The sequence below is a fragment of the Phyllobates terribilis genome, unplaced genomic scaffold (assembly GCF_046119375.1).
Source record: "Phyllobates terribilis strain yellow unplaced genomic scaffold, ASM4611937v1 Scaffold_14__1_contigs__length_39327217, whole genome shotgun sequence".
Lineage (NCBI taxonomy): Eukaryota > Metazoa > Chordata > Amphibia > Anura > Dendrobatidae > Phyllobates > Phyllobates terribilis.
Window position 1 is genome coordinate 27,848,863 of NW_027362774.1, and position 70,836 is coordinate 27,919,698.

The window sequence follows — 70,836 nt, forward strand, 5'->3', positions numbered from 1 at the left end:
CCCGAGGTGCGGTGACGTCATCGGGCCACGACTTACAGGAGGAGGCCGGAAGTGCGCGCCCGCACGAGCCTCGCGCCGGGAAGCTCCAGTTGCCGCCGCTCCAGGTAGGCTCTGCCAAGATCCATGAGCCTGCTACCCGGATTGGGGCGCAGCGTCGGATATCCAGTGCGCCAACCTCCGCTGGGTGTCGATGGGGACGGCATCCCACGCAACCCGTCTGTCTTCAGGGCGATGGTGGGCTCTGCCACCCAAGATAGGGGCGCAGTCCCACTGCAGTCCGGATCAGACCAGGGGCAGACTCCTCCACAGAAAGGGGCGCAAACCTGGCTGAAGCAGCTGATGAAAGGGCTGCCACCCCAGATAGGGGCGCTGCCTCCTGCTTATCCGGTGCAAAATATGCTGTGCCACTCCCAGATAGGGGTGCACCCACAAAGCAGACGCTGGAGCTACAGATCCCAGATATGGGCGCTGCTCGACAGCCGTCGCCATCCGGTTCTTTCCACGAGCCTGAAATAGGTTCCCTCCATCAAGGACAGGAAACCAAAACTGAGGCGAGTGAGAGGGCCTCCCCTTTTCAGCCTGTAGGTTTCCTGTCCTTGGTGGGAGGATCCTCTCTCTCGTGGTGCTGTCATGGTCGACCGATAAAATACATATAGCATATATGAAGTATTGGTCAAAATACGCCAGCTCGCAACCCGCGTCAAGGGTCCTCATACTTGCAAGTACGATCACCAAACTAAAAGCAAAGCCACAATAAATAAATATTTTTGCAACTAGCGAGTGGCTTCCAAGGGGGAAGCTGCCCCCATAAAATTTCACATTACTTCTTTTACTTCAGTTTCCAAACCCTAAAATGGTTAAAAGTGACCTGTTGATTCTTCTTCTGACCTGATCATTCAGTGGGAAGATGGCACAAACTAAATAAAGAAATCTATGGGGAGCCCAAAAAGACAGACTGAATACACCTGGTGTCTTTTCTAGAATTTTAAAAATGCCACACAAAAAAAAAAGCGGGTGTTTCCTGAAGCGGGTTCACCTGACTTCAAGACTATGTGCACACGTCGAGTATTTGGTTGCAGTAAGTTGTGAAAGGTTTCTGCCTCTCTTGGCAGCAAAAACGCTGAAGAAAAAACACACTTTTTTATGCGTTTTTATACAGCAATGAATGCTTTTTGGAGCTAAATAAAAATATTTGAAAAAAGAAATGTGGGACATCGCTTTAACCTTGGATTACCGTCGGACCTAGGGTGAGTATATTGGGTTAATTTAAATGCTTAAAGAATGTGTCTGTTGTATTTCAAATAAAGTGTTTTATTCTGTGTGTGTGTGTGTTTATTTAACTCTTTTCTTACAGGTTTAGTAATGAGGGTGTCTGGTTGAACCTAAGGGTTGGTGTCAGCAACACCTAATCCCATTACCCCTTTTCTCCTAATGCCATTCAAATATGAAGTGTCATTTCAGGGGCAGCTGAGGGCTGCTATTTTTAGTATAGGAAAGGGCCATTAGGCCAACATGCTCCCTGGCTGTTTGGTTAGCCTTTAGGCTACGTCCCTACGATTAGCAACCAGCTGTGCTTTGGATAATACGACGCCCCCATTACTAACCCCATAGTTTAAATAAACTAAGTTTTAAATATACACACGGCCTTAAAAAAATCTTTAACTTGAAATAAAAGTCCACACGGTTTTAATAATTTATTTAAAAATAAAAAACACAGTATACTCACCTAACTCCTAATCTGCTGAAGCCATTGTCACCTGTAAAACAAAATAACAAACAACCATATCCCTCACCGGTCCAATGTGGTGACGTAATCCAGAGTGTCCCATAAAGATCTGGGTCAGTTCTAGAGCAGTCACATCAATCACTGATGTGACTGTTGTAGAGGACAGCAGGCTACACACTGACACAGGAGTGTAATCTCTCCTGTATCTGTATAGCGCTGAGCTGCCGAGAGAGAGGTCACATGAGTTCATCAGCCAATGATCAGCTTATGAGCTCCGGTGACTTCACTTTCTGCACCGCTGCTTGAGAATTTTCTCACGCAGGATCAGTGCAGTAAGTGAGGTCATCGGAGCTCATCAGCTGATGAACTCATGTAACCTCTGCACTATACAATGCTGGGAGCGATCACATTCCTGTCAGTAATGCTGGGTGATCAGATCGCCATGGGACACTCGGGATTTCGGCAGATAGGTGAGCATATGGTGTTTTTTATTTTAACATTCATTTAATTTTAACTTTTTTTCACTGCGAACACAGATGCAGGCTGATGACAGCTCCCATCAGCGGCACCTGCTCAATATCATCAGCGGCAGCAGTCATATGCTGATGGGAGGAGTAGTCTCTCATAAGCCGACGCCTGTCACAATTCTTTGTGCATTTTTGACCCATTGACTTCAAGTGAGTCAGTCGAAAATTTTCAGCAAATACGCAAATATTTTTATACCTGCGTTTTTGGATTTGACTGACTCAATTGAAGTCAATGGGTGAAAAACACGGCAAAACGCACAAAGAATTGACATGCTGCAGATTTAAACGCAATGCAAACCCTAAGGGTATGTGCACACGGTGCGGATTTGCTGCGGTTTTGATGCTGCGTTTTTATGCAGCGTCAAAACCGCAGCAGCCAGATGTTACAGCATAGTGGATGGGATTTCTAGAAATCCCATGTCCACTATGCGTCTTTGTGCACCTGCGGATCACCTGTGGAAACTGACATGAGGTGCGTTTTTCAGATCCGCAGCATGTCTATTTCTCTTGCAGAAGCGCATGCGGATTTTCCCCATAGACTTGCATTAGATGAGGAAAATCCGCATGCGTAAAAACTGCATGTGTGTTTTGTGTGCGTTTAAACAGCGGAAACGCATACAAAAATGCTACGTGATGATCAATAAAGTTTTTTCTCTACGACATATGTTTATTTCCTTTGTGTGTATTGGAACAACACAAAAACACAGAGAAAAAAGATAAATTGGACATAATTTTACAAAACCACAAAAATGGGCTGTACAAAATTTTTGGCACCTTTCCAAAATTGTGAGTAAACAAATTTGTTTCAAGCATGTGATACTCGTTCAGGCTCACCCATGGCAAGTAACAGGTGTGGGCAATATGAAAATCACACCTGAAACAATCTTTGCATTGTGTGTCTGTGTGTGCAACACTAAGCATGGAGAACAGAAAGAGGAGAAGAGAACTGTCTGAGGACCAAAACTGTTGAGAAATAACAACAATCTCAAGGTTGCAAGTTCATCTCCAGAGATATCCAGTGTCAGAAAGCAGGATTTGCATCTTACATCATGGGTCTTCCAGCAGGACAATGACCCCAAACATGCTTCAAGAAGCTCCCAGAAATGGATGGAACAATTTCAAGGGCGCCAACACTTTGGGCCATGACTGCATATACAGTATGCTGAATACACAGACCATACGGCTAAGATTATGTGCCCAAAGCCTTGAGGATGCAATTCAGATTGGGCCCGATGGAGTTTGTCTGGATGGTACAAGGTAGTCTAGATCCAAACTGGTCATCGTTCGCTGGGGACAAAAGAAATCTCTCAACTTTTCCAGGGTCTATATGCGGATTCAAGTTTACCACAGACAATTCTGGGGACACTTATCATTGCTTTTGCACAATTTGGATGGCTCCGGAGATAGTAGCGAGAAGGCATCTTGCATTTTCAGTCTTCAAGAGAGTCAATGACTTTATTTTTCTGCTATCCAAGGAGACGGCTATTGACCCAGAAGGCAAATTCTATGGCTGCTGCTATGCGGTCCTGCAAATGAGGTCCACCCTCCTTCATATCGCCCTTCGAGGACTGGAAATCCCAAGTGGGAGGGAAAAACCTCTGTTATGATGTAAATGACTTTGCAAGGTAATTCTTCTATCTTGAAGGTCACCATTGAGGTCGTCCAACATTGCCATCTCCGTAAATATATATATACACACATGAGTAGATATTAAAAGTCACTGCGTCGTCCTTATCTGTCAATTACACTTCCAAAAGGGGTTGTCATCCAGCTTTCCTGAGCCCTGGAAAGCCGGATGACTATTTTTTCATTGTAATATTTTTGCAAAAAAAAACACAGCAAAAAGGGGCAGCAATGTTTACCTGCCCAGGTCTCAGAGCTAATGCACTACCAGGATGCAGCAAACCAATTTAATAAAGATGGCGGCAGCACAGGTGCAAAATACTGATGAAACAACCACTCACAACCTACCAGTTCATAGAGGGGGTGATTGCTTAGTATTCAAAAATTGTACACAAATAAGGCTTGTATAGGGCGCTGTTCACACATGGATAGTGAACAGTATCTGGCTTACCCGTCAATTAGTGACGCCCATGCTATTAGATTAGGTGGGCTGCCCGGTACTATCCAAGTGCACCCCATGAAGACAGACACCCTAGTTTACAATGCCAACACTGATGGGCCTGGCTGCACCCTGGAATAAAAAAGTGCAAAAAATACATACAGTACAGACCAAAAGTTTAGACACACCTTCTCATTTAAAGATTTTTCTGTATTTTCGTGACTATGAAAATTGTACATTCACACTGAAGGCATCAAGACTATGAATTACCACATGTGGAATTATATACTTAACAAAAAAGTGTGAAACTACTGAAAATATGTCTTATATTCTAGGTTCTTCAAAGTAGCCACCTTTTTCTTTGATGACTGGTTTGCACACTCTTGGCATTTTCTTGATGAGCTTCAAGACGTAGTCACCGGAAATGGTTTTCACTTCACAGGTGTGCCCTGTCAGGTTTAATAAGTGGGATTTCTTGCCTTATAAATGGGGTTGGGACCATCAATTGTGTTGTGCAGAAGTCCGGTGGATACACAGCTGATAGTCCTACTGAATAGACTGTTAGAATTTGTATTACGGCAAGAAAAAAGGAGATAAGTAAAGAAAAACGAGTGGCCCTCATTACTTTAAGAAATGAAGGTCAGTCAGTCTGAAAAATTGGGCAAACTTTGAAGGTGTCCCCAAGTGCAGTTGCAAAAACCATCAAGCGCTACAAAGAAACTGGCTCACATGAGGACCGCCCCAGGAAAGGAAGACCAAGAGTCACCTCTGCTTCTGAGGATAAGTTTATCCGAGTCACCAGCCTCAGAAATCGCAGGTTAACAGCAGCTCAGATTAGAGACCAGGTCAATGCCACACAGAGTTCTAGCAGCAGACACATCTCTAAAACAACTGTTAAGAGGAGACTTTGTGCAGCAGGCCTTCATGGTAAAATAGCTGCTAGGAAACCACTGCTAAGGACAGGCAACAAGCAGAAGAGACTTGTTTGGGCTAAAGAACACAAGGAATGGACATTAGACCAGTGGAAATCTGTGCTTTGGTCTGATGAGTCCAAATTTGAGATCTTTGGTTCCAACCATCGTGTCTTTGTGCGACGCAGAAAAGGTGAACGGATGGACTCTACATGCCTGGTTCCCACCGTGAAGCATGGAGGAGGAGGTGTGATGGTGTGGGGGTGCTTTGCTGGTGACACTGTTGGGGATTTATTCAAAATTGAAGGCATACTGAACCAGCATGGCTACCACAGCATCTTGCAGCGGCATGCTATTCCATCCGGTCTGCGTTTAGTTGGACCATCATTTCTTTTTCAACAGGACAATGACCCCAAACACACCTCCAGGCTGTGTAAGGGCTATTTGACCAAGAAGGAGAGTGATGGGGTGCTACGCCAGATGACCTGGCCTCCACAGTCACCAGACCTGAACCCAATCGAGATGGTTTGGGGTGAGCTGGACCACAGAGTGAAGGCAAAAGGGCCAACAAGTGCTAAGCATCTCTGGGAACTCCTTCAAGATTGTTGGAAGACCATTTCCGGTGACTACCTCTTGAAGCTCATCAAGAGAATGCCAAGATTGTGCAAAGCAGTCATCAAAGCAAAAGGTGGCTACTTTGAAGAACCTAGAATATAAGACATATTTTCAGTTGTTTCACACTTTTTTGTTAAGTATATAATTCCACATGTGGTAATTCATAGTTTTGATGCCTTCAGTGTGAATGTACAATTTTCATAGTCATGAAAATACAGAAAAATCTTTAAATGAGAAGGTGTGTCCAAACTTTTGGTCTGTACTGTATAACATATATGAAGTATTGGTCAAAATGCGCCAGTTCGCAACCCGCGTCAAGGGTCCTCATACTTGCAAGTACGATCACTAAACTAAAAGCAAAGCCACAATAAATAAATATTTTTGCAACTAGCGAGTGGCTTCCAAGGTGGAAGCTGCCCCCATAAAATTTCACATTACTTCTTTTACTTCAGTTTCCAAACCCTAAAATGGTTAAAAGTGACCTGTTGATTCTTCTTCTGACCTGATCATTCAGTGGGAAGATGCCACAAACTAAATAAAGAAATCTATAGGGAGCCCAAAAAGACAGACTGAATACACCTGGCGTCTTTTCTAGAATTTTAAAAATGCCACACAAAAAAAACGCGGGTGATTCCTGAAGCGGGTTCACCTGACTTCAAGGCTATGTGCACACGTCGAGTATTTGGTTGCAGTAAGTTGTGAAAAGTTTCTGTCTCTCTTGGCAGCAAAAACGCTGAAGAAAAAACACACTTCTTTATGCGTTTTTATACAGCAATGAATGCTTTTTGGAGCTAAATAATGATATTTGAAAAAAGAAATGTGGGACATCGCTTTAACCCTTGGATTACCGTCGGACCTAGGGTGAGTATATTGGGTTAATTTAAATGCTTAAAGAATGTGTCTGTTGTATTTAAATAAAGTGTTTTATTGTGTGTGTGTGTGTGTTTATTTAACTCTTTACTTACAGGTTTAGTAATGAGGGTGTCTGGTTGAACCTAAGGCTTGGTGTCAGCAACATCTAATCCCATTACGATGAAAAAAAGAATGGACCGCACCTCCAAAAACATACGTTGCCTCTCGGCAAAAATATATAAAACTGAACATGAGGTTCTTAGTTTAACATCCTGATCAGACTGTATGAAGCCCACTGCCAAGTCACGGCAAACCTCATAGTGGGTCCTAACATTTCCTGCCTGAAAGGGAGCGGAGCCGTGCGCCAACCACCACCGCTGCGACAATGCATCAGCAGGGCGGGCGGCCTGGTGCCTCACAGCACCCATGCTGTAAGGCCGAGTCCCCATGACTCCAGGCCACGCTGCCCCACAAGCACGAAACTATAGCAACAATGGCCGACACACTGCACCAACACCACATGAAATGAGCATTGTGACTCACCTTCCTCAAGCTCTCAATTATAATAATTTTTTTACAAATAAAAAACACAGTATACTCACCTAACTCCTAATCTTCTGAAGCCATTGTCACCTGTAAAAAAAAATAAAAAACAACCATATCCCTCACCGGTCCAATGTGGTGACGTAATCCAGATGTGACTGTTGTAGAGGACAGCAGGCTACATAATGACACAGGAGTGTAATCTCTCCTGTGTCTGTATAGCGCTGAGCTGCCGAGAGAGAGGTCACATGACTTCATCAGCTAATGATCAGCTTATGAGCTCCGGTGACCTCACTTTCTGCACCGCTGCTTGTGAATTTTCTCACGCAGGATCAGTGCAGTAAGTGAGGTCATCGGAGCTCATCAGCTGCACTATACAACCCTGCACTATACAATGCTGGGAGCGATCACATTCCTGTCAGTGATGCTGGGTGATCGGATCGCCATGGGACACTCGGGATTACGGCGGATAGGTGAGTATATGGTGTTTTTTATTTTAACATTCATTTAATTTTAACTTTTTTTCACTGCGAGCACAGATGCAGGCGGATGACAGCTCCCATCAGCGGCACCTGCTCACTATCATCAGCAGCAGCAGTCATATGCTGATGGGAGGAGTAGTCTCTTATAAGCCGAAGCCTGTCACAATTCTTTGTGCATTTTTGACCCATTGACTTCAAGGGAGTCAGTCAAAAATTTGCAGCAAATACGCAAATATTTTTATACCTGCGTTTTTGCTGCGGATTTAACTGACTCAATTGAAGTCAATGGGTGAAAAACGCGGCAAAACGCACAAAGAATTGACATGCTGCAGATTTAAACGCAATGCAAACCCTAAGGGTATGTGCACACGGTGCGGATTTGCTGCTGCGTTTTTATGCAGCGTCAAAACCGCAGCGGCCAGATGTTACAGCATAGTGGATGGGATTTCTAGAAATCCCATGTCCACTATGCGTCTTTGTGCACCTGCGGATCACCTGTGGAAACTGACATGAAGCGCGTTTTTCAGATCCGCAGCATGTCTATTTCTCTTGCAGAAGCTCATGCGGATTTTCCCCATAGACTTGCATTAGATGAGGATGCGTAAAAACTGCATGTGTGCTTTGTGTGAGTTTCCGCAGCGGAAACGCATACAAAAACACTACGTGATGATCAATAAAGTTTGTTTAAAAAAACCTATTCTCTAATTTCAACATGATGACATGAAAAACGCATGCGGCAAAATCGCATCAAAAAATGCATGTGGCAAAACCGCATGTAAAAACCGCAACTAACCTAATTTGCATATTAGGTGTGGAAATGGTGCAGAAATTCTGCAGCGTCAAAACCGCAGCAAATCCGCACCGTGTGCACATACTCGAACGGGAAAATTCCTGATCATGTGCACAGCACTTCCACTTCAGGATTGTCCGTGCATTAGCTGGCACAAGGATTCCCTAGCGTTTTTCAATAATTTCTGAGCAGAAAAAACGCACCAAAAATGCACCGTGTGCACATACCCTTCGGGTGTGTGAACTCGGGTTTTTGGAGCAGGTCTGCTTCAAAAATGCTTGAAAGAATCTTACTGTTCCTTTCTATTGTAAAACCACTTTCCTGCCCCCGTTCAGTCTTTTGAGTCTTTTACTTTTCGAATTCGGGTTTTGAAAAATGTCTGATGGGAGAAAACAAAGTGCATGTGGCTTCCCTGAAGCGGAATTTGAAGGAAACCTCTCCAAACTAGACACCGTCCAATCAAACCTCTTCTAAATCCACTTCAGAAACTGAAAAACTCCTCCAAAAACTCCCAGAAGAAGGAACGTTTCCTGAAGCGATAGCCAGCAGAAAACGAGATTCAGGCAGCTAGGACTTGGTTCTCAGAGCTCCTGTCTGGTTGTCCGGCAAATCGATTGTCTCATCTCTACTCCTCTTGTCCCCGCCAAAAGGGGGGGATCTAGTGACTGCTGCAGCCAATCGGCAGACATTAATTGGCTGCAGTGGTCATGTTCTGCCAGTGCCAGAAGAGTCTCCTCGCTCTTCCTACCGGTTCAGATAGAATGTAACTGCTTAGTAGACAAAATCCCCAAAAACATGGTGCTGGTCTGCACATCAACACGTACAGACATGTGTGTGCCACCGCAAGGAGACCACTCCAGAAAACATGGAGAGACGCAAGAGGAAAAAGGAGTTTAAGGTTAGAGCAGCGTGGCTACAGTCGGCGTTCGATTAAGAGGGGTTACAACAGGGCTAAAGCAACTCCGAGAGGCCAACTACTCCATTGCCATAATAGAAAAATGTAATCCTCTCAGGGAAAAATAAGTTTTATCTCCACATATAATACCGAGTGGGATAATATGCGATCAATTCTCGTCAAACACTGGCCCATACTCTGTACTGAGCCAGCTTTGGCTATGGCTCTTACTGACCCGCCCTTCCATGACACCAAGGAGATCCAAAAACCTTAGCGATCTCCTTGTTAAAAGTCACTACGTTTCGGTCAACTGTACTTTTCTGTCGTCTTTCCAAAGTACTCTTGGATGTTTTCCTTGTAGTCACTGCCTGGCATGCGCCAATGTTTTGAGCTCCCAAACCTTTGACTCCTCGGCTGGAGACCGCCAATACAATATCCAACATTGGAGATCTTGTAGTTCCACCTACGTCATCTATTATGCTACCTGCGGGTGCCCACTCATCTATGTGGTGTTTACCTCCAGGGAGCTTAGGGTCAGGGTTCGGGAGCATGTTAGGGACATTGGCGTGGTCAGGTCTGTGACTGACCCCTCTCTGAGCTTAAAACACTCCCCCGGCACTTCCGCCAGTTTCACGATTGTGATGCAATGTCTATCTGTGGTATAGACATTGTCCATCTTGGAGCTAGGGAGGGTAATGTTAGACGACTCCTTGCGCAGCGGGAGGTAAGGTGGATCGTCACCTTGGACACGATGGCCCCCAAGGGACTTAATGAGTCCCTTATTTTTTCCTCATTTCTTTATTGGTTCCTCCTTTGTGATTCTTCTTCCTCTGACTAGTTTTTAATTTTCATAAATATATATTGTCATAGTAATTTTATTTTTTTCAGTTGGTGCTCTCTTACTGCTTGGTTTATTGTTTGTTTTTTTTCATGTTATTTTTTTGTTGCGCTTGTTATTAATTTTTTGCTTTGAGAAAGCTCCTTACACTCCACGCGAAACGCGCGTCGGGAAGTGAGGTACGTTTGTACCATTCTCTCTTTGTCCTATGCCAGGTAAGCAGTGCATTATTTGTGTTACTTATGGCCTGTGCACCATTGAGACTTGATTCCCAGGTCCTTTCATTCGGTTCACTGTATACCGACTCTGGTGAACCACAGGGTTTTGTTTGGCTATTTGCCCACCAGAACCACCCTATTTATCTCTGCATCTTCATATTATTGCACAAGTCTATTGTTTACACTCATTTTACTATATGTACTCAAGAAAGATTTATATATTTTTTTACTCTAACCTTAAACTCCTTTTTTCTCTTGCATCTCAGAATGTAACTGCTGTAGCCAATTAGTGTCTGCTGATTGACTGCAGTGGTCACCTGATGCCTCCACCAGAAAAGAAATCTGGGAAGCCGTCTACCAAGTGGAGTCTGTCACTTGCTTGGACTTTTTTTTTTTTTCATTTGTACTAAAAAAAAAATTCTATAAAATACTAGTTACTTTTTTTAAAAACTCTTCTTATCGATTTCAAAGGAGAAAAAAAAATTCAACATCCACATGATGCTGATTTTTTTTTCCTATGTTGAATTCATGGGTCGTTTCTGCCTGAAAATATAAAAAAATAAACCTGGTCCAAATTTGTCTACTGAATGGCTATGTGCACACTGAGTGTTTTTCGAAGGGCAGAAACTCCAAGTCTTTAAGGATATGAGCATTTCTGAGAAGGATTTGGATAGTTTCCACTCTGTTTTTTGCTTGGTTTCTGCTCCAAAAACTCTTGAGTGCACATAACCAATCAATGGAAGCAGAAACAAAATGCCCCATACAGAAAAAAATCCCTAAAAAAAAAAAAAATAGCCTTTTTTTGTGTGTGTGTGTGTGTCTGTGGAGTTTTCAGCCTGAAAGATGGACATAGCTTTTGGCCTTAAGAGATTTTGAAAAATACCTGCTGGAAAAAAAAAAAAAGTATCAAGAGCAAAACTCTTTCAGGAAAAGAAAAACTGCTCCAAAAACTCTCCAAGGCTATTTGCACACGGAAATTTTTTTTGAGAAGTTTTTGGAGCAGAAACTGAGCGTAAAGCTCTCCAGATCTTCTTCAAATTGAGTTTCCACTCTGAAAACTATGCAAAAAGACTCTGTGTGTACATAGTCCAAGAAAGGAGAGTTTGGTGAAGTGGTTGAACGCCTTACAAAAAAAAAAAACACACTAAAAAAATAAACTAAAAACAGCCTAAATGACATACAATTGCCATAGTCATAGTATAGCTGTGGATACCTGGATGGCGTTTAAAGAGTTGTTTCAGTAGCTGTGAAGTATTAGGGGTCCCTAACATACTATAATACTACCTTGCAGATCCTCAGGGGGGTCGAACAATTCGTGTTACATGTATAGAGGGATTGGGCATGTTAACAATCAACATGCCCAGTCCTTTGTTTTCATGAGATATAAGTTGCCACAAGAAAAGTCTGACTGCAGCCCAATCTCTTTTCCCTTTCCGAGTCATCAATTTACCAGTTGCAATTTCTGAAAGTCACTTTTTTTTTTTTGTCATGTGGTATTTGCCGACTTTCCATCAAATTCTTCAAAGCGACGGCACGTGGATCCTGGATTTGACGCAAAATCAAAAAACGTTCATATGTTTTTTTTTCTTTAACCGGTTTTTGCAACCTTTCAACACCAAAAGTTGCCAAAACTTTAAAAAGTCGCAAATTTTTCATTAAAAAAAAAAAATGCATTAAATTGAAAACTTACTCCAAAAAAAAAAACAAAAAAAAACCATACGACATCTGATAAGAGTCAAATTTTGTGAATCTGTCTAAAACGGACCTGAAAAAAATGGCGCAAAAAAATAAAATAAAGAAAATTACTTAAGAAAAGAGGAGAAATATAGGAATAAAAAATGAATAAATAAAATACAGACGAAAACATTTTTTTTTTATTGAAATGATATAAAAGATACAAAATATTTCCTTCTAATTAGAACATAATTTATCTGCAGCAAAAATATTTCCAATTAAAAAAAAAAAAAAAAAAAATAAGGCTTATAAAATTATATATAAAGGGATACATTATGGGATGTCTTGCCATTGATTTAATTAAGTACACCCCTGAGATGTGAAGCAATGAGCGCTGACGTGTGGGTGGAGCGGACCTCCTCTTTCATGGTCTTGCAATGCTCCTCGTCCCTTACTAATGTACCTGAGAAGACGATCCTTAGTATACCCCACCCAGACCTTGTCTTATTTTAACCATTTCTCCACGCAGGAATGTTACCCTGCAAGAATGTGACATCTTCACAACCTGACGGAAAGTACGAGGTGTTGTAATAATATTTCCATTAGAAATAATTAATCTTGAACTGAATGTTAAGAATGTAACAAAGGCTTCCAGTAAATGTCTCAGAGATGGCCCCCGGATGGATTGCAGAAAAATCATCAATCAAATCACATCGGACCCCAAATTCTCCCATGTCACACCCCCAGAGCTACAGAGGTCACTCCATTCGGTAATCTGTTGCCCTGAGAATCGGCTCCTTTCTATGTGAATCCGCAGCTCTTCCTTTGATTAGCCGGCCTGGTGCGATCATCGCGGTGGTCTGAGGCCGGCTAATCAAATGAAGAGCTGCAGATCCTTTTAGCGGTTATCCGGCCAAGAGCACCAGATCGGGAACGCGCATATTTCGCCATCTTATGACGTATCAGCTTGTTATTCCCGTCTGTATATTGCTAGGACAGACCTTCGCCGTATTCTCAGCATCCTTGGGGGTCCATCGATCAGCGATGGTCTAATATTGCGCCCCTTTCTAAATTGTCCCTGCACATCAAAGCCCCCCACTGCATCCATAGTGACCTGCTATAACCCCTTTATTCGCCCAGACCCCATAATAATATAGTCGTGGCTTATCCTTCAATTTCTAAAAAATATTATAATATATATATATATATAGTTTTTTAATAATCATGGTATTATATATTTTTTATTTTCTATATATTTTCTATTATATATATATTATATATATGTATATTTAATAATATACAATTATATGATTATTAAATATACACATATATATAAAATATATAATTTAATAATCATAATTTTTATTATATAATTGATTATGATATATATCCATATTATATCATTTATATTATATAATATATATTTATATTATATAGATTTATATTTTATAAGTAATTATATTATAATTTATTATATATTATAAAATATAAATATTATTGTAATACGTATATATTAAATAATAATGTGATTATTTAAAAAAAATTATATGTATATATACACATACATACACACTTTTTAGGGGTATTCCAGAAAACCCATGTAAGACCCAATAAAATCAATGTGTCATAATTCCCAAAAAATGTGATAGTAAGTCTGAATAATTTAATATAAAGTCAATTAATTGGGGTATTTAAAAAAAAAAAAAATCTTGGAAAAATCCCAGAGGTTATTGCATTATGGGAACGGGTGTAAGTGCAGTGAGAATCCAGCGGTGGCGCCGTCAGCTCTGGTGCGCTTTGCATGACGCCGGCCGGGACGCCGGGACCGTAGTGAACACTTGGTTCTGAAAGATAAAAATTTTCACTCTCTCGAAAACCCAGAGGAAGATGAGGAGGACGCTGACATACTGGATCCAGGCGTACTTGATCATCTCCCAGAAGCCGGGCTCATATGTGCTGCAGACGGTTAAGGACAAGACGCAAAGATGGCAGGAAATGGAAGAAGCCGGCGAGGAAATGAGCGCGGAAATATCAGAGGTCGGCATCTGTTTCATCTAACATTTGGTGAACAGAAGCAGAAGATGGAGCAGGGAGAAGGGACCTGCTGTATACGGGGCAGGAGACACAAAGCCACAATATAGATTTATTATCACTGACTTTCCTATCCGGGATACGGCTGTTATAACCCGTTATTGGCCAGACTCTCTGGGAAGAGAAGTTACACCGACCAGTAAGAGGTTTTCCATGACAGCATGTGTCCGGAGTGAACTAGGTTCCCCCAATATCACCTTCCATCTGCTGCAAGATCCCTGGACCTTAAAGTAGTGCTCTCCCATCTCCTCCTTACTGATGTAAGATGTAACCCCTCTATATACAGATATAGTAACAATAGACGATGTCACAGCTCACCTCCTCCTCCTCCTCTTGTACAATGACTAATAACACCTCTATATACAGAAGATAACACAGGATCCACCATCACTATAGGTGATGTCACAGCTCACCTCCTCCCCCTCCTGTACAATGACTGATAACACCTCTATATATAGTAGATAACACAGGATCCACCATTCACAATAGGTGATGTCACAGCTCACCTCCTCCTCCTGTACAATGACTGATAACACCTCTATATACAGTAGATAACACAGGATCCACCATTCACAATAGGTGATGTCACAGCTCACCTCCTCCCTCTCCTGTACAATGACTGATAACACCTCTGTATACAGTAGATAACAAAGGATCCACCATTAACAATAGATGATGTACAGGAGGAGGAGGAGAAGGTGAGCTGTGACATCACCTATTGTTAATGGTGGATCCTGTGTTATCTACTGTATATAGAGGTGTTATCAGTCATTGTACAGGAGGAGGAGAAGGTGAGCTGTGACAATGACTGATAACACAGGATCCATCATTAACAATAGGTGATGTCACAGCTCACCTCCTCCTCCTCCTGTACAATGACTGATAACACCTCTATATACAGTAGATGACACAGGATCCTTATACCATAAAAGTGAAAGCTTCTGTCTGACATACTGACGATCTTCTTGCAGATTTTCTTGTTCCGCAGAGATATTATCAGTGACTGATGACATTTCACAAAAAGAGAGGAACATTTCGCTGTGACGGGGCCTGATCCTGTGATGGTGACAGTCTGTCTGTGTATATATACACAGATCTCTTAGACCTGTAGAGGCAGGTGTACTTTTTAAAAAAATCCATGCCAAAATAGTGGTATGATCCTGAAATTAAAAATGAGAATTTTAGAACTTGAAATGTTCTTAAAGTTAGTTGGGGAAACTTTTTTTTTTTTTTTTTTAGGGCTATTCTGATGTGGATTTTCAAAGTAAATGTATCAGCCTCATTAGGTCCAAGTGATCTATTTAGTAATGAATGCAGTTTAAGATCCACTCTAAGATGTAAAAGCTACCTACACAGCGGACGGCACCTTCACCTCTTATGTGATCATTACTGCGCTAGGGAAGTTTTTAAAGGGGAAGTACAGTTATTGGACCCAACAGCAAAAGATTTTTCCAAGAAAAAAAAAGGATATGAAATAGTCTCCATGGGGTAACGGATGACGCCACTTATCACGAATGGGTCAAAACTGCCTCTTCCCGGGAGCCATATTGGATTGGGAATGTTCAAGACGGTTGTCACTGCAATCACACAAGACACATACTAATATAAATGGATGGATGGGAGGGAAGAAGAGAGTGAACAACGGCAGGAGATAATCACAGGAATAAATGATAATCCCGAGAACTGGAGGAAGGTGGGAGATTCTGCAGAACCTGTATTCACATCATCCTATGGGAGGCTTCATGGTGACGGGCGAACAGATCGTTACAGAAATCATCACCAGGACAGGCGGGCGAGCGTCAAGGGATAATCACCCTAGAAGTTTCGAAATACTCCATCATGCAATGTTTATGCTATGTGTGTCTATATGTGGCCACCTGGTGGTTGCAGCGTGAATTGCAGGCGGAGTGTAAAGTTCTCAGCGCTATTTTAACCCCTTAAGCCCCGGAGCAGTTTCCGTTTTTGCATTTTCGTTTTTGCTCCCCTTGTTCCCAGAGCCATAGTGTTTTTATTTTTTGGTCAATATGGCCGTGTGAGGGCTTATTTTTTGCGGGACGAGTTGTACTTTTCAACGCCATTACTAGTTTTACCATATCGTGCACGGGAAAAAAATTCCAAGTGCGGTAAAATTGCAAAAAAAGTGCAATACCACAGTTGTTTTTTATTTATTTTTTTTACCACGTTCACTGAATGCTAAACCTGACCTGCCCTTCTTATTCTACAGGTCATTACGAGTTCGTAGACACCAAACATGTACAGGTTCTTTTATCTTTAAGTGGTGAAAAAAAATTCCAAAATTTGGTAAAAAAAAATAAATAAAAAAATAGCGCCATTTTCTAAGACCCGTAGTGTCTCCATTTTTTCGTGATCTGGGGCTGGTTGATGGCTTATTTTTTGCGCACCGGGCTGACCTTTTTATTGATAACATTTGGGGTAGATCCGATGTTTTGATCGCCCGTTATTGCATTTTATTGCAATTTTGCGGCGACCAAAAAACGTAATACTGGCGTTTAGAATTTTTTTCTCGCTACGCCGTTTACCGATCGGATTAATTCTTTTTTTATATTGATAGATCGGGCGATTCCGAACGCGGCGATACCAAATATGTGTATGTGGGGTTTATTTTTTATTATTTTATTTTGAATGGGGCGAAAGGGGGGTGATTTAAACTTTTATATTTTTTTATTTTTTTTAAAAACTTTTTTTTTTTTCACTTACTGCATGCTTCTATAGTCTCCATAGGAGACTAGAAGCAGCAACTATCCGATCGCCTCTGCTACATACAGGGGACGAGCAGGTCCCCTGCATGCAGCAGAAATGGTCCTGTGCTATGAGCGCCGACCACTAGGTGGCGCTCATAGCGACAAGATCATGACAACCACAGGCGTCTGCTGCAGACCCTGGGTTGTCATGCCCACCCATCGGCGACCTGCGATCACGTGACGGGGTCGCCGGTGGGCGGGGCTTATGACGCGCTACCCGGAAGCGCGCGTTAAATGTTGCTGTCAGAGATTAACAGCGGCATTTAACATGTTAACAGCCGCGGGTGGATCGTGATTCCACCCGCGGCTGTTGCGGGCACATGTCAGCTGTAAGAATCAGCTGACATGTGCTCCGTTCAGTGAGGGCTCAGCGCAGCAGCCCTCACTGAACGGAGGGTACGCAAATGTGCGTACTAATACGTCCCCGGTATTTAAGGGGTTAAAATTGAGTCTATTTTAGTGGTATTATAGGATTTATGTATTTTATAATTCATATAGGTCATATTAGTGTTAAGTGATAAAATTGTTGAGACAGTGAAAGGCTTAAAATTGTACCCCCAGCTCAAAGCGATGATATATCAATAGGACATGCCATCACCTTACAAATGGTGACGGTCCAACCTTCATTAAAGCTGTGCTGTGGTTCCCCTGAATTGATGTACCGACGGTGGTTCGGGTGCTGCGCTCCATGTACCAACGGTGGTTCGGGTGCTGCGCTCCATGTACCGACGGTGGTTCGGGTGCTGCGCTCCATGTACCGACGGTGGTTCGGGTGCTGCGCTCCATGTACCGACGGTGGTTCGGGTGCTGCGCTCCATGTACTGACGGTGGTTTGGGTGCTGCGCTCCATGTACCGACGGTGGTTCGGGTGCTGCGCTCCATGTCCCGACGGTGGTTCGGGTGCTGCGCTCCATGTCCTGACGGTGGTTCGGGTGCTGCGCTCCATGTACTGACGGTGGTTCGGGTGCTGCGCTCCATGTACTGACGGTGGTTCGGGTGCTGCGCTCCATGTACTGACGGTGGTTCGGGTGCTGCGCTCCATGTACTGACGGTGGTTCGGGTGCTGCGCTCCATGTACTGACGGTGGTTCGGGTGCTGCGCTCCATGTACTGACGGTGGTTCGGGTGCTGCGCTCCATGTCCTGACGGTAGTTCGGGTGCTGCGCGTCATGTACAGACGGTGGTTTCACTTTTTACTGTATTTAATTGTCCCCTTAGGAGTCTTGAAGCTGTGATCGTTTGATTGTCTGTGCTATTCATAGTAGGGCTTCAGCACTGCTATGTATCGCAAAAACTCAAAATTATGTTCTCCTTTGAGGCAGTGTTCACAGTTGATTCACCATGACAGGCATGGGGGTCTTCTGCAGATCCCCGGCTGTCATCACAACCCATCGGCGCCCCCAGATCACGTGACAGTTGCGCCGATGGGCGGTATTTGTGACGTGCTTCCAGACGGCACGTGTTAAATCCCGCTGTCAGAGATTGACAGCGGGATTTAACCGTTTAACAGCCGCAGACGGAGCTGCAGTATTTTGGATGTTTTCCTATCCGTAGGAGGTGCTGCTGATGATGGAGGTCCCTGACGTTTGGACTCTCGGAGCAGTCAATCAATGAAATCGACGGTACAATTCTCACCGCACAAATCAGAAAATAATAATGCTGCAAAATCAGAAGAAAGTTCAGCGTCTTGCACTCACCGTTCCTCTCCTGATAAGCGGACAGGATGTTGATCAGATCGTAAGAACTTGCGAATGGGCTCGTTCCATTGATAACAGAAACCTGCCACGTGGAATCAGAAAAAAAAACAACCAACCATCGTTACTATTCCTGCTCTGTAATCCCCACATCTGGCCCCCAATCCGCCTCATTTCCATATGTCCAAAACAGACACAGCTCCGCTACGTCCCCCGACTGTAGTGTCTTACGTTGTAGGTGGTGTCCAGGCCCTGGTGTCTCAGAGGTCGTCTCTGCTGAAGCCTCAGGTCTCCATTGATGTAAAGCTTGGCTCCGGGAACAGGAGACGTATACTGGACGAACGCCATGCTCTGCATAGCAAATGTGGACATCCTCTGCAGGAATCGCCAAATACAGAAATATATTACATCCCCCATCATCTCATGAAAGTGACCAGAAAATATACTTACAGTATTGACTATAACTCTTCTCCCGTTTTATGTATACAGCTCTCCTACAGACCAATGTGTCTGCATGGTTACAGACGGACAAGCCAAGCCCGTGTGGGAGCTAAACTGGCATTAATTCATTCCTCTTCTCACTGATCTACTGATGACTGCACCGTCAGACTACAAATAGGGCTTGTTTGTAGTCTGTCACCATGGAGACGCATAGAGGTGTTGGGAAAAAAAAAGGTGAGAGAAAAGCGTCTTGCTAGAGACAGGTAAAATTAGAATTATTTAATGTCCCTTACAAGATCTAGATCCCAAAGCATTATAAACGCAATATGAATAAAAATAAAATACTTCTACTCACCTCACAGCCCATCTCTCTAACTCATACATGAAAGACTGTGGCCCACAAGGTGGTTGGTTATATTTGGCCCGCGAAACCAGAACCCTGCCACCCCTATGTGGGCCCACTATACTGTGTTGAGGACTATGTGGGGCCCATTACACTGTATGGAGGACTATGTGGGACCATTATACTGTATGGAGGACTATGTGGGCCCACTATACTGTATGGAGGACTATGTGGGGCCCATTATACTGTATGGAGGACTATGTGGGGCCCATTATACTGTATGGAGGACTATGTGGGGCCCACTATACTGTAAGGAGGACTATGTGGGCCCACTATACTGTATGGAGGACTATGTGGGGCCCATTACACTGTATGGAGGACTATGTGGGGCCATTATACTGTATGGAGGACTATGTGAGGCCATTATACTGTATGGAGGACTATGTGGGCCCATTATACTGTATGGAGGACTATGTGGGCCCATTATACTGTATGGAGGACTATGTGGGGCCCACTATACTGTATGGAGGACTATGTGAGGCCATTATACTGTATGGAGGACTATGTGGGCCCATTATACTGTATGGAGGACTATGTGGGCCCATTATACTGTATGGAGGACTATGTGGGCCCATTATACTGTATGGAGGACTATGTGGGGCCCACTATACTGTATGGAGGACTATGTGAGGCCATTATACTGTATGGAGGACTATGTGGGCCCATTATACTGTATGGAGGACTATGTGGGCCCATTATACTGTATGGAGGACTATGTGGGCCCACTATACTGTATGGAGGACTATGTGGGGCCCATTATACTGTATGGAGGACTATGTGGGGCCCATTATACTGTATGGAGGACTATGTGGGGCCCACTATACTGTAAGGAGGACTATGTGGGCCCACTATACTGTATGGAGGACTATGTGGGGCCCATTACACTGTATGGAGGACTATGTGGGGCCATTATACTGTATGGAGGACTATGTGAGGCCATTATACTGTATGGAGGACTATGTGGGCCCATTATACTGTATGGAGGACTATGTGGGCCCATTATACTGTATGGAGGACTATGTGGGGCCCACTATACTGTATGGAGGACTATGTGAGGCCATTATACTGTATGGAGGACTATGTGGGCCCATTATACTGTATGGAGGACTATGTGGGCCCATTATACTGTATGGAGGACTATGTGGGCCCATTATACTGTATGGAGGACTATGTGGGGCCCACTATACTGTATGGAGGACTATGTGAGGCCATTATACTGTATGGAGGACTATGTGGGCCCATTATACTGTATGGAGGACTATGTGGGCCCATTATACTGTATGGAGGACTATGTGGGGCCCACTATACTGTATGGAGGACTATGTGAGGCCATTATACTGTATGGAGGACTATGTGGGCCCATTATACTGTATGGAAGACTATGTGGGGCCCATTACACTGTATGGAGGACTATGTGGGGCCCATTATTCTGTATGGAGGACTATGTGGGGCCCATTATTCTGTATGGAGGACTATGTGGGGCCCACTATACTGTATGGAGGACTATGTGGGGCCCATTATACTGTATGGAGGACTATGTGGGCCCATTATTCTGTATGGAGGACTATGTGGGCCCATTATTCTGCATGGAGGACTATGTGGGGCCCATTATTCTGCATGGAGGACTATGTGGGGCCCATTATTCTGTATGGAGGACTATGTGGGGCCCATTATACTGTATGGAGGACTATGTGGGGCCCATTATACTGTATAGAGGACTATGTGGGCCCATTATTCTGTATAGAGGACTATGTGGGCCCATTATTCTGTATGGAGGACTATGTGGGGCCCATTATACTGTATAGAGGACTATGTGGGCCCATTATTCTGTATGCAGGACTATGTGGGGCCCATTATACTGTATGCAGGACTATGTGGGGCCCATTATACTGTATGCAGGACTATGTGGGGCCATTATTCTGTATGGAGGACTATGTGGGGCCATTATTCTGTATGGAGGACTATGTGGGGCCATTATACTGTATGGAGGACTATGTGGGGCCATTATACTGTATGGAGGACTATGTGGAGCCCATTATACTGTAGGGAGGACTATGTGGGGCCCATTATTCTCTATGCAGGACTATGGTGGGGCCATTATTCTGTACGGAGGACTATGTGGGGCCATTATTCTGTATAGAACACTTTGTGGGGCCCATTATACTGTATGGAGGACTATGTGGGGCCATTATTCTGTATGGAGGACTTTGTGGGGCCCATTATACTGTATGGAGGACTATGTGGGGCCCATTATTCTGTATGGAGGACTATGTGGGGCCCATTATTCTGTATGGAGGACTATGTGGGGCCCATTATTCTGTATGGAGGACTATGTGGGGCCCATTACTCTGTATGGAGGACTATGTGGGGCCCATTAATCTGTATGGAGGACTATGTGGGGCCCATTATACTGTATGGAGGACTATGTGGGGCCCATTATTCTGTATGGAGGACTATGTGGCGCCCATTATTCTGTATGGAGGACTATGTGGGGCCCATTATTCTGTATAGAGGACTATGTGGGGCCCATTATTCTGTATAGAGGACTATGTGGGCCCATTATTCCGTATGGAGGACTATGTGGGCCCATTATTCCGTATGGAGGACTATGTGGGGCCCATTATACTGTATAGAGGACTATGTGGGCCCATTATTCTGTATGCAGGACTATGTGGGGCCATTATTCTGTATGGAGGACTATGTGGGGCCATTATTCTGTATAGAGGACTATGTGGGGCCATTATTCTGTATAGAGGACTATGTGGGGCCATTATTCTGTATGGAGGACTTTGTGGGGCCAATTATACAGTATGGAGGACTATGTGGGGCCATTATTCTGTATGGAGGACTATGTGGGGCCATTATTCTGTATGGAGGACTTTGTGGGGCCAATTATACAGTATGGAGGACTATGTGGGGCCATTATTCTGTATGGAGGACTATGTGGGGCCATTATACTGTATGGAGGACTATGTGGGGCCATTATACTGTATGGAGGACTTTGTGGGGCCCATTATTCTGTATACTGGTTGGCCTGCGATTTTGTCCAAATTTTTCATTTTGGCCCTATGTGGGTTGGCGTTTGACATCCCTGATCTAGCCCCTCCGCTCCTCTCCGCCACCTGTCCAGTCTATAGACTGCTGCCGCTCGTGTCACTCAAGGACAAGACTTCAGATCTGATGAGATTCCGGAAGGTTCTGGGAAAGACAAATATACTGTATACTAGCTATGAACCCGTTCTACGCCCGGGTGGCGAGCATTTTTTATTGGTATATGGTCTCCCATGCTGGTATTTGTGCTGCCCAATCCTGTTCCTCCATCCTGTTATGTGCTGCCCTCATCCCTATCCTGGTATGCATGGCACCCAACCTCTCATCCTGGTATGCATGGCCCCCTCAACCCTATCCTTGTATGCATAGCACCACATATTCCTATTCTGGTATGCATGGTACCCCTCATCCCTATTCTGGTATGCATGGTACCCCTCATCCCTATTCTGGTATACATGGTACCCCTCATCCTGGTATGCATGGCACCCCATCCATCATCCTGGTATGCATAGCACCCCTCGTTCCCCAATCCTGGTATGCGTGGCACCCCTCGTCCCCCAATCCTGGTACGCGGGCCCCCCTCACCCCCCAATCCTGGTATGCGTGGCCCCCCTCATCCCCCAATCCTGGTACGCATGCCCCCCCCCTCATCCCCCAATCCTGGTACGTGTGGCCCCCCCCCTCCTCATCCCCCAATCCTGGTACGTGTGGCCCCCCCCTCCTCATCCCCCAATCCTGGTACGTGTGGCCCCCCCCTCCTCATCCCCCAATCCTGGTACGTGTGGCCCCCCCCCTCCTCATCCCCCAATCCTGGTACGTGTGGCCCCCCCCCTCCTCATCCCCCAATCCTGGTACGCGTGGACCCCCCCCTCCTCATCCCCCAATCCTGGTATGCGTTGCCTCCTCACTCCCCCAGTCCTGGTATGCGTGGCCCCCTCACTCCCCCAGTCCTGGTATGCGTGGCCCCCTCACTCCCCCAATCCTGGTATGTATGGCACCCCTCATCCCTTTCACGCTGCACACATACAAAAAAATAAACACTTATACTCATCTTTCTTCCCTGTGCTCCAGCGCTGCTGTGTCCTGCTCAGCCGGAGGCCAGAGGAGGAGTGTGGCACCGGAGTACGCGCATGTCCATACCGCGCTGTCCGGCACCATTTTGCTGAAGACACACTGCAAATGTGTCTTCAGTAAAATGGCGCTGGATAGCGATATGCGCCGACTCCAACGCCTTCACTCCTGCTCCGGTCTCCGGCGAGAAGAGAGGCGCCGCGGCAACGCTCCTCCCGGTCAGTTAAGTATGTAAGTATGGCGCCGGAGATCGCGGTATGTGTTCAGTGTCTACACATATAGCGATCTCCGGCGCCATACACTCCTCTCACCAATAATGGCTGTAAGGTGCTTCTGTCTGGAGCCAGACTGCGCGTTGCGCAAGCACAGTCTATAGAGGCTTCAGACAGAGGGACGCTTGTAGCGTTATATTATAGATATGGTCCCCATCCTGGTATGTGCTGCTGCCTTCTTGCGCCCCCATCCTGTCATGTGCTGCTCCCATCCTGCGCCCCAGTGCCAGGATTACTCCGCTGACTATTCTATATGTAATATGTATATATAGTGTCCTCTTCAGATATACTTATATAGATATATGTGTAAGAGACATATGTGTAGGCGTATGTTATGTTTATTTAAATAATCAATGATGTCATGAGAGGGCGGGGAGGACTGTGGCACCTGCGCAGTCTGCTCTTTCCGGCGCCATTTTGTTGAAGACACCACACTGCAAGTGTGTCTTCAATGTGTCTATTGAAGACACACTTGCAATGTCTTCAATAAAATGGCGTCGGAAGAGCGCTATGCGCATGCGCCGATTCCGACGGTGCATTCATCTCCCGGCCCGAAGACACAGCGCGGTCTCCTGGATAGGTGAGTTGCTAGGGGGGGGGGGGGGGGGCAGAGATCGCGGTAAGCGTTCAATGCTTACGTATACCGCGATCTCCTGGGCCACAATCCTTATCCTAAACTCTTCGTTTAGGATGTGGTTGCGTCCCTCTGTGGGGTCCAGAATGAGCAGGCACGTCGCGCTTGCGCAGTCTATAGAGGCTTCAGACACAGGGATGCTTGTACGATTATATTATAGATGGCATCATGATGTGCGCCATAACCTCGCATGGGCCTGCGCAAGACCCTCCCAGGTCTGTTCAAACCCAGAATGCCCGACCCGAAGCTATTCAACCCGAGCAGGAGTGATCTGGAGATGTCATGAGGACCGGACGGGTGATGGTGATGAGCAGAGGGGCTGGAGAGGTACAACACATGTGCATTTTGGATTTTTCCAGAATTCAATTCCATTCGAATGTATTTGCGCATATCTAGTCCTTATACTTCTACACGCCCGGCACTTACATAGAGCTGGTAGGAGAAGGTCAGGATAAGCTGGACCCCGTAGACGTCCTCCACTGGTAACAACGGCAGCTCCAAACTGAAGTTCAGCTGCTCCATCTTCCCATCTTGGTTTTTATCCTCCTCTCGAACCTACGAGATGTAAGTGACGTCACATCACTGTGTGAACAGTTCTGCTGGACAAGTACATGTAGATGTGTGCTACGTACCGACACTTGGGGTATCCGCAGCCTGTCCCCCACTAGGTTGTTGAATCCTTGAAATGTGCTCCAAGCCACGTACCCCCCACTGCTACTGGTGATGGCGATGAGTAAGGCCTCATAGCGGAAGCGGACGTTGGGCTGTTCCTCGTACGTGCTCTGCTTCAACCAGAACCCTGCAAGAAACCGAGGAACGGATTCACAACGCTGAAACCTGCTGAGCGCAGGGATGGGGGGCCGGGGGTCTCACCCTGGCTGCGGTAGGCCACTAACAGTGGAGGGATGTAGGTCAGCGGCAGCACCACCAGGAGGAAGAGCGTGGCTCTGGAGCACACACTACTTCTGTATCTGACAAGTAGCGGGTGAGAGTAGACTTCGTAGATCGCCATGGTGGAGATGTCGGGGGTCCGCACCTCATCAGGGTTTATTCTTTAGTGTCTGGACCCTCTTCATGTGTTTTGCATAGATCCCCCTGTATAAAAATCTGATTAGAAATAGGGCAATGAGGATAGTCGCCCCCACAACTACAGCATATGGGGGTCTCATACTGAACTGGGCACCGACCTCTGTATAACAACCTCCTAATCTCGTACCTCATCATGTGCACGTCTACTCTCCATATACACAGGAGGGGGTATGGAAATACCTGTATATACTCCCCTACACCACTATATACCTCTACTCCTCCTCCCCTGTCCCTCTATATACCCCCTCCTCCCCCCATGTCCCTCTATATACCCCCCTCCTCCCCCACGTCCCTCTATATACCCCCCTCCTCCCCCACGTCCCTCTATATACCCCCCTCCTCCCCCACGTCCCTCTATATACCCCCCTCCTCCCTTCCAGTACCTCTATATACCCCCTCCTCCTACCCTGTCCCACTATATACCACCTCCTCCCTTCCTGTCCCTCTATATACCCCTCCTCCTCCCCTGTCCCTCTATATACCCCTCCTCCTCCCCTGTCCCTCTATATACCCCCTCCTCCCTTCCTGTCCCTCTATATACCCCCTCCTCCCCCGTCCCTCTATATACCCCCTCCTGTCCCTCTATATACCCCCTCCTGTCCCTCTATATACCCCCTCCTGTCCCTCTATATACCCCCTCCTCCCCTCCTGTCCCTCTATATACCCCCCTTCTCCCTTCCTGTACCTCTATGTACCCCCTCCTCCTCCCCTGTACCTCTATGTACCCCCTCCTCCCTTCCTGTCCCTCTATATACCCCCTCCTCCCTTCCTGTCCCTCTATATACCCCCTCCTCCCCCCGTTCCTCTATATACCCCCTCCTCCCCCCCGTCCCTCATGTACCCCCCTCCTCCCTTCCTGTCTCTCTATATACCCCCTCCTCCCCCCTATATACCCCCTCCTCCCTTCCTGTCCCTCTATATACCCCCCTCCTCCCTTCCTGTACCCCTATATACCCCCCTCCTCCCTTCCTGTACCCCTTCCTGTCCCTCTATATACCCCCTCCTCCCCCCTGTCCCTCTATATACCCCCTCCTCCCATCCTGTCCTTCTATATACCCCCTCCCCCTATATACCCCCTCCTCCCTTCCTGTCCCTCTATATACCCCCTCCTCCCATTCTGTCCTTCTATATACCCCCTCCCCCCTATATACCCCCTCCTCCCTTCCTGTCCCTCTATATACCCCCTCCTCTGTACCTCCCTCCTCCCTTCCTGTCTCTCTATATACCCCCTCCTCCCCCCCCTATATACCCTCTCCTCCCTGTCCCTCTATATACCCCCTCCTCCCTTCCTGTCCCTCTATACACCCCCCTCCTCCCTTCATGTACCCCCTCCTCCCTTCCTGTCCCTCTATATACCCCCTCCTCCCCCTGTCCCTCTATGTACCCCCCTCCTCCTCCCCCCGTGTCCCTCTATATACCCCCTCCTCCTCCCCTGTCCCTCTATACACCCCCCTCCTCCCTTCCTGTCCCTCTATATACCCCCTCCTCCCCCCCTATATACCCTCTCCTCCCTTCCTGTCCCTCTATACACCCCCCTCCTCCCTTCCTGTACCCCCCTCCTCCTCCCCTGTACCTTTATGTACCCCCTCCTCCCTTCCTGTCCCTCTATACACCCCCCTCCTCCCTTCCTGTCCCTCTATATACCCTCTCCTCCCTTCCTGTCCCGCTATACACCCCCCTCCTCCCTTCCTGTACCCCCCTCCTCCTCCCCTGTACCTCTATACACCCCCCTCCTCCCTTCCTGTCCCTCTATATACCCCCTCCTCCCCCCCTGTCCCTCTATGTACCCCCCTCCTCCTCCCCCCCTGTCCCTCTATGTACCCCCCTCCTCCTCCCCCCCTGTCCCTCTATGTACTCCCCTCCTCCTCCCCCCCTGTCCCTCTATGTACTCCCCTCCTCCTCCCCCCTGTCCCTCTATGTACTCCCCTCCTCCTCCCCCCTGTCCCTCTATGTACCCCCCTCCTCCTCCCCCCGTGTCCCTCTATATACCCCCTCCTCCTTCCCCCGTGTCCCTCTATATACCCCCTCCTCCTTCCCCCCTATATACCCCCTCCTCCCTTCCTGTCCCTCTACACACCCCCCTCCTCCCTTCCTGTCCCTCTATATACCCCCTCCCCCCCCCCCTATATACCCTCTCCTCCCTTCCTGTCCCTCTATACAACCCCCTCCTCCCTTCCTGTACCCCCCTCCTCCTCCCCTGTACATCCATATACCCCCCACCTATATCCCGGCCTCCCCGCCGTCCTCCCTTCTCCCGGGATGACCCCGGAGGGTGAGATGCGGCCCCGGATCCCGCGGTTACCACTTTATAGAAGCTCCCAAGCGCGCGCTCCCCAGACTGCGGTCTCCATAGTAACAGACGCCATCAACCGGAAACAAAGTGCAATGACAAACAGCACACCGGAAGTTGTTCCTGACCACGTGATACTGGGCAGCCGCTATACCTACATTGACTGTATAGACACAGCTCTGCGGCCTAGTTCCTCACAGCAGAGTCTGCTGGGAGTTGTAGTTCCTCAGCAGGAGAAGGAGAGCATAGACTGCAGAAAATTGCTGTTTGTGACTGTGCACTCACTGCTCATTACTGGGTGCTGCCCTCTTATTTGGGGGCAGGGACCTGCGCTCCCCACCGCCTGTCCCATGGATAAGCAATAATGGGGCTTATAAAGGGTTACGACCTTCCACCCCATTGTTGTACGGTGCTGTGGAATATGTTGGCGCTATATAATATATTGCTATATCGCCTGCTGTGTCTCATCGCACCACTTTTTGGTGTCATTTGCGTTTTATTTCTCCACCATGTGTAAGCTCTCCACTTGCCGGCGGAGAATGAGGACGTTCACTTGCCGGCAGAGAATGAGGACGTTCACTTGCCGGCGGAGAATGAGGACGTTCACTTGCCGGCGGAGAATGAGGACGTTCCTGTAAACTCCACATCTGATCTCGCGGCTGAATCTGCTCCTCTTGTATCCGATCCAATCCTCTGATACATTATAGCAAACCATCAGAACACGAAGCGATGTGTGCGCTGTGAGCACTGTCCAGACCGGGTGCAAATATAACAACGCTCGGTGGCTTAAGAGGAAATGGCGAAGAAGTAAAAATGAGATTTAAGAAAGTTGCTGAACTTTCCTGAAGGCGTCCGGTGAAAAGTGATCACTTACAGGCAGGAGAGCTGAGAACATGATCCTGTGTCCGACCTCTGGGCACCGATCAGCTTTTATCTCTGGTATGAAATGGAGCGTCAGGGGCCCCATCCACCTCCAATTATAAGGAGCTATTGGACTGCAGAGGGCCCATATACTGACCTTACACAGCGGCCTCTTCTGTCTGTCTCCACTCCTGACATAAGGGCTCAGTGGATCCAACTAGACCCAGAACAATCCTATCAGACACTGTAATGGTACGTGCCCACCATCCGTAATGGCAGCGTTTTGGACACAGCTCACCTGCACTGCGTTCCACATTACAAGCACAACGGATGGCTTTACAGAAATCCCATGGCCTCTGTGCTTCTGTTTGACGCGGTGTAAACTCACCGGCAGTGCGGCTTTACGAGCCGCAGCCTGTCAATTTCTATTGCTGTAGGGTGCGGTAACTCCGCATTGTTCAATGAACACGTGGATTTACCTGCACAATTAGAAGGCAACATTTTAGAAGCAGCAAAAATAAGCTGCTATATCCTTGATAGTGGGAAGTAGCCTGAGACCACGGCCCCACTATCAGTATTCGGTCAGTATTTGGTCAGTATTTTTTCTCAGGAGTGGGAGCCAAAACCAGGTGAGAAACAATCAGAGAAAAGGTATAATAGAAACAAGTCACCAATTCTGCAATTATCACCCACTCCTGAGAAAAAATACTGACCGAATACTGACCAAATACTGATAGTGGGACCGTGGCCTTAGGCAGTCACCGTCTCCTTGCTGGAGTTATCTTTACATCGTATGCATTATAGTATCTGTCTTAGATTAGTGGTCTGGGGTCTGCATTAGTTTAGGGGTCTGAAGTCTCTGTTACTTTAGGGATCTGGTCTGGGGTCTCTTACATTAGGGGTTTAGGGGTGTGTATTAGATTAGGGGTCTGGTCTGGGGTCTATATTAGATTAGGGGTCTGGTATGGGGTCTGGTCTGGGGTCTGTGTTCTGGGGTCTGTATTATGTTAAGAGTTTGGTGTTTGTGTTAGATTAGGGGTCTGATCTAGGGTCTATATTAGTTTAGGGGTCTGCATTAGATTAGGGGTCTAGTCTGGGGTCTGCATTAGATTAGGAGGGGTGATCTGGTGTCTGTATTAGTTTAGGGGTCTGGAGTCTCTGTTAGTTTAGGGGTCTGGTCTGAGGTTTGTATTAGATTAGGAGTCTGGTCTGGGGTGTGTATTAGAATAGGAGTCTGGTCTGGGTGTTTATTAGTATAGGGGTCTTGTCTGGGGTCTGTATTAGATTAGAGGTCTGGTGTGGGGTGTTTATTAATATAGGAGTCTGGTCTAGGGTCTGTATTAAATTAGGGGTCTGGTGTCTATTAGTTTAGGGGACTGGTCTGGGATCTGTATTAGATTAGGAGTCTGGGGTCTGTATTAGATTAGAGGTCTGGTCTGGGGTCTGTATTAGTTTATGGGTATGGTCTGGGGTCTGTATTAGATTAGGGGTCTGGTCTGGGGTCTGTATTAGATTAGGTTTCTGGCCTCGGGTCTGTATTAGATTAAGGGTCAGGTGTCTGTATTAGATTAAGGGTCAGGTGTCTGTGTTAATTTCAGGGTCTTGTTTGAGGTCGGTATTAGTTTAGAGGTCTAGTCTGGGGTCTGGTGTGTGCCTTAGATTAAGGGTCTGGTCTGGGGTCTGTATTAGATTAGGGGTCTGTATTAAATTAGGGGTCTGGTGTCGGTATTAGTTTAGGGGACTGGTCTGGGATCTGTATTAGATTAGGAGTCTGGGGTCTGTATTAGATTAGGGGTCTGGAGTCTGTATTAGATTAGGGGTCAGGGGTCTGTATTAGTTTATGGGTATGGTCTGGGGTCTGTATTAGATTAGGGGTCTGGTCTGGGGTCTGTATTGGATTAGGTGTCTGGCCTCGGGTCTGTATTAGATTAGGGGTCAGGTGTCTGTATTAGATTAGGGGGTCTTGTCTGGGATCTGTGTTAATTTCAGGGTCTTGTCTGAGGTCTGTATTAGTTTAGGGGTCTGGTCAGGGGTCTGTGTTAATTTTGGGGTCTGTATTAGATTAGGGGTCTGTGTTAGATTAGGGGTCTGGTCTGGGGTCTGTGTTAGTTTAGGGATCTGGTCTGGGGTCTGTATTAGATGAGGCGTCTGGTCTGGGGTGTGTATTAGATTAGGGATCTGGTCTGGGGTCTGTATTAGATTAGTGGTCTGGTCTGGGGTCTGTATTAGATTAGTGGTCTGGTATCTGTATTAGATTAGGGGTCTAGTCTGGGGTCTGTATTAGATGAAGGGACTGGTCTGGGGTCTGTATTAGATTATGGATCTGGTCTGGGGTCTGTATTAGATTAGGGGTCTGGTCTGTGTTAGATTAGGGATCTGGTCTGGGGTCTGTATTAGATGAGAGGTCTGATCTGGGGTCTGTATTAGATTAGGGATCTAGTATGGGGTCTGTATTAGATGAGGAGTCTGGTCTAGGGTCTGTATTAGATTAAGGATCTAGTCTGGGGTGTGTATTAGATTAGGGATCTGGTCTGGGGTCTGTATCAGATTAGGGGTCCGGTCTGGGGTCTGTATTAGATTAGAGATCTGGTCTGGAGTCTATATTAGTTTAGGCAGGGACGGACCTACCGCAGAAGCAGCTGGTGCAACTGCACCTTGGTCCGGCGGTGCAGGGGGGCCCTTGCCGGGCGGTTAATATTGAGGGCATCATATGCGGCGGACAGGGAACAGCTCCGCTGCTGAGAGGAGGAGAATGGCAGCGGAGATGGAGGGATCCATCCTCATCTTTGCTTCCTGCCCGGTGCTTCATCCGTTTTTTTTAAATCAGATACATTTTTATTCATTTAGAAAAAACAATAATGAAATACAACTTCACTATAACAATTTTCCATTTTCTTATTAGCAAAAAGAACCCCACCCTCAACCCACCTCCCCTTTAACAGACAGCAATAATCCCTAGTCGTTATATAAGATATGATCCAATATCCCACAAAACATCCTATATCCATTTCTATGCATTTCGTAGTGTATTCACCGGAATCTTCCCTTCAATAGCATTAGTCACACCTTCCATGGTGCCCATAGGTTGTCACTGAGTTTAGCATTTTTCCTTTTAAAATAAATGTTCTCCTCCATCCGTAGCACATAATCCACCTGCCTTATATACTCTTGTCTAGAGGGAGGCTCCCTTCGCACCCAATACCTTGCTATTACCTTTCTAGCTGCATATAATAGTCTGGCAATTGTCAATTTTGCGATATCATTCCCCACAAGTTCCTCCACATATCCCAACAAGTAAACTATTGGATTTCTAGGAATTATACAGTGATAACACCCTTCAATTAGGGCAGCTACTTCAGACCAATAGCTTGCAAGTTTTGGGCAACTCCACATAACATGTAGTATATCGGCAGCTTCTGACCCACATCTCAGGCAATCCGAGGTCTCCCGTACTCCTATTCTGAGCAAAAAATCAGACGACCTATACGCTCTGTGAATAAGAAGTAGTTGGGACATTCTGGCGGGTTCACTTAGAGACAGCTTAGGGATATATTCTAATATGGATTCCCATTTGTCATCCTCAATGGTACCAATATCTGCTTTCCACTTTCCCTTAGCCAAAACAGGATAATTCAGTAGAAAGGTGTGAAGCAGATCCGCATACACCGTAGATATGACGCCTGTTGTACATCCCCCCATACAGATATAATCAATAACGATATCCCTTTGAACAGATAGGTTCCTCATTTTCCCTTGTTTAATAAACGCATGTTTAACCGGTGTATACTGATAGCTGTGTCTGTCCGATAAGTGAAATTCCTCTTTCAGCGTCTCTAGGGTTTTGATGCTTTGATTATCCATCAGTGGATAGCTATATTGTATACCCTTTGCCACCCAACCTCTCAGCGCTCTTATTTTGTAAAATTCACATAGGTTTTCATTATCCCAAATAGGAGTATACATTGTCAGCCCCACTATGCCTCTAATCTTATTCACCCTTGTCCACAATTTATGGACTAGGCCACAGGTCGGGTATGACTTACCCATCCTCCCAAAAAGTCCCGTTTCTAGACCCATTACCTATGGACTTTTTTTTAAGATGAAGTTCCAGAACCGCCTGAATAGTCCCCTTCACTGCCCTCTGCGCCCACCCTCTAATATGTTGGGACTGTGCTGCCAAAAAATATACCCATGGGTTTGGTAGAGCGAGACCCCCCTCTTCCTTCGGCCTTTGGAGAGTCTCCAGCTTAATCCTAGGCTGCCCTCCACCCCAGACCAGATCTCTAAATATTGCATTAATGCGCTGGAACACTGGCTGAGGAATCCACACAGGAGAGTTATGTAAAACGTACCACAATTTGGGCATCAGCACCATTTTAAGAAGATTGGTGCGTCCCACCACCGAGAGGCGCATTTTGCTCCATGTAGATGCTTTATCCTTTAATTTCCCCAGTATTGGGTATACATTCAACTGAAGGTACTCCTTTACTGGTAATGTTATTGTAATTCCAAGATACTTAAATTCTCGTACCAACTTGAGTTGTGTCCGCTCCACCTGTTCAACATCTAGACTATTCAGGGAGTCTATTTCCATAATATGAGATTTATCCCAATTAATTTGTAACCCAGATAATAGACCAACATCTATTGATAATAGCTATTGCTCCATGTAATGATATCTGAGGGTCTTGTAAGAATAATAAAATATCATCTGCGTACAATGCTATCTTCTCCTCCGCCACACCATACCGGAATCCCCTCACCACGTCTGATTGTCTCAGTACAGCAGCCAACGGCTCTATGGCCAGGGCAAATAACAGCGGGGAGAGGGGGCAGCCCTGTCTGGTTCCTCTAGTCAAATCAAATTTATCTGACCGCTCCCCATTTACTCTCAATCTAGCCACCGGAAGTGTATATAATAATTTTATCCATGCCAAAAAAAACGGACCAATTCCCATCAACTGGAGAACACGCCAGAGATAACTCCACTCCACACTATCAAAGGCTTTCCTTGTGTCTAATGAGACCACCACTCTATGTCCAGCATTATCAGCGGCCAATTGCATATTAAGGAATAGCCACCTCAAGTTAATGGCCGTCGATCTATCCGGCATATATCTTGACTGATCCGGGTGAACAACAGCAGAGACCACCAGGCTCAATCGGTTAGACATTACTTAAGCTAAAATTTTAATATCAGCAAGTACTAAGTATATGGGTCTATACGAATCTGGCTGTGTCCGGTCCTTATCTGCCTTGGGCAGAACCACCACCGTAGCCTCCCGCATTGACTCCGGTAATTCTCCCACCTCCAGAGGCGCCATAAACACATCTTTTAATTTTGGTAATAGTACATCTCTAAGATGTTTATAGAACTCTGTCGGTAAACCATCTGCAAATGGAGCTTTATTATTTGCCATTGAAGCCAAAGCTTCCTCCATTTCCTCTACCGTCAGGGGGCCCTCCAAGCTATCCCTAGCCTCCTCACTAAGCCTAGACAACTGAATACCCCTCAAAAATTGGTCTATATCATCTCCCGTCCGGTGCTTCATCCTTGACACAGGCCTGCTGGGGAGAGCAATGAAGGGGCTGGGCAGAGCAATGATGGAGCTGGAGAGAGGTTGAGAGAGAGCAATGATGGGGGTGCTGGGAGAGAGCAATGATGGGGGTGCTGGGAGAGAGCAATGATGGGGGTGCTGGGAGAGAGCTATGATGGGGGTCTCTTTGCTTGTACTGTGAAGCCTTGTATGTTTTCCGTGTGCACATAGCCTTACAGTTAATTGGGGAGAGTCACAGAGACTGAATAATTTATATTATTGGCCGGTGCAGATTATAGTTAATGGGGGGCACAGTGCTGCTTATCACTTTATATTTTGATTACTAAGTGGCTAATAGTATATTAATGGGGGGGTTACATATCTGTATTCGAGGACGTAGAGCGGGGGAGACATGTATATATACAATATATGTGACCTTCTTATTTTCTAGGCTGGAGATCATCATGACAAGACGAGACGTGGCTGGGAGATGTCGACATGAAGGTCTGACCAGATGGAGAAGAAGCAGCAGAAACTGACTGATCAGATGAGACGTCAGCGGTAAGTGCCTGGATGTAAATATTATTCTGTATCTGCGCTGTGTGAATTGGAGTGATAATGTTATCTGTAAAATCCCTTAGCCCACATTCTCACATTTGTGTGAAATGTCCGTGTGCTGCCAGATTTTTTTATGGGATGGTCCATGGACTCGTAGAGTTTTATAGATCCATTCACACATCCATGAAAATCACGGATCTGAGAATGAGATCTGTGAGGGTCAGAGAATGTCCTGTTCTGATCCGATTTTGAGGATTAGAATAGGACATGCTCAATGCGTCAGTAAAAGCAGGCAGCACACCGACACTGCACACGGATACAGGAATGTAACCTTATGTATAGCACAGTCCCTTAGTATATAGTGTACTCACTTATTATGTATAGCATACGCCCTTAGTATATAGTGTACTCACTTATTATGTATAGCATACGCCCTTAGTATATAGTGTACTCATTTATTATGTATAGCGCCATCCTTAGTTATATAGTTTCCTCTTTTATTATGTATATCATCGTCCCTTATTACGTACCATCCTCTCTAGTTATATATGTTGCCGTCCCTTATTATATAGCTTCCTCAGCTGTTATGTACAGTGCTGTCCCTTACATAGCGTATTCTTGTTATTTTTGTCAGTCACAGCGCCCTCTTTTATTACATAGTCATCTCTTCTTAGATATAAAATGACGGCTGATGGAGCAGCCGGTGACCAGAAGACCAGTCGATCAGCTCCTACATCAGAAAAGAAGCTTTCCCATGCTCCATCAGCCGTCATTGCATTATATATCTAACAAGAGAGGACGGTATGTAATAAAGAACAGGGCGCTATAGATAATCCAATATGTATTGGACGGTGCTGTACATAACAAGAGAGGGCAGTGTGTAATAAGGGGCAGCAATATACATAATAAAGGAGGCTATGTAAGAGGTATATATGTGTGTGTGGCATCTGTAGCTTTGTAGCCATAAAAGGTGGGGGGCCCAGACACATTTCTTGCACAGGAGCTGCAGGCAGTCAGTGTCCGCCCCTGTTTAGGGGTCTGGTCTCTGTAAGATGAGGCATCTGGTCTGGGGTCTATATTAGATTAGGGGTCTAGTCTGAGGTCTGTATTAGTTTAGGGATCGGGTCTGGATTGGATTAGGGGTTTGGTCTGGAGTCTGTATATTAGTTTAGGGGTTTGGTCTGGGGGCCGTATTGGATTAGGGGTCTGGTTTGGGGTCTGTATTAGTTTAGGGGTCGGGTCTGGAATGGATTAGGTGTCTGGTCTGGAGTCTGTATATTAGTTTAGGGGTCTGGTCTGGGGTCTGTATTGGATTAGGGGTCTGGTCTGGGGTCAGTATTGGATTAGGGGTCTGTATATTAGTTTAGGGGTCTGGTCTGGGGTCTGTATATTAGTTTAGTGGTCTAGTCTGGGGTCTCTATTGGATTAGGGGTCTGGTCTGAGGTCTGTGTTGGATAAGGGGTCTGGTCTGTATTAGTTTAGTGGTCTGGTCTGGGGTCAGTATTGGATTAGGGGTCTGTATATTAGTTTAGGGGTCTGGTCTGGGGTCTGTATATTAGTTTAGTGGTCTAGTCTGGGGTCTCTATTGGATTAGGGGTCTGGTCTGAGGTCTGTGTTGGATTAGGGGTCTGGTCTGGGGTCTGTGTCGGTCTCAGCGTGTGTTGGGCCATCTCCACAGCTTGTGCCTCTTGTGCGGTCGGTTGCACCGTGTCCTGTGTGCAGAGGCTCCTGGTGTCTGTGGGGACACTCGGGGTCGGACCCTTCGGCCTCGGGGTCACTGACAGCAGAAGGTGTCACGTGTGAACACTTCCTGATCTCGCACTTGTACGGGGACGCTGCCCTGTGACCGCACTGTCCTTGATGACGTCACCGGCGCATGCTTACGTCGCTGATGACTCCTCCCTGTTTTTTGCTCAACTGTGGGAGGAGTCAGAGAACAGAAAGCGTTTTGGCACGGAAGTGACGTCAGAGGGAGGCTCCGCCCTGTTGTTGTTGTCGTTGCTGTCTGTGCTCGGGAACATGAAGTGGATGTTCAAGGAAGACCACGCACTGGGTGAGAGGCCGGGGACTGCGGGGGCGGCGGAGCCCCGACACCTGACGTGTCACCATAGAGGACGAGGTCGTGTCCTGCCATGTCACCCCATACACTGCAGTACAGGACCCTGTGCCCCCTGTCCTGTGGATTATACCCTCCTGCCCCTCCCCCCTGTATGTTATATCCTGTGGATTATACCCTCCTGCCCCTCCCCCCTGTATGTTATATCCTGTGGATTATACCCTCCTGCTCCTCTCCCCTGTACATTATATCCTGTGTATTATACCCTCCTGGCCCTCCCCCCCTTTACGTTATATCCTGTGTATACCCTCCTGCCCCTCCCCCCTGTACATTATATCCTGTGTATTATACCCTCCTGCCCCTCCCCCCTGTATATTATATCCTGTGGATTATACCCTCCTGCCCCTCCCCCCTGTACATTATATCCTGTGGATTATACCCTCCTGCCCCTCCCCCCCGTACGTTATATCCTGTGGATTGTACCCTCCTGCCCCTCCCCCCTGTATGTTATATCCTGTGGATTATGCCCTCCTGCCCCTCCCCCCTGTATGTTATATCCTGTGGATTATGCCCTCCTGCCCCTCCCCTCTGTATGTTATATCCTGTGGATTATACCCTCCTGCCCCTCCCCCCCTGTACGTTACGTCCTGTGTATACCCTCCTGCCCCTCCCCCCCTGTACGTTATATCCTGTGTATACCCTCCTGCCCCTCCCCCCTGTACGTTATATCCTGTGTATTATACCCTCCTGCCCCTCCCCCCTGTACGTTATATCCTGTGTATTATACCCTCCTGCCCCTCCCCCCCTGTACGTTATATCCTGTGTATTATACCCTCCTGCTCCTCCCCCCGTACGTTATATCCTGTGTATTATACCCTCCTGCCCCCCCATACGTTATATCGTGTGTATTATACCCTCCTGCCCCTCCCCCCTGTACGTTATATCGTGTGTATTATACCCTCCTGCCCCTCTACCCTGTACGTTATATCCTGTGTATTATACCCTCCTGCCCCTCCCCCCCTGTATGTTATATCCTGTGTATTATACCCTCCTGCCCCTCCCCCCCTGTATGTTATATCCTGTGTATTATACCCTCCTGCCCCTCCCCCCCTGTACGTTATATCCTGTGTATTATACCCTCCTGCCCCTCCCCCCCTGTATGTTATATCTTGTGTATTAAACCCTCCTGCCCCTCCCCCCTGTACATTATATCCTGTGATATGTACAGGACTCAGCATTTCTGTTATTATATATTATCTTTATTATTTCTTCTGTATTTTCTATTCGTGAAGTAAGATAAATAAGTGACGCGATACTTGGGGATCAAGACGGATGAGTTTGACCTCTCGAGGTGTGACGCGCGCGGGCCGGGCCTCGGATAAAACAATCTTGTTTGACCCCTTTTTATGTTCCTATTGGTCATGACTCGGACGTTACATTTCCCTATATTTCTCTGTTTTGTGTCTGACAAGCTGCTCCTTGTTAATATCCGGTCCCGGGGAAGCAGGTGTCTCGTCTGCCGGGGCCCCGCACCTGTGCCATCACATGAATGACCCGCCGTGTCTCATTCATAAAGAATCCCTTGTCGGCGGTGGTCCACATTCCTGCTGCACGGCTCACTCGTCTGCTGACTTCTCCGTCATCTCCTGGTTATTATGTGGACTTCTTCCTGAACCTTCCTTTATTTCTATTATTTTTTTTTTTTCTTTTTTCAGAACACCGGTGCGTGGAGTCGGCGAAAATCCGAGCCAAATATCCGGACCGTGTTCCTGTAAGTTCTCCTCTTGTGATGTTTCCTGCGAGGGCTCATCCATTATTCAACGCTCGATTAGAGCTGTATATAGATTGCACTGGCTACAAGCAATAATTTCCCCTCTTATCTCCATGTACCAGAACCTGTGCTTGAGATGCCATTAAGCCATAGTCTTAAAGGAGACTTGTCACTTGTCAATAATTTGTATTATTTTTACCCTGCTGTTCTCCTGAATCCGGTGCTGTTTTGCTTTTGTTCCTGCGACTCTCTGCTCCTGAATCCGGTGCTGTTTTGCTTTTGTTCCTGCGACTCTCTGCTCCTGAATCCGGTGCTGTTTTGCTTTTGTTCCTGCGACTCTCTGCTCCTGAATCCGGTGCTGTTTTGCTTTTGTTCCTGCGACTCTCTGCTCCTGAATCCGGTGCTGTTTTGCTTTTGTTCCTGCGACTCTCTGCTCCTGAATCCGGTGCGGTTTTGCTTTTGTTCCTGCGACTCTCTGCTCCTGAATCCGGTGCTGTTTTGCTTTTGTTCCTGCGACTCTCTGCTCCTGAATCCGGTGCTGTTTTGCTTTTGTTCCTGCGACTCTCTGCTCCTGAATCCGGTGCTGTTTTGCTTTTGTTCCTGCGACTCTCTTCTTCTGAAATATGGTCCCTGCTTCTTTGTATATAAATCTAGTCTTGTTAGCTAAATGGGTGTGATCCTCAACTCTTTGCTGTAGGTGACCTCTTTATGACCACACCCACTTGGTTAAGGACAAATTTACATACAGGAAAGAGGGGGCAATATCATATGTTTTCAGTAGGGAAAGAGGAGAAAGTCAGAGTCCTCTGACAACAGCTTATCGCCTGCAAAAATAAAAGTATCAGGAGCTTAAATTCCACCATCCCAACATCATCAGTCGGCCACCAGATCCCACCAAAATCAGTAGGATCGATCCACTTTCATGTCATGCGTATGGCCACCCCCTCACTTTTGCTGATCCTGTTATTCTTTCTGGAAATGTTCCCAATAAATATAGTTGTCCCTGTCTATATGGGACATATATTGGTTTGTTGATTAGATGCTACTCATCTCCATATATACAGTGATATCCCACAGTACTAATGTCTTGTGTACTTCCCAGGTCATCGTGGAGAAAGTATCTGGTTCACAAATTGTGGATATCGACAAGCGGAAATACCTGGTCCCCTCTGACATCACTGTGGCTCAGTTTATGTGGATCATCAGAAAACGCATTCAACTGCCTTCAGAAAAAGCCATCTTCCTGTTTGTAGACAAGACTGTGCCTCAGTCCAGGTGAGACGAGGATGACTTTGTCTTAAGATTTCCTCCAAGTGCCGTCCTGGCTGCACGGGAGACTGACTCTTAACACCTGACTCGTGCTGCGCGACGCGCGTCAGGGAGGGGGAGTGCACCACACAGCCCACTTCAGGGAGGGGTCATTCTGGCTATTAGTCAGACCCCAACAATCTAGCAAATGTCACTTGTCCTGTGGATGGGAGATAACGCGGAATATCCCTTTAAAGAGGAGGTTAGCAGATACTTTAACAAGCCGTGGCAATCAGTCTGTCACATATCAAGCCACTGATTGACTACGTTGAACGACAGGGTGGATCAGTAATTGTTTTTCTGTCTCTTTCCCTTCAGTCTAACTATGGGACAGCTGTACGAGAAAGAAAAAGACGAAGATGGCTTTTTGTACGTGGCATACAGCGGAGAGAACACGTTCGGCTTTTAGACACATTGACGGCTTGTGAATCTTGTAAATAATGTTGGTTTTAACATGATGTGTAAGTCTCCATCCCGTAGGTTAGACGCATCTTAACTGGACGCCTTCTGTTTTTCTTTTCCACGTCTTGTCCTCCATCTTTGTCTAAAACTTTTTTTTTTCTTTTAACGTAATTTATTTTCGTGCTTTGTGAAGAACTCCCTTTACTGCCAAAGAGGCAGGAAGTTAGAAATCGGCGGCCGATTACTTTAGCAGTGAAGTGGTTAAGTAATAGTACTTAGGAAGAGGTGGGGTCAGGCGGCCGCACCAGTAGCATTCATCATATATATATATTTTTTGAGTTATGTTTACATCATTCTGCCATTTGCTGACCTTCGCTATAAGACACAGACTAGTAGTGATTGATATTGTAATCAGTAGTTACCGGTATGTAATATTCACCTTTACAAATTCCTGCAAATAAAACCATTCAGTCCATAACTTCTCGTTTTGTCACCAGTCCGATCACAGTAAGGGCTCATTCACACCACTGCATTTTACATCTCCAGATCCGAACTACAGACAGAGTTGGGATCAACCAAACATCGGTCACCGCTTTGCACTCTTTTTATGCTGCTGTCAATCTCTATGCCAATTCACCTCTTCCAAAAGTAAGACTGGCCCTGAACCCAGGGATTGGTAATCAGCACGTCCCCCCCCAAAAGTAAGACTGGCCCTGAACCCGGGGATTGGTAATCAGCATGCCCCCCCCCCAAAAAGTAAGACTGGCCCTGAACCCGGAGATTGGTAATCAGCATGCCCCCCCCCCCAAAAGTAAGACTGGCCCGAACCCAGGGATTGGTAGTCTTCCGTTAGGGTGGACGTGCCAATTACCAATCCCCGGGTTCAGTGCCAGTCTTACTATTGTAGGGGGGGGCGTGCTGATTACCAATCCCCGGGTTCAGTGCCAGTCTTACTATTGTAGGGGGGGCGTGCTGATTACCAATCCCCGGGTTCAGTGCCAGTCTTACTATTGTAGGGGGGGCGTGCTGATTACCAATCCCCGGGTTCAGTGCCAGTCTTACTTTGGGGGGGGGGGGGGCGTGCTGATTACAGAGCAGCAGTGATTCCCACCGTCTGTCTCAGCTGAAGTGCAGGTAGTCGCGTGATGTCCGGATCCAGGAGGTAAAGCCCTGCTCTCGCAGCCGCCTCCAGGCCTCCTGGTAACACACGGCAGCTTCTTTGTAATCACAATATGTCTTCAATTCCCTGGAAGAGGAAAAGGATAAAATATTGTACAAGGTTTATATAAACCAGTGATTGGACCAGTAAGAGACCAATTAACCGTAACAACAAATTATTATGCAAAAAGTGTTTAGGAGTGATAAGGGAAGAATTTGTTTGTTTGTCAGTTAAACTCATTGATGGTGATGTGTGTCAGGGCTCTTTATATCACTGTAAGCAATTGCAGACACCTGTGCTAATTAGTTTGGCAGGTGTGTCCAATGAAAGGCAAGACTACTTAAGAAGGCTCTCTCACATTATTAAGCAGCCTACATTTTCTGCCAAAATGGGAAAGAAAAAGGATGCGTCGGCTGCTGAGAAGCAACAAATTGTGGAGTGTTTAGGTCAAGGCCTGACTACAATCAACATTGCCAAGACACTTCATCCTGATCATCGCACAATCAAGAAGTATGTAGCTGATTCACAGTACACACGTGTGCGTGCTGATAAGGGAAAATTGAGGACTCTTTCCTACAGGCAATTACGTCAGGTTAAAAGAGCAGCGGCAAAAAAGCCTTGTCATAGCAGCAGACAAGTTTTTGAAGCTGCTGGTGCCTCCAACGTCCCCCGAACAACAAGATGCAGGGTCCTTCAAAGGTTTGCAGCTGTGCGTAAGCCATCCTGTCGACCTCCTCTATCCACTGCACACAAGCAGAAACGGCTCCAGTGGGTCAAACAATACATGAAGACTGACTTCAAAACTGTTTTATTCACGGATGAGGGCCGTGCAACGCTCGATGGTCCAGATGGATGGAGTGGAGGATGGCTGGTTGATGGACACCTCATGCAAACACGGCTACAGCGCCAACAAGGAGGAGGTGGAGTAATGTTTTGGGCTGGAATAATTGGGAGACAGATTGTTGGCCCTTTTAGGATCCCTGAAGGGGTAAAGATGAAGTCCATAATGTATGTTGAGTTTCTCAAACAGCACTTCCTTCCATGGTTCAAGAAGAAGAACCGTGCATTCCGCAGCAAGATCATTTTCATGCATGATAATGCCCCGTCTCATGCTGCACATAACACATCTGCATCTCTGGCTGATATGGGCATAAAAGGGGACAAACTTATGGTGTGACCCCCATGCTCCCCTGACCTCAACCCCATTGAGAACCTCTGGAGCATCATCAAAAGGAGGCAGTTCACATCTAAGCAACAGCTCTGGGAGGATATTCTGTCCTCATGCAAAACAATTGAAGCAGAAACCATCCAAAACCTGACAAATTCAATGGACGAGAGAGTTCAGAAGCTCCTTTCGAACAAGCGGTCCTATGTGAAAATGTAACATCACCTAGAATAAAGTTTTGAGTTGAAAGCTGTTTGATTTCAGTGTGTAATAACCTGCTAATGCTTATAATTTCAAAAATGACCATTTTTTTGTTCTTTATTAAAATGAAAAGGTTGAAAACTCTCCTGTGCATAATAATTTGGAACATGTATTTTGAGTGCAGTTTGAGTGTTTTATTTTTTTAAAAATATACTGTTATCATAGGCAGTTTGTACAAAAACCTTTCAATTGTACTCTAATAGTTATTTGACTGGAAAATTACAATGACTGCAATTCATAGAGGTAATTTGGGAAAATCTGAGAAAATATTATTTGCATAATAATTTGGAACACAGTGTATAGATGTCTGGTATCTGTGTACTCGTACTGACCCAGAGAATCAAAAAATAAAAAACCCAAAAGACAATTGTGCATTTTCCCCACATTTGGATTTTTTTCCCGTTTTCCAGTGCCCTATATGGTAAAATTAATGGAGCCTTTCAAAATACAACTCGTCCTGCTAAAAGCAATCCCTCACACGGCCATATTGACAGAGATATAAAAAAAAAAAAAAGTTAATGCTCTGGGAAGAAAAAAACAAAAAATGTCCATGGTTGCGAAGTGTTTAAGACTCTGCTGAATTTGTAGCGACCTGACAGATGAAGAAACCTCAAGGTATTTTTGTTAAAAGCAAATATTCTCTATCCAACAAGGCAAAGACCTAATCGGAGAGACACAGCCAGGGTGTGAAGCGTTAGCACCGTCCTCGGCCTCCGTGGCTTGTTGGGCAATTCCCACCCGAGAGCGAGTACATGCCGTATCGTGCACCCTCCCAAAAAAAAACAACAATCCAAAAATGTAAGATTGTGAAATTGGTGTTGTCCAAAACTGCATGTCCTTCCGAGCAACCTCAATGGCCTGGAGCTGAGACTAGAGAATGGCGTCACTATTTTATCAGTATGACGCCACATGGAGCAGAATATTAGGCCGCTATTTGCTCACGCGGCCGGATCGGCAGAAGTTAATGGTAACTGCACGGCTACGACCGAACTCGCCCTGAAGTTTTAGGGACTTTCAAGCTTCGACATTAATGATTGCAAAGTTCCTTTTTCAAAACGGCGCACAAGGTAATGAAACATTTCACCCCATCACATGCATTGAAGTAAAACAAAATACATTTCCCAAATGTGGACAACCCCCTTTAAGATCTTTGCTTGCTGTCAGTGAATGAATCAGAAACTTGGAGGAGTGTTACAATCCCACGTCCTCCTGGCAATAGATGGTTCATTGCTAGAAAAGCCTGTGTAATGCCGACACCAGGGCCGGACCCCACTACGGACATTCGCCAGCTTTTCCTGGCACCGCCGCAGCCCTGACTTCTAGCCAAATCCTCAGTGCTCGGAAGACAAGAGACCGACTCATTTTTCCGCCGGGCCCTGTAATCTTCTTTACAAGGCGCTACGTGGGTGTCCGATCGCTCATCACACGCTGCAAAATTAAAGGGGGTCACTGGTCTTCTGCCGAAAAGTTCTACAACTTTCCAAAAACACTTTACGGCTCAGTTCCTCGCAGTTTGTAAGATCTCTGCTTGCTCCACGCAAGGTCTAATATTTCTCACATCTGAAGGTTTGCTATCAAAGTATCTAGTCTACATACCACGCTGCTTGTTTGTTACAATGTTTCAGTGCAGGTAAAATGTATCAGTCACCAAAACACGGATACACGTCTGATTTTGACCCGAATCGTGGATCGAACTTGTCAATGTAAGTCTATGGGTCCACTAAGAAAAAAACTCCGAGACTGCTCTGACCCCATCCAAACTCTATGGGTGGAACGGCTGTGAACAATGAAGACTTCTTCAGCGAATCCCAGTAGGGACTGACATCACAAGTCACAGAAATCCTTAATAGCAGGCAGCGGTCCCGGCCGTCACACCCTGTGAGAGCAGAGCTGCTAATCTGCGGAGCCTCGCTCCGTATTGGCGCAGAGCCGTCCTGCTTCTCCATTATGAGATATTCAGCTTTATCGATAACCCTCTGGCACCATCCACTGTACATTTACATCAGGCATGGTGCTAGGTAATCACCATAAACCTACAGCGCCCAACGCTGTCCGCAGACCCTGGGGGTCACTGATCACTTCAGTCTCACTAGTTTAACCTTTTAGATGCTGTTGCTGTGGTCAATAGTGATTGCAGAATTTAATCTGTGGCACCAGAAACCTGGACACGTTCATTCAGCCTAAGGCAAGTTTCATATGTCCGACGTTCACGCTCCAAGTACGGGCAGAGACGTCGCCAGAGGACGGCCGAGACGTCAGAGTGTGGACAGCAATGTCGTCACAGGACGGGCCGAGACGTCAGAGTGTGGACAGCGATGTCGTCAGAGGACAGGCAGAGTCAGAGTGTGGACAGCAATGTCGTCAGAGGACAGGCAGAGTCAGAGTGTGGACAGCGATGTCGTCAGAGGACGGGCCGAGACGTCAGAGTGTGGACAGCGATGTCGTCAGAGGACGGGCCGAGACGTCAGAGTGTGGACAGCGATGTCGTCAGAGGACGGGCCGAGACGTCAGAGTGTGGACAGCGATGTCGTCAGAGGACAGGCAAAGTTAGAGTGTGGACAGCGATGTCGTCAGAGGACAGGCAGAGTCAGAGTGTGGACAGCGATGTCGTCAGAGGACAGGCAGAGTCAGAGTGTGGACAGCGATGTCGTCAGAGGACAGGCAGAGTCAGAGTGTGGACAGCGATGTCGTCAGAGGACAGGCAGAGTCAGAGTGTGGACGGCAATGTCGTCAGAGGACGGGCAGTGTCAGAGGGTGGACGGCGATGTCGTCAGAGGACGGGCAGTGTCAGAGGGTGGACAGCAATGTCGTCAGAGGACGGGCAGTGTCAGAGGGTGGACGGCGATGTCGTCAGAGGACGGGCAGAGTCAGAGTGTGGACAGCAATGTCGTCAGAGGACGGGCAGAGTCAGAGTGTGGACAGCAATGTCGTCAGAGGACGGGCAGAGTCAGAGTGTGGACAGCAATGTCGTCAGAGGACGGGCCGAGACGTCAGAGTGTGGACAGCAATGTCGTCAGAGGACGGGCAGTGTCAGAGGGTGGACAGCAATGTCGTCAGAGGACGGGCAGTGTCAGAGGGTGGACAGCAATGTCGTCAGAGGACGGGCAGTGTCAGAGGGTGGACGGCGATGTCGTCAGAGGACGGGCGGTGTCAGAGGGTGGACAGCGATGTCCAGAGCTGGACTGAACAGTGTCATAGGAAAGCATTAGGCTGCTGAGTTCGGGTCAGTAGTCCCATGGCCGGTCCGGACATCGTGGTCCATACGGACTAATGACCAGTTTATCGTCCTCGGATGTGTGATCCCTTTACCTGAGGGTCGCCGGGATCTGCTCCTCGGACAGATTCTCCACCAGATGACGGAACGTGTGAAACAATTCCACTTTACAGATTCGGGATCTGGAGAAAAACATAAATCACCTTCCATTACATTCCACATCTGACAGGAGTGCACACAGCTGGGGTATGGGACCCACTGCGGCCCCCACTAGCGGCATCGCTACCTGGACTGAGGCGCTCCAATTGCTTTCTTCGTCGTCCCTTGTCTGTAGCCATTAGCGGTGACATCTAGTGGCTGATGTGGAACAGCGCACCAACTAATCGCTGTGGAGGAAAGATTGGGGGCACCACGTTAATTCTACTCCATATCCGATACCAAAAAAAGGGGCAATAACCCAAAATAAGGAAAGTCATGTCTCTGTGGATGAATTTTTTTGATGTAGCAGAGCGGAGATGGTCATTTCACCGTCATTGATGGTCATGGTCCATTTTTTAGCTGTAGTATCTGGTTGCTGTGCCCCTGATAATATTAGGGACCCTTTAGGGAGGTGCACGTCTCTCGCCCTGGACTCACCTGCCCCGCAGGGACCCATCTTCCTTGCACCATCCGCCGTCCTCAGTGCGTCTCGTCCGTGCTGGAACTGTAGTTGTGACTGCAGGATGTGCGGCTTGTGCACTCGGAATCCGTCCGGTAGATCCGAAACATTTTGACACCTGAAAAGCGAAAAAAAATGAAAATATCAGAAGTGTCAGCCGCTGCCTTACCCTGTATCTGATGAAGAATAGTGACCATGGAGTACCTACTGTGCAGAGCCCGCTCCATGGACCGCTGGCTGAACGAGCACCTGCCCACCACCACCGAGGACAGATAGATGGGCAGCTGCAGAAAATGCATGAGTAGCGCCCCCTGGCAGCCCAGCACGTTCCAGCGAGCCATCTTATCGCTGCAGGACATGGATATGGTGGGGTCTCCCCGGCCGGGCTTGACGCGGAGGACCCCCGCAGTGTGATAGTCCGGCCCTGGATCCCGCCGGTCCTGCACCTCCCCGGGAACGCACTTTGCTCCGGTTCTAAACACATCAGGTGTAAAATCTGCACTTTCTTCCTTTTCCTTCAGCTCAGTTTTCCTCCCGGTTTCCTGGTCGGATCCATCTTGTCTCATTCTCTTAGCCGCAGGGGAATCACCAGCCGCCGGCTTCCTTTTATCGCCGGCAGTGATAGACGTGGGACAGAGCTGATCCTCTAGGGGAAGCATGGGTATAATGGAGGCATCACCGCCTATAGGACCAATAGTGGTGTATTAGATGGCGGTCATACACGTATGTGTCTCCTATGTGGATCCACAGGAGTCAGCGATGCACAGGACCCCCCTCTATTAACATGAGAGAGTACTTACATGGTGTGTGACTGGTGAAAAACACAAAGGAGACCCCCGGCCTCAGCGCCCACTTGTTGGCGTCACTTCCAGGGACCAGCACACAATCCCGGCTCCCCGACAGCGCTAAGGAAAGCTGGTGGAGGAGATACCTGACCGAGACAAGAAGGCAGAGCCATTATCACAGTCAAGTGTCCGCTCTGTAAGACCCGGCGCGTTTTGGGTGGACGCTGATTTTATACTCGACTCAAGTCACAGATACAGTGGGGAAAATAAGTATTTGATACACTGCCAATTTTGTATGTTTTCCCACCTACAAACAATGGAGAGATCTGTAATTTTTATCGTAGGTCACTTCACCTGTGAGAGACAGAATCTAAAAAAAATCCAGAAAATCACATTGTATGATTTTTACATAATTAAATTGCATTTTATTGCATGAAATAAGTATTTGATCACCGACCAACCAGTAAGAATTCTGGCTCTCGCAGACCTGTTAGTTTTCTTTAAGAAGCCCTCCTACTCTGCACTCATTACCTGTATTAATTGCACCTGTTTGAACTCGTTACCTGTATAAAAGACACATGTCCACACAATCAATCACACTCCAACCTCTCCACCATGGCCAAGACCAAAGAGCTGTCTAAGGACACCAGGGACAAAATTGTAGACCTGCACAAGGCTGGGATGGGCTACAGGACAATGGGCAAGGAGTTTGTTGAGAAGGCAACAATTGTTGGCACAATTATTAGAAAATGGAAGAAACACATGATGACTGTCAATCTTCCTCGGTCTGGGGCTCCTTAACAATAATAATTTCTATTTTTATAGCGCCAATATATTCCGCAGCACTTTACAATTTTAGGGGGGGGGCTCAATGCAAGATCTCGCCTCGTGGGGTAAAGATCATTCTGAGAAAGGTCAGGAATCAGTCCAGAACTACACGGGCAGACCTGGTCAATGACCTGAAATGAGTCGGGACCACAGTCTCAAACATTACAGTTAGTAACACACTACGCCGTCATGGATTAAAATCCCGAAGGGCACGCAAGGACCCCTGCTCACACCAGCACATGTCCAGGCCCGTTTGAAGTTCGTCAATGACCAGGCGTGGGGCATGGAAGAAGGTCATGTGGTCAGATGAGACCAAGATAGGACTTTTTAGTATCAACTCCACTCGCTGTGTTTGGAGGAAGAAGAAGGATGAGTACAACCACGAAAACACCCTCCCAACCGTGAAGCATGGTGGTGGAAACATCATACTTTGGGGATGCTTTTCTGCAAAGGGGACAGGACGACTGCACCATATTGAAGGGAGGATGGATGGGGTCATGTATCATGAGATTTTGGCCAACAACCTCCTTCCCTCAGTAAGAGCATTGAAGATGGGTCATGGTTGGGTCTTCCAGCATGACAATGACCAGAAACACACAGCCAGGGCAACTAAGGAGTGGCTCCATAAGAAGCATTTCAAGGTCCTGAAGTGGCCTAGCCAGTCTCCAGACCTGAACCCAATAGAAAATCTTTGGAGGGAGCTGAAACTCAATGTTGCCCAGCGACCGCCCTGAAACCCGAAAGATCTGGGAAGATCTGTATGGAGGAGGGGGCCAAAATCCCTGCTGCAGTGTGTGCAAACCTGGTCAAGAACTACAGGAAACGTCTGACCTCTGTAATTGCAAACAAAGGTTTCTGTGCCAAATATTAAGTTCTGTTTTTCTATTGTATCAAATACCGTACTTATTTCATTAAATAAAATGCAAATTAATTATGTAAAAATCATACAATGTGATTTTCTGGATTTTATTTTTAGATTCTGTCTCTCACCGGTGAAGTGACCTACGATAAAAATTACAGACCTCTCCATTCTTTGTAGGTGGGAAAATTTGTGAAATTTGCAGAGTATCAAATACTTATTTTCCCCACTGTATATCACTGAAAATGGAGTCCAGATTGCGTGCGATATTGCAGCTCATTCCTACTTATTACAATGGCGCTGAGCTGTAACACCAGATCCCATGCACAGAAGTAGTCATGTTTTTCTAATCCTCTACGAACCCTTGTGCCTCTCATTTTTGCATCGGGCATTAAGTAATGCTTCTGCCCCCCGGGACGGGAGGAAACCTCTGGACGCCGGGCATTAAAAAAAAGTTTGTCAACTTTCTATAAACTTAAAAACTCGCTCCAGATTGATTCCTTGAGGATTCCGGTACAACCAGGCCTCCTGTGATCACATCTGACTGCTGCAGCTAATCGCTGGGATAAAACCTCATCACAGGAAGCAGAGAAGTACCAGACCGGCAAGGGACCAGTCATGGGGCGAGTATAATTTTATTTTATGTGCAGCAGAAAATCAGCAGTAAAGTCCAGACCAACATCTGAAAGATTAAGTGCAGATTTGCTGCTGTGGATTAAGTACGGAAACTTTCCATAGTGGACATAAGAAAAAGAAAAAAAGTTTCGTGCTTGAGCCCATGCCTAACGAGCATTCATACAAAATCAGCGAACGTTACCTCTGAAAACTCCTCTTTGCAATTATCTCCGCATGACTGTCCTGGAGAACATCACCTGGGCAGGAAAATAATGGAGTGGGTAATGACAGGGCTCTTGTATCCGCCCCCGTATACAGTACAATACATTGAAATAAGATGCGCCGACATCCGCTTAATCATATTAAATTACATGTATATTTGACCCATTTCACTGTTTCTTTAACGACAAGAAGACGAGTTAACTCCCGTCATACCGGCCATAATGGATGACAACTCATTCTCGTCCAGCTCTCTATGCAAAAGTGAAAAAAAAAAGTTGAGTTGAGCAATTTCACCTATATCCTTAACCCCTTCACCCCCAGCCTGTTTTCACCTTCCTGACCAGGCTAAAATTTTACAATTATGACCACTGTCACTTTATGAGGTAATTACTCTGGAACGCTTCAACGGATCCCCCTGATTCTGAGATAGTTTTTTCGTGACATATTGTACTTCATGATTGTGGTAAAATTTGTTCGATAACGGAATAATGGAAATTTAGCAAAAATTTTGAAAATTTTGCAATTTTCAAACTTTTAAGTCCTTAAACCAAAGAGTTATGTCACACAAATAGTTAATAAATAACATTTCCCACATGTCTACTTTACATCAGCACAATTTTTGAAACATATTTTTTTATAAGGGTTAAAAGTTGACCAGCGATTTCTCATTTTTCCAACAAAATTTACAAAACTATTTGTTTTAGGGACCACATCATATTAAAGGGGCTTTGAGGGGCCTGTACGACAGAAAATACCCAAAAGTGACACGATTCTAAAAACTGCACCCCTCAAGGTGCTGGATTGTATGTACTCACCAGTCTTCCGTAATTTTGATTGCCCAATACATTTTGTCCCAGTTCCCATAGCAACAACTGTGAAATAAACGGAAAGAAAATAAAGTATAAGACGATCGCATCTTAGATCACTGGAAATGGAAGCGTTACACCGCCTGGTGGACAGAGAGAGAACTACACAGGCAGGATTGGAAATGTAAGCATTACACCGCCTGGTGGACAGAGAGAGAACTACACAGGCAGGATTGGAAATGTAAGCATTACACCGCCTGGTGGACAGAGAGAGAACTACACAGGCAGGATTGGAAATGGAAGCGTTACACCACCTGGTGGACAGAGAGAGAACTACACAGGCAGGTCTCGCAATGCGGGAACCACCATCACCTTTTTTGGTGCCGGGCACAGACTCCACCTGTATCACTGCCGCCATCAGGGTCCATTCCTTGCCGGTGTCCGGTTGGCCTCGCTTAGGGAGCTCGGTGCGGTAATGATCATAACACAACGCAGCGATCTCATCTGCAGCCTCCGACCTGTAACCAGAGAAAAGATCCCATAATGAGCCACCAGATACAAGTAATGCAGCCAGTCCTGGCTCAGGCTGGGACTACATGGCGAATGCGGCATGTCAGGACGCTTCGTGACCCGCAAGGTACACGGCAAGCAAGTGGCAAAGTCAGAACCAGCCGGATTGCTGGCGACTTGATTGCTGTGCACTTGCGGGTCGCAAAGCGATCACAAGGCATTCGCTTGAACTAAAGGGATCGTCTGCTGCCACTCACTACACAGGTCGTGACCCATTATGGACAATCCCTTTAATTCAGATGAATGTCATGTGATCCATTGGCTACGAGGTGGGCAGGACTGGGGGGAGGGGTGGATCCTGCCCCACATTTGAGATAAAAGCCTATAGACAAGCGCATTGCCCTGTTTCCAGCACTATTTCGGCTGTTATTACAAGCACAATATGCAACAATCACTACAAATATCAATACGAACATTTCCATTGGGAAATAATGGCGGCTTTATTGCCATGGAGACTGATCGGTCGCCCCCTGTTGGTCCTGGGCACCGCTAGGCCCTTTGGGAGCTGCTCCACACCACACCGGCTGCTTTACCCCGCCATTACTGATGACGTCACCACACGCGACGTCGAGTCCGGAGGCTATAAAAGCGCCGAGGCCACTGCTGCACTGTGCACACTGCGCTGTTGTGAACAGACCGGGCTCCGCGTCTTGTTCCTTTTTTTCCATCAGGTGTTGTACTCACCTCATACTTAGCGCCAGAGCGGAATGTGGACGTCACGCGTGAGGGATTCTGGAAGTTGTAGTCCCTTCACATTGGTTGATTTCGTTAGACATACGCCGATGTTACGTGCAGGACTACAATACCCAGAATCCCTCACACCGTGTACTGGTGAGATAGAGACTGAGAGCCAATAGGGAGTCACAGACTGGTGATGAATGCGGAGCAGGAAAATACATTATTTATGTCATTATATACCTGAATACCGGGGAGGAGAGGGAAGCACTCCAACAATGGAGCAATGCAGAGCTCGGGTGATTGCAGAACTACAACTCCCAGGCTGCCCTGATAACTGCAGGCTGCAGCACATGAGGTTACTCACATTAATCTATAGGAGAAACTAGATCCTAAATCTTTTCTGCTGCCAATGAAAGCTGGAGATTAAAGGCTTCACCCCAAAGTAAACAGGCTGATGGCCCCATCCCCAAGTAATCAGCTGACGGCCCCACCCCCGAGTAATCAGGCTGATGGCCCCATCCCCGAGTAATAAGGCTGATGGCCCCACCCCCGAGTAATCAGGCTGATGACCCCAACCCCGAGTAATCAGGCTGATGGCCCCATCCCCGAGTAATAAGGCTGATGGCCCCACCCCCGAGTAATCAGGCTGATGACCCCAACCCCGAGTAATAAGGCTGATGGCCCCACCCCCGAGTAATCAGGCTGATTGCCCCACCCCCGAGTAATCAGGCTGATGGCCCCACCCCCGAGTAATCAGGCTGATGGCCCCATCCCCAAGTAATCAGCTGACGGCCCCACCCCCGAGTAATCAGGCTGATGGCCCCATCCCCGAGTAATCAGGATGACGGCTCCCATCCCAGAGTAATCAGGCTGATGGCCCCACCCCCGAGTAATCAGGCTGATGGCCCCACCCCCGAGTAATAAGGCTGATGGCCCCACCCCCGAGTAATCAGGATGACCGCTCCCACCCCAGAGTAATCAGGCTGATGGCCCCACCCCCGAGTAATCAGGCTGATGGCCCCACCCCCGAGTAATCAGGATGACGGCTCCCACCCCAGAGTAATCAGGCTGATGGCCCCACCCCCGAGTAATCAGGCTGATGGCCCCACCCCCGAGTAATCAGGCTGATGGCCCCACCCCCGAGTAATCAGGATGACCGCTCCCACCCCAGAGTAATCAGGCTGATGACCCCACCCCCGAGTAGACTGATGACCCCAACCACGAGTAATCAGGCTGATGGCCCCACCCCAGAGTAATCAGGCTGATGGCCCCATCCCCGAGTAATCAGCTGACAGCTCCACCGCAAGTAATCAGGCTGATGGCCCCACCCCAGAGTAATCAGGCTGATTGCCCCATCCCCGAGTAATCAGCTGACAGTTCCACCCAGAGTAATCAGGCTGATGACCCCACCCCAGAGTAATCAGGCTGATGGCCCCACCCCGAGTAATCAGGCTGATGGCCCCACCCCGAGTAATCAGGCTGATGGCCCCACCCCAGAGTAATCAGGCTGATGGCCCCACCCCGAGTAATCAGGCTGATGGCCCCACCCCAGAGTAGTCAGGCTGATGGCCCCACCCCAGAGTAATCAGGCTGATGGCCCCATCCCCGAGTAATCAGCTGACAGCTCCACCCCAGAGTAATCAGGCTGATGGCCCCACCCCAGAGTAATCAGGCTGATGGCCCCATCCCCGAGTAATCAGACTGATGACCCCATCCCCGAGTAATCAGGCTGATGGCTCCACCCCAGAGTAATCAGACTGATGGCCCCATCCCCGAGTAATCAGACTGATGACCCCATCCCCGAGTATTCAGGCTGATGGCCCCACCCCAGAGTAATCAGGCTGATGGCCCCACCCCAGAGTAATCAGGCTGATGGCCCCACCCCAGAGTAATCAGGCTGATGGCCCCATCCCCGAGTAATCAGCTGACAGCTCCACCCCAGAGTAATCAGGCTGATGGCCCCACCCCAGAGTAATCAGGCTGATGGCCCCATCCCCGAGTAATCAGACTGATGACCCCATCCCCGAGTAATCAGGCTGATGGCTCCACCCCAGAGTAATCAGACTGATGGCCCCATCCCCGAGTAATCAGACTGATGACCCCATCCCCGAGTATTCAGGCTGATGGCCCCACCCCAGAGTAATCAGGCTGATGGCACCACCCCCGAGTAATCAGACTGATGACCCCATCCCCGAGTAATCAGGCTGATGGCCCCATCCCCGAGTAATCAGGCTGATGGCCCCACCCCAGAGTAATCAGGCTGATGGCCCCACCCCAGAGTAATCAGGCTGATGGCCCCATCCCCGAGTAATCAGCTGACAGCTCCACCCCAGAGTAATCAGGCTGATGGCCCCACCCCAGAGTAATCAGGCTGATGGCCCCATCCCCGAGTAATCAGACTGATGACCCCATCCCCGAGTAATCAGGCTGATGGCTCCACCCCAGAGTAATCAGACTGATGGCCCCATCCCCGAGTAATCAGACTGATGACCCCATCCCCGAGTATTCAGGCTGATGGCCCCACCCCAGAGTAATCAGGCTGATGGCCCCACCCCAGAGTAATCAGGCTGATGGCCCCACCCCAGAGTAATCAGGCTGATGGCCCCATCCCTGAGTAATCAGACTGATGACCCCATCCCCGAGTAATCAGGCTGATGGCCCCATCCCCGAGTAATCCGGCGGATGACCCCATCCCAGAGTAATCAGGCTGATGACCCCACCCCGAGTAATCAGGCTGATGGCCCCACCCCCGAGTAATCAGGCTGATGACCCCATCCCCGAGTAATCAGGCTGACGGCTCCCACCCCCGAGTAATCAGGCTGATGGCCCCATCCCCGAGTAATCAGGCTGATGACCCCATCCCTGAGTAATCAGCTGACGGCTCCCACCCCCGAGTAATCAGGCTGATGGCCCCATCCCCGAGTAATCAGACTGATGGCCCCACCCCAGAGTAATCAGGCTGATGGCCCCACCCCCGAGTAATCAGGCTGATGGCCCCACCCCCAAGTAATCAGGCTGATGGCCACACCCCAGAGTAATCAGGCTGATGATCCCACCCCAGAGTAATCAGGCTGATGGCCCCACCCCAGAGTAATCAGGCTGATGGCCCCACCCCAGAGTAATCAGACTGATGGCCCCATCCCCGAGTAATCAGGCTGATGACCCCATCCCCGAGTAATCAGGCTGATGGCCCCACCCCAGAGTAATCAGGCTGATGGCCCCACCCCAGAGTAATCAGGCTGATGGCCACACCCCAGAGTAATCAGGCTGATGATCCCACCCCAGAGTAATCAGGCTGATGGCCCCACCCCAGAGTAATCAGGCTGATGGCCCCACTCCCGAGTAATCAGGCTGATGGCCTCACCCGAGTAATCAGGCTGATGGCCCCGTCCCAGAGTAATCAGGCTGATGGGCCTGTCCCGAGTAATCAGACTGATGGGCCCGTCCCCGAGTAATCAGACTGATGGCCCCACTCCTGAGTAATGAGGCTGATGGCCACACCCCCGAATAATCAGGCTGATGGCCCCACCCCAGAGTAATCAGGCTGATGGCCCCACCCCCGAGTAATGAGGCTGATGGCCACACCCCCGAATAATCAGGCTGATGGCCCCACTCTCGAGTAATCAGGCTGATGGCCCGACCCCCGAGTAATCAGGCTGATGGCCCCACCCCGAGTAATCAGGCTGATGGCCCCACCCGAGTAATCAGGCTGATGGCCCCGTCCCAGAGTAATCAGGCTGATGGGCCTGTCCCCGAGTAATCAGACTGATGGGCCCGTCCCCGAGTAATCAGACTGATGGCCCCACTCCTGAGTAATGAGGCTGATGGCCACACTCCCGAGTAATCAGGCTGATGGCCCCACCCGAGTAATCAGGCTGATGGCCCCGTCCCAGAGTAATCAGGCTGATGGGCCTGTCCCCGAGTAATCAGACTGATGGGCCCGTCCCCGAGTAATCAGACTGATGGCCCCACTCCTGAGTAATGAGGCTGATGGCCACACCCCCGAATAATCAGGCTGATGGCCCCACTGTCGAGTAATCAGGCTGATGGCCCGACCCCCGAGTAATCAGGCTGATGGCCCCACCCCGAGTACTCAGGCTGATGGCCCCGTCCCAGAGTAATCAGGCTGATGACCCCGTCCCTGAGTAATCAGACTGATGGACCTACTCCTGAGTAATCAGACTGATGGCCCCATCCCTGACTAATCAGGCTGATGGCCCCACCCCTGACTAATCAGACTAATGACCCCACCCCCGAGTAATCAGGCTGGTGACCCCACCACCGAGTAATCAGGCTGATGGCCCCACCCCGAGTAATCAGGCTGGTGACCCCACCACCGAGTAATCAGGCTGATGGCCCCGTCCCAGAGTAATCAGACTGATGGACCCACTCCTGAGTAGTCAGACTGATGGCCCCACTCCTGAGTAGTCAGACTGATGGCCCCATCCCTGAGTAATCAGGCTGATGGCCCCACCCCTGAGTAATCAGGCTGATGGCCCCAACCCAGAGTAATCAGACTGATGACCCCACCCCCGAGTAATCAGGCTGATGGCCCCACCCCTGAGTAATCAGGATGACGGCTCCCACCCCAGAGTAATCAGGATGACGGCTCCCACCCCGAGTAATCAAGCAAATAACTTCACCTCGAGTAATGAGGCTAATAATTGCACCCGAGTAATCAAGCTAATAACTCAATCCTAAATCTTTTCTGCTGGCAATGAAAGCTGGAGATTAAAGGCTTCACCCCCGAGCAATCGGCAGACGGATCCCGCCCCTGAGTAATCAGGCTAATGGCCCCATCCCGAGTAATTAGGCTGATGGATCCACCCCCGAGTGATAAGGCTAATGGCCCCACCCCGAATAATCAGGCAAATGACTCCACCCCCAAATAATCAGGCTGATGGTTTTACCCCTGAGTAGTCAGGCTAATGCCCCCCCCCCCCCACCCCCACTCTCTTGAGTAATCAGGATTTGCAGCTTTTAGAGCAGTGCCCCACATCTCCGGTCCTCAAGAGCCACCAGTCATGTTTTCAAGATTTCCTTAGTATTGCCTTGAGGATGCAATTATTGCCTATCCAGGTGATGGAATTACAGGTGCATCTCACAAAATTAGAATATCATCAAAAAGTTAATTTATTTCAGTTCTTCAATACAAAAAGTGAAACTCATATATTATATAAAGTCATCACAAGCAGAGTGATCTATTTCAAGTGTTTATTTCTGTTAATGTTGATGATTATGGCTTACAGCCAATGAAAACACAAAAGTCATTATATCAGTAAATTAGAATATTTTATAACAACAGTTTGAAAAAGGATTTTAAAATCCGAAATGTCCTACTGAAATGTATGTTCAGTAAATGCCCTCAATACTTGGTCGGGCTCCTTTTGCATCAATTACTGCATCAATGCAGCAATGTGGCATGGAGGCGATCAGCCTGTGGCACTGCTGAGGGGTTATGGAAGCCCAGGTGGCTTTGATAGCCGCCTTCAGCTCGTCTGCATTGTTGGGTCTGGGGTCTCTCATCTTCCTCTTGACAATACCCCATAGATTCTCTATAATAGATTCTCTATAATAGATTCTCTATGGGGTTAAGGTCAGGCGAGTTTGCTGCCAATCAAGCACAGTGATACTGTTGTGTGTAAACCAGGTATTGGTACTTTTGGCCGTGTGGACAGGGGCCAAGTCCTGCTGGAGAATGACATTTCCATCTCCAAACAGCTTGTCGGCAGAGGGAAGCATGAAGTGCTGTAAAATGTCCTGGTAGACGGCTGCGCTGACTTTGGTCTTGATAAAACACAGTGGACCTGCACCAGCAGATGACATGGCCCCCAAACCATCACTGATTGTGGAGACTTCACACTAGACCTCCAGCAGCTTGGATTGTGGCCTCTCCACTCTTCCTCCAGACTCTGGGACCTTGTGGAGTGTGTCAATGACTGCCTTCTGGACATCTGTCAAGTCAGCAGTCTTCCCCATGATTGTGGAGCCTACTGAAACAGACTATGGGACCTTTTTAAGCACTTTGCAAGCCTTTGCAGGTGTTTCTTCATTATTCTAATTTACTGAGATAATGACTTTTGTGTTTTCATTGGCTCTAAGCCATAATCATCAACATTGAGGGTATGTGGCCACGTAGCGTTTTACAAGCGTTTATGCTGCGGAATTTCCGCAGCATAAACGCTTGGTAATCCGCCCCCCATGGTCCCCAATGACAAGCCGCAATGTCAGTGTCCATGCTGCGGATTTTTCCGCAGCGTTTATGCTGCGCTCAAAAATCCGCAGCATGTCCACTAATTTTGCAGACACACAGCGTAATCTCCGTCATTGACTTGCATTGAAACACATATAATCCATGTCAGTACATTTGTACAAGCGGCTTCTATGCGTCTGGGTACCATAGAATCAGTAAAAAAAGAATTTAAAATAAAAAATAAAGTTTATACTCACCTACCAATGTCCTCCCGGTGTTTTGTCTGCTCCGTCCGGTGTCTTGCACTGCTTGCGCTGTTGTGAAGGACCTGCCATGACGTCACTGAGTCATGTGACCTGACACATGACTGAATGACGTCACCGCAGGTCCTTCACAACAGCGCGAGCAGTGCAAGACACCGGACGGAGCAGACAAAACACCGGGAGGACATTGGTAGGTGAGTATAAACTTTATTTTTTACCATTCTTATTCTTTTTTTTAACTAACTTGGTCACACTATATAAATCCATGCCGGTTGCCGGTTGCTGTTTGCATGGATTTATATAGTGTGAACAAGTTGTCAAGCACTTTCCAAGTGATGCTAAAATCGCTTGGAAAGCGCTTGATAACCCACATGCGGAAATGCATGTGAAGAACGCTTTACAAACGCTTCTACCTGGCGGGAAAACTGCATGTACAATCCGCATGTGTTTTTCCTGCCAGGGAGAAGCGGAAAAAATATGCAGCATTTCTGCATCGTGGGCACATAGCCTAACAGGAATAAACACTTGAAATAGATCACTCTGTAATGACTCTATATGAGTTTCACTTTTTGTATTGAAGAACTGAAATAAATGAACTTTTTGATGATATTCTAATTTAGTGAGATGCACCTGTATTTCCTGAGCAACACAAAGGAAATCCTTAAAACATGATGTTTGTTCGTCTTGAGGACCGGAGTTGGGGGAACACTGCCCTTCAAGGGTTATTTTGGGTTGAGAATAATTTTTGCAGGGTTTCATTAAAAATTTGGCACATGACCACATTCCTACGTAGCGTAAAACTCTGCTGGTATTTTTTTATTTTGCAATGTCCACTCAAAAATTCTCAATAGCAATCTGTTCTGATGATTGCGTTTTTTTTTTGTTTTGTTTTTTTTTATGAGGTTTTAATAATGCGGTTTAGTTTCTTTTTCAGGTTCCCCACAGAAGTCTATAGGGAAAATAAAAGCGCACAGTTCACATGCATCTGTAAACGCGGTGGGCAGGAGTTTTCAGATTCACATCCACGTTGCTTGAGCTGTTAAATGCAGCAGATTTTCTGCACAAATAACACTGGAGGAAAAAATAAAAATGGCAGCAACTGTGTGGGAACGTGTCCTAAAGTTGAATGTGCAGGGAATCAAAGCTGTTACGCTCACGCCCGGACAGACTGATGTGAGCGTGGTTAGTGGTCCCACTGGGCCACAAACCGAGGAGCGCCTGGAGGGGCGTGACTAGGGGCCTCGCCAGATCCGACCACGAACACACGGCGGCTTAATCGACTCCAGGGTCCGAGGAGGGACGTGGGAGGTGCTACTCCAGGTCAGACCTCGGTTACAGCTGTTGACCCACACCGGGGAATGCAGGAACGGGCAGGTTTGGGTGGTATGCAGACAGGTGGGTACTGGCAGGCACGACTGGTATGCAGACAGGCGGGTACTGGCAGGCACGACTGGTATGCAGGCAGGCCGATAATGCAGACAGGTGGGTACTAGCAGGTAGGGAAACAGGCTGGAGAGGGACCAGTACAGACTGGGATACAGGAACAGAGCCACAGGTGCGGTGGAAAAGCAGAGCAGAGCCGCAGGCGCGGTGGAAAAGAAGAGCAGAGCCGCAGGCGCAGTGGAAAAGAAGAGCAGAGCCGCAGGCGTGGAGGACAAGCAGAGCAGAGCTGCAGGCGCGGAGGACAAGCAGAGCAGAACCGCAGGCGCGGAGGACAAGCAGAGCAGAACGGAACCGCAGGCGCAGAGGACAAGCGGAGCAGAGCAGAGTTAAGCTGCAGGTGCAGAGGGCAAGAGGAGTAGAGCCGCAGGTGCAGAGGACAAGCAGAGCAGAGCAGAACCGCAGGCGCGGAGGACAAGCGGAGCAGAGCAGAACCACAGGTGCGGAGGACAAGCGGAGCAGAGCAGAGAGGAATCGCAGGCGCGGAGGACAAGCAGAGCAGAGTTAAGCTGCAGGTGCAGAGGGCAAGAGGAGCAGAGCTGCAGGGAGACAGGACAGGGCTCTGTTCACATAGAACAGATTGGGAAACACAGGAAGATAGCTAGAACACAGGAGGTAGATACGGGGCAGGGAAACAGGACAAGCAGAACCAGATACACACAAGGTACTTGCAATGAAGTAGCGAATGGACACAAAACTCACAAAAAGAAGTACAGAGACAAGGAGTTGCAGTTAGGTGCAGGTTCAGACACTGCAGGAAAAGGAAAGGATCGGACATAGAGACAAACAGGTAACGGGCTAGGACACAGTTCAGACAGGAACTGAACCTGGAACAAGATACAGGAACGAGCCTGGGAACTCAGCCCCCAGGGTGGGGGAAACAGACAAGATACAGGACAAGACCTGGCAACTCAGTTGCACAGAACACACTGAAAGTGTTGCTCAGGGGTCTCCTACTGGGTGGAGGGGGTTTAAGTATCCAGTGACTCACAGCAATAGGCTGGGGAAGCATTAGGACTGCGCACACTGTAACTTTAAGAATCAGGAAGTAACAGGGCCGCCGCCCTAAGCCAGCAGACAAGAGACATGTACACAGCAAGTAATGGAGCAAAGTGTGCAGCCTAGACTGATAGGTAAGATGGTGGTCTTGCATGGTGGTAGATTGTAAGCCATGCCAGCACGCCACCAGGGATGTTACAAAAACTTATGTAAAAGTCAAATGGTGCAAAATTTTTAACAATACCCAATTGCAAAATTGATATTTTTTTGCCCAAAATACATACATTTAAAGTAAAAAAAACTTTTTTTTTTTTTTTTTTTGAATCCTGTAAATGTCTTCTGATACATTTCCAGGCAGAATTGTCCTCTTCACATTGAAATGATTCACCTGCATTTTCTTTGAAACTCTGATAAAAAAAAAAAAATAAAAAATTCTGCAAATCAACATGAGTCGCTGGTCATTATAGAAAAGACTCGTGAAAGCTCTCGCCTCCTTTGATTTGCTTCACAAGATCATCGGCGTTAACCATGGTGCTGCTGCTTTACTATTTTCCGAAATAATGAATGCGTTGTGCCGCCACGTCTGAGTGGTTGATGAAAACTTGGCATGGGCTGAAACGCGTCCGAAAACTATATAGAGAGAAATAAGATGCTGCTCGAGTGCCGGGAGTTCTCTCGTTTTGATGCAAAGAGATGAAGAGCGCGTTTCGAGTCCTTCAGAGGTTCCTATATTGTGTGCTTCTTGACATTTTCTCAGCACTATATGGCGTGGTGTCTGCAAGACACACATGATGGTTGCAATAACTTTCAGAAGGCTGGTGATTCCACAAATTAACTCAACAAGGAAACTGGTTCATTGGAAGCCATTTCAGGTGACCACCTGATGAAGAAACGCCACAGGGGTGTAAAGCTGTCAGAGTAAAACGGGGTTACTGTGAGGAATCTAAGGCGTAACACATTTTCTGGTTTGGTCCTAATGCGGTTTTGCCACCTTCATTCTGAATCTACAATGTGCACATTAAACCATTGTAGGAAGAGATGTGTCCAAACTTTTCTCCGGTTCTGTATACGAGAGCACGGCGATGTATGAAGAGCGCGGTGAAGGTTCAGGACCATCGCAGCCAGCACCATATATTAACACTCTACACGCCAAGAACACAGTTTATATAATTTATTTTTCAGTATAAAGCAGCACAGAGCTGTGACGAGGTGTAGACAGAGCCCCTGACAAACACGTATCAAACAATTTAAAAGCAGAAACATCCCAAAAAGTTACACAGACGTCCCGGAGTCCTGACTTGGTGCAGATTCCTTCTTGTTGTCTTCGGGCTTCATGGCTGGGAACAAGAGCACCTCCTAGAGAAACAGAAGAGTTGGTATTAGATCAAAGTCTCCTCCGCTGGATGGGACTATCCTGCAGCGATTGCACGTGCCCATACCTTTATATTATTGGAGTCAGTCAGGAACATGGTCAGTCTATCGATACCCATCCCCCAGCCGGCAGTAGGTGGCAGGCCATATTCCAGGGCGGTGCAGAAGTTGTCATCAATGAACATGGCTTCATCATCGCCGGCAGCTTTGGCCTAAGAAAAACGGGAACAGTTCACACGGCAGATTTGGGACGCGGTCAGACCATCAGTCACCGGATGACACGACCTGCATAATCGTTCAGGTTGGCACCAATTTTTAGCTCTGGGAGACGATCAAGGTGCTGAGAGCGACACATATTAGTAATTTACCTTCGCTTGGTCTTCAAAGAGCTCCCTCTGCCGGACTGGGTCGTTCAATTCGGTATAAGCATTGCAAATCTCCTTCTTCATGACAAACAGCTCAAACCTTTCCGTCAGCCCCTTCTCAGATCGATGCCTTTGGGTGCAAGGCAAGAAAACAGGTTAAAAATATGCGTAATATTAGAGATACGCCACCTACGGCCAAGTCTTACCATTTAGCAAGAGGGCTCATGATTTGCGGATGGTCACAGATGTAAGTTGGGTTGATGCAAGTAACTTCCAAGAAGTCACCAACAAGCTGGAAGAATAAAAAATAAAAAGTACTAAAGGATCTAGATAGCGCAAAATACCAAAAAGTGTCGTATCCCTTTAAATACCAAGGAGCTGATAGGCATTAACCTTGTGGATGGGTATAGGAGGCGCGGCCCCTTTTCTATCATCATCACATACCTTATCTAATAGCCTGGCTGTGGTCCGAGGAGGAGGACATTCCACACCCTTCTCCGCACACAGGTCATCCAGGAACTTGCGGGTTTCTGATTTAAAGAATTCGACAAAGACAGTCATTTGAAAACTTTCAGAACAAATGTGATGATCTTAGACAATTTTGGCTAAAACTGACGCATGCCTACATTCCTCCCCCCTCTGTCATTCTTACCTTCGGTGTCAAATTGATCTGTAGCGGGGAGCTTCTTTCCCAGAACCTTTTCCAACTCGTGCACCATACTGATTCTCCTGAATGGGGGAGTGAAGTCTATTTCCTGGGCTGGACCTTCTGGACCCTCCGGGTGGTAGATCACCTTGTAACCACCGGTGATGTGTTTAACCATGCCTGCAATGAAAAATATTCATCAGACAGGTAGTGGACTAGTCAAGAAGGGGTTAAACAAAAATATACTCTTTTCACAATTTTATATTAAGAGTTATACGATTTGCAAGCAAAAAAAAAAAAGGGTAAATATTAGAAATTTAGCAATTTGATTTGTGCTGCCCTGGTCCGGTCCTTTGTTGGACTCAGTCTTCACTTCTGCGCATTACTTCATGGTGTCGCATGAGGAATAGTCACTAGGCTAAAGAGGGGCAAAATAGTGTGGGTCCAGGAGGCCTGGTGAGCCCCAGAGGCACCTAGGATGTCGGGTGCAGAGGTGAAGTTTGGCACCCATGGAGGGGAGGGCCGGACCCGAGAGCCATGGAGGGGAGGGGAGGGCCGAACCAGACAGCCATGGAGGGGAGGGGAGGGCCGGACCCGACAGCCATGGAGGGGAGGGGAGGGCCGGAAAGGACCCAACAGCCATGGAGGGGAGGGGAGGGCCGGACCCGACACCCATGGAGGGGAGGGCCGGACTCGACACCCATGGAGGGGAGTCTCTTCATTCCTGTAAAAGCCAATTAACAGAGTTGGTGCGAATCAATTCGCCGGACTCGGTCAAGTGGCCAGGTCAGTAATTTGTGTGCTCATTGGTGCAAACTGCCTATCACGTTACCTTTTTGGTATCACATGACATGATATCTCGCCAGGCCGGTTAATCAAAAGGAACAGTCATGGATGACAGCAGGACTCTCATCAGACTACTGAGCGGGCTCTATACCGAGTCTACCAAGTCCCAAAACTACATCCATCACAGCTTCCCCAGACTCCTGAATAGCAATACATGATAAATCTCTTGCACCTTTTCCTTCTGCAAAAATCTCAGCACATTGGCTGTTCAGAAGACAGGAAAATCTGGACAACCATCCCTATGATTAAATAACCACTGAGCACAGTGGCTCAGTGGTTAGCACTGCAGCCTTGCAGCGCTGGGGTCCTGGGTTCAAATCCTACCAAGGACATCTGCAAGGAGTTTGTATGTTCTCCCCGTGTTTGCGTGGGTTTCCTCCGGGTTCTCCGGTTTCCTCCCACACTCCAAAGACATACTGATAGGGAATGTAGATTGTGAGCCTCAATGGGGACAGCGATGATGATGTATGTAAAGCACTGAATAATATGTTAGCGCTATATAAAAATAAAGAGGATTTATTATATTAGGGAATATTTACATACAGGAAATTTGGTGCAAAAATAAAATAATTCTGCAAACGGAATATCAATTCATCTAGTTTGGTGAATTTTTTCAGAAAAGTCTCCACCACATCTGCCACGTGTAAATATACCCTTACGTACCTGACAGCAGCTTCTCTGTAATCTCCATCAGGTCGTGATAGTCGGCGTAAGCCATGTAGAATTCACAGGTCGTGAACTCGGGATTGTGCGTCAGGTCGATCCCTTCGTTCCTGAACTGTCGGCCCACCTCATAGACCCGGTCGATGCCACCGACCACCAGCATCTGAATAAAGTAGTCTCGTTAGCTACAGTGGACAGGGCGCCACCTTGGACCATCATGGGAGAAACTGACAAGTACCTTGTGATAGAGCTCGGGGGCGATTCTCATGTACAGGTCCATGTCCAGCTCGTTGTGATGAGTGATGAACGGTTTGGCTACTGCACCTCCAGGAATAATATTCATCATTGGAGTCTCGATCTGTCAAGATATGAATTGGTTTCAAATATTGTTTCGCCCGAACCAATATCATCTGCACAGATCGTAAAGTGTTAAATTACTTCGAGGAATCCCAAGTCGTCCAAAAATCTGCGGAGGTAAGTGATGATTTTTGCTCTGACGATAAACTTCTGCCGTACGTAGTCGTTGAGAATGAGGTCGAGATAACGCTGGCGGAATCTGGTCTCCTGGAAAATAAAGGGATAGGGAATACTGTGAATGTGAGATAAGGATTAAAGATAACTGCAAATAGCTGGGATTCCTCGTGCCCGTCCTCTTCTGGCACCTGCATCGCGCTTTCTTAGTAATATCAGTTTGGAAAGTTAGGTGGTGTAAAGTATGGCCGAGTTGTGATCCAGCTTTCCTAGACTTCCTTATCTACAGTGGTGTGAAAAAGTGTTTGCCCCCTTCCTGATTTCTTTTTCTTTTCCATGTTTGTCACATATCAATGTTTCAGATCACAAAACAAATTTAAATATTAGACAAAGATAACACAATGCAGTTTTTTAAATGAATGTCTTTATTATTAAGGGAAAAAGAAATCCAAACCTACAGGGCCCTGTGTGAAAAAGTGATTGCCCCCAATGCCCCTTAAAACATAAATTAACTATGGTTTATCACATTTTTGGTCATCAGAGTTCAATTTCCCTAGCTACACACAGGCCTGATTACTGCCACATCTGTTCTCAATCAAGAAATCAATTAAATAGGACCTGCCTGACAAAGTGAAGTAGACCAAAAGATCCTCAAAAGCCAGACATCACGCTGTGATCCAAAGAAATCCAGGAACAAATGAGGAATAAAGTAATTGAGATCTATCAATCTGGAAAAGGTTATAAAGCCATTTCTAAAGTTTTGGGACTCCAGCGAACCACAGTGAGAGCCATTATGCATGGAACAAAATTACCTGAAGAGCGCAGCGACGACTCATCCAAGAAGTCACAAAAGACCCCAAAACAAAATCCAAACAACTGCAGGCCTCACTTGCCTCAGTTAAGGTCAGTGTTCATGACTCCACCATAAAAAAAAAAAAAAAAAGAGACTGGGCAAAAATGGCATGCATGGCAGAGTTCCAAGACGAAAACCACTACTGAGCAATAAGAACATAAAGGCTTGTTTTAGTTTTGCCAGAAAACATCTTGATGATCGCGAAGACTTTTGGGAGAATACACCGTGGACTGATGAGACAAAAGTTTAACTTTTTGGAAGGTGTATGTCCCATTACATCTGGCATAGAAGTAACACAGAATTCAGAAAAGGAGCATCATACCAACAGTAAAATATGGTGGTGATAGTGTGATGGTCTGGGGCTGTTTTGCTCCTTCAGGACCTGGAAGACTTGCTGGGGTAAATGGAACCATGAATTCTGCTGTCTACCAAAACATCCTGAAGGAGAACGTCCGGCCATCTGTTCATAACCTCGAGCTGAAGAGCATTTGGGTTATGCAGCAGGACAATGACCCAAAACACACCAGCAAGTCCACCTCTGAGTGGCTTAAGAAAAACAAAATGAAGACTTTGGAGTGGCCTAGTCAAAGTCCTGACCTCAATCTGATGGAGATGCTGTGACATGTTCTTAAAGGCGGTTCGTGCTCGGAAACCCTCCAATGTGGCTGAATTACAACAATTTTGCAAAGATGAGTGGCCAAAATTCCTCCAGAGCGTTGTAAAAGACTCATTGCCAGTTATCACAAACGTTTGATTGCAGTTGTTCCTGCTAAGGGCCCAACCAGTTATTAGGTTTAGGGGACAATCACTTTCACACAGAGCCCTATAGGTTTGGATTTCTTTTTCTCTTAATAATAAAGACCTTCATTTAAAAACTGCATTTTGTGTTTATTTGTGTTATCTTTGTCTAATATTTAAATTTGTTTTGTCACCTGAAACATTTAAGTGTAACAAACATGTAAAAGAATAAAAAAAATCAGTAAGGGGGCAAACACTTTCACATCACTGTATATGTGCAATAGTAGACCCAGTCCAGCACCCAAGTCAGCCCTGCGGATCGCCCCTTTCCTGCCAGTATTCCTTGGTTCCTCTTGATTATCTGGGCTGGCCTCGATGTCATTGAAGTCGCAACAGTCCGGCTAATCAAAAGAAAAGCCGTGGATGCTGGCAGGGAGGGATCCCAGAAGTCGGACCCTCACTAATCAGATTTATCACCCATCTTTTCTTGTGGATAGGTAATAAAATGTTGGTGGGGGAGAATGTGCAAATTAAATTTATGGCGGATGTGTATGGGGGCCATTACCTTGTCTTTCAATCCAAAGTGCAGATGGGGTAACATATGTAGACAAGGAGACAGAAGGGTCATCTCCTGGGGTATGATGCTCAGTTCTCCCTTTTTGGTTTTGCCGGGGTTTCCTTTCACGCCGATAATATCTCCACGTCGTAGTTTGTTGTTTACTGCAATGAATTCTTCCTCGGATTTGTAAAACCTGAAGTTAGAAACAAAACAACCCCAACTGGTTACTTTAGGGTTTAATATTTGCTGTCAAGTTCGGGTCAGGAAACCTGTATGGGCCGGTCTGTGCACTGCGGTCCATACTCGGACCTCGAAATACAAATTTCTGGAAGCGGCCTTAGACGTAGTTGGATGTCATAGATCAGAGAGGATGGAGAGCAGTCAGGTTACTGGGAAGGGCAAATCATTCAGGCTATGATTCTAGGGATGTGCTGTAAAAGGGAAAGTCAGTACAGGAATGAAGCTGTACAGATACATGACATCATCAAGCTCACATCCACCACAGAAAAGTCTGAAACTTAAGAGAAGGCTACTATTTAAAAGGGTATGAAAAAGAATGAAGACTAGTGTTAATGCAATCTTTTAAGTAAAAGGTCACCAATATATGTAAACCCCCTTTTTAATGTCAAAAGGTCTCCATGGCCTTTAAAGGGGGTAATCTGTTGAAAACAAGTTATCACGTATCCACAAGATAGGTGAGAATGTATTAATCGATGCAGGTCCAAGCTCTATGCTCAGCTTTTCCCATCAGCGCCTTAGAGAATGAATAGGGTGCGGATCGGCGTCCAACTTGTCGCTCCATTTTATTCCTAGTCAGGAAAAAAACTCCCCCCATTTTGTCTATTGGTTTGGGTCCCAGAGCTCGGACCCCACACGATCAGTGAGTTATCACATATACTGCGGGGTTATAGGACTTACCTAGAATTGGCCATAACCTGGAGCTTCATGCCTTCCCCACGGAGGTCATAAAAGATCAACTTGGCCCCGGATATACGTTTGGCATGGATTCTGCCTAAAATAAAGACAAAAAATATATAAAATTATCAGGTACAACATGTAAAATATATATAATAAAAAAAATAAAAAATAAAAAAAATGTTCCATCCTGACGGCACCATGGAGGTCGTCCTTCCTATTCTTTACAGGGACAGGAAATGCGAGAGGTTAAAAGCCCTCCCACCACCCTCTCCTCAGTGTTTTTCCTGTCTCTGCAAAGGACAGGTGTGTGAGAGGAGAGCGCAGGAAGAAAGAAGAAAACTCACTTGGGCTCAGGAGGATCGGGGGGTTCCAGACTCTCCTTCCCCGGTGAAGAAGCCTAGTGGCCGACGCCCCCCCAAGGAGGGTAACTCAGTCATGTCCCAGCCGAGCGGAGGAGCTCCTGGGGTCTCGAGCCGCTTACCCCAGAGTGGGGGCTCTAGGCTCACGCCAGCCGGGGACGCCGCTCATATGCACAAGGCGGCCGCCGGAAGCTAGGCGCACTTCTGGTGACGTCACCTGGGAGCGCGGACCATCGTCTTCCGGTCCCAGCGTACGTTTGGGGACATGAGGACCAAGGTAGGATAAAAGCTACCTGGGGTCTGTAAAGGGGGGGGGGGTCCCAGAAAGCTGCACCATGGCGGATACAGCTAGGTCTGAGGCCCCAAAGGAGCAGTCCCCAGTATCTGTGAGTAAAAAACAGCGTATGAGGGGGCTGGGGGAGGGGGGAGTATTAGTATAGGTACTAGTAAGCCTATATTGATATTAGGACATGGCAACACCTACCCCATCCAAGGTGAAAGGATCAGGGAAGCCTAGGAGATGTGCCATATGTAATAAGAAACTTGGCGACTCCGGCAAGCCTCTATGTACAACCTGCACCTCAAAGATCGTTAGGGAAGAAAGATCTACCCTTCTAACCGAGATGAGAACCATGATTAGAGAGGAGGTGCAGGCTTCAGTTTCCAGCCTAATTCCCACGCCAAACGACCCAGGTGGGAGATGGAAGCAAGTTCTGAAGATGATGTTCTGGCCCCTTCCTCGGATCCAGAGGAAGAAGGGGAGGTGGTGTCAGATACCCCAGAGACAGGGAAAAGATACTTATTTTCTTCTGAATATACGGATAAACTCCTGAAGGCTGTAAGAAGTACCATGCAGGTTGAAGAAGCCCAGAAGAATCAGTCGGTACAGGAAGAGATGTTTGGCAGATTGCGGGTTCAGAGACAGAGTCTTTCCTGTAAACCACCATATCCTAGAGGAATGGGAAGAAACAGAAAAAAGGCTGGTTGTGCCCCGAAATTTCAGGCTCCGACTCCCCTTTGAACCAGAGGACATCAGGACCTGGGACGAGGTTCCAAAGACTGATGTTCCGGTAGCTAAGGTAGCCAAGAAGACATCCATTCCCTTTGAGGATTCATCGAGTCTTAAAATACCCGATGGATCGGAAGGCGGACAGACTACTAAAAACAGCCTGGGAAGCGTCGGCGGCAACTATTAAGGCAAACATAGCTGCCACTTCAGCAGCGAGATCCATGTATCTGTGGATTGATCAACTGGAGGATCATATCAGAAATAAGACTCCTAGGGAGGACATAATAGATTCTCTACCATTGTTAACCCCTTTAAAGCCCATGACGTACTAATACGCGTCTGTGCCCTGGGCTTTAAGAGCCTGACCCGTATTAGTACGTCATTGCGATTGCGCGCGCACACACAGGCTGTGCGGGCGCGATCGCCGCCGGGTGTCAGCTGATTGTCACAGCTGACACCCGGTACTATCAGCTGACACCCGGTACTATGTGCAGGGAGCGGTCCCGCACCGCTCCCAGCACATTAACCCCCGCAATGCTGCGATCAAAGTAGATTGCAGCATTGCGGTGGCTTAGGGGAGGTGATCGGTATACTCACCTCCTCTTCCGGCCTCCAGCGCTGTCTGCCGCGGCTTCCCGGGTGTTGCCATGTCGACCCGATGTCGTCATGACAACATCCGGGTCACCAGACAGCAGGAAGATTGTTTGGTCATGCGCAGTGCATGACCAAACAATCTTATCACTGTGCAGCGCTGACTGCCTGCATAGCACAGGGATGGTGCTCCATCCCTATGCTATGCAGGCGATCAGAATAAAAAAAGTGAAAGTCCCATAGTGGGACAAGGTAAAAAAGTAAAAAAACTCCAGGAAAGTGAAAAAAAAAAAAAAAAAAAAAAAAAAA

General features: G+C 47.2%; 4 protein-coding genes across 9 annotated transcripts in view; 1 reads left to right on the forward strand and 3 right to left on the reverse strand.

The window, feature by feature from the left end:
• Positions 1-13,331: 13,331 nt before the first annotated feature.
• On the reverse strand, positions 13,332-28,068 carry TMEM231 (transmembrane protein 231). 3 transcript variants are annotated; one of them, XM_073659792.1, is made up of 8 exons: positions 27,943-28,068; positions 25,425-25,658; positions 25,184-25,350; positions 24,978-25,106; positions 18,911-19,054; positions 18,683-18,764; positions 15,692-15,801; positions 13,332-14,082 (listed from the first exon to the last, which is right to left on the reverse strand). In XM_073659792.1, the coding sequence occupies exons 2-8, from the start codon at positions 25,561-25,563 to the stop codon at positions 13,915-13,917; spliced, it is 939 nt and encodes a 312-aa protein (XP_073515893.1). In that variant the 5' UTR covers positions 25,564-25,658; positions 27,943-28,068; the 3' UTR covers positions 13,332-13,914. The 3 variants fall into 3 exon arrangements, with proteins under 3 accessions (XP_073515893.1, XP_073515892.1, XP_073515894.1); XM_073659791.1 differs by having other exon boundaries at positions 25,425-25,646; positions 27,943-28,055; XM_073659793.1 differs by having other exon boundaries at positions 25,425-25,646; positions 27,861-27,990.
• Positions 28,069-36,788: 8,720 nt separating this feature from the next.
• GABARAPL2 (GABA type A receptor associated protein like 2) lies at positions 36,789-40,901 on the forward strand. The gene is made up of 4 exons (XM_073659794.1): positions 36,789-36,939; positions 38,658-38,713; positions 39,816-39,988; positions 40,340-40,901. Exons 1-4 carry the CDS (start codon positions 36,906-36,908, stop codon positions 40,428-40,430), a joined length of 354 nt encoding a protein of 117 aa, XP_073515895.1. The 5' UTR covers positions 36,789-36,905; the 3' UTR covers positions 40,431-40,901.
• A 579-nt stretch (positions 40,902-41,480) lies between these two features.
• ADAT1 (adenosine deaminase tRNA specific 1) lies at positions 41,481-52,323 on the reverse strand. Of its 3 annotated transcripts, none has more exons than XM_073659796.1 (10): positions 52,250-52,323; positions 51,368-51,513; positions 51,005-51,061; positions 50,170-50,224; positions 47,681-47,811; positions 47,085-47,562; positions 46,859-46,998; positions 46,509-46,608; positions 46,318-46,404; positions 41,482-41,669 (listed from the first exon to the last, which is right to left on the reverse strand). In XM_073659796.1, exons 1-10 carry the CDS (start codon positions 52,252-52,254, stop codon positions 41,543-41,545), a joined length of 1,326 nt encoding a protein of 441 aa, XP_073515897.1. In that variant the 5' UTR covers positions 52,255-52,323; the 3' UTR covers positions 41,482-41,542. The 3 variants fall into 3 exon arrangements, with proteins under 3 accessions (XP_073515898.1, XP_073515897.1, XP_073515896.1); XM_073659795.1 differs by lacking the exon at positions 52,250-52,323 and adding an exon at positions 51,980-52,243 and having other exon boundaries at positions 41,483-41,669; XM_073659797.1 differs by lacking the exon at positions 52,250-52,323 and having other exon boundaries at positions 41,481-41,669; positions 51,005-51,063; positions 51,369-51,503.
• Positions 52,324-62,294: 9,971 nt separating this feature from the next.
• KARS1 (lysyl-tRNA synthetase 1) overlaps positions 62,295-70,836 on the reverse strand; it is a 21,899-nt gene continuing 13,357 nt past the window's right edge. For both annotated transcript variants that reach the window (XM_073659799.1, XM_073659798.1), the window contains 11 exons: positions 68,569-68,662; positions 67,657-67,843; positions 65,468-65,593; positions 65,268-65,387; positions 65,030-65,192; positions 63,527-63,700; positions 63,319-63,404; positions 63,081-63,166; positions 62,878-63,004; positions 62,578-62,721; positions 62,295-62,494 (listed from right to left, as the gene is read on the reverse strand). In XM_073659799.1, the coding sequence (XP_073515900.1) occupies positions 62,411-62,494; positions 62,578-62,721; positions 62,878-63,004; positions 63,081-63,166; positions 63,319-63,404; positions 63,527-63,700; positions 65,030-65,192; positions 65,268-65,387; positions 65,468-65,593; positions 67,657-67,843; positions 68,569-68,662 (1,391 nt within the window). In that variant the 3' untranslated portion in view covers positions 62,295-62,410. The remainder of the gene's footprint in view (positions 62,495-62,577; positions 62,722-62,877; positions 63,005-63,080; positions 63,167-63,318; positions 63,405-63,526; positions 63,701-65,029; positions 65,193-65,267; positions 65,388-65,467; positions 65,594-67,656; positions 67,844-68,568; positions 68,663-70,836) is intronic.

Bases quoted from the DNA above. Each gene is read 5' to 3' on its own strand.
- TMEM231 (XM_073659792.1), bottom strand. From the start codon at position 25,563: ATGGCGATCTACGAAGTCTACTCTCACCCGCTACTTGTCAGATACAGA. The intron at 25,107-25,183 runs GTACGTAGCACA...TACATCTCGTAG, and splicing joins TGCGGATACCCCAAGTGTCG to GTTCGAGAGGAGGATAAAAA. The intron at 15,802-18,682 runs GTGAGTGCAAGA...GTGTGATTGCAG, and splicing joins CGCTTATCAGGAGAGGAACG to TGACAACCGTCTTGAACATT.
- ADAT1 (XM_073659795.1), bottom strand. The intron at 51,062-51,367 runs GTGATGGTGGTT...TTTATTTCACAG, and splicing joins TGTGCCCGGCACCAAAAAAG to TTGTTGCTATGGGAACTGGG. The intron at 46,999-47,084 runs GTACTCCATGGT...TTCGCTTTTCAG, and splicing joins GAGCGGGCTCTGCACAGTAG to GTGTCAAAATGTTTCGGATC.
- GABARAPL2 (XM_073659794.1), top strand. From the start codon at position 36,906: ATGAAGTGGATGTTCAAGGAAGACCACGCACTGG. The intron at 38,714-39,815 runs GTAAGTTCTCCT...TGTACTTCCCAG, and splicing joins AATATCCGGACCGTGTTCCT to GTCATCGTGGAGAAAGTATC. The intron at 39,989-40,339 runs GTGAGACGAGGA...CTTTCCCTTCAG, and splicing joins AAGACTGTGCCTCAGTCCAG to TCTAACTATGGGACAGCTGT.